Below are 69,586 nucleotides of genomic sequence, written 5' to 3' on the forward strand. Positions count from 1 at the left end.
TTATTTTCTCTTTCTTTCTTTCTTTCTTTCTTTCTTTCTTTCTTTCTTTCTTTCTTTCCCTTCTTCCTTTTCTTTCTTTCCTTCTTTCTTTCCTTCCTTCCTTCCTTCCTTCTTTCCTTCTTTCCTCCCCTTCCTTCCTTCCTTCCTTCCTTCCTTCCTTCCTTCCTTCCTTTCTTATGCATCAATCACTGTTTCCTCCCTTCTGTCTGTATGGAAATTTTGTCTGAGCAGCCGCAGTTAGAAAAGTTGAAACCTCAGGAACAGGAACTCTTGCGAAGACCTGAGCAAGGAAAAGTAGCAACGAGGAGGCAAGGGACTTACAGGATGGAAAGCAGAAAAAAAACGATATGGGAGCACGTAATATTCTGTAGGGACTTGGGAAGTACCGCTTGAACTCTTGACCCCACTTATCCAGCGCGCACGGTGGAAAGGAAACTTCCACGTTCTCTGGGGCTGGGTTTTTCGCGTATCTCGTTGTTGACAATAATGCAGAGTTGGTACATTTCACTAACGGAGTCTAAGCGCTTCGAATCGCCGACACGAGTCCGCTCACGGGCGCGTGTGTGCTCTTCCTCATCAGGAAATTATCGCACTCAAGGCTGGTCCAGCTGTACGGAGTGTGCGTTCAGCAGAAGCCCCTCTACATCGTGACGGAGTTCATGGAGAACGGCTGCCTGCTGAGCTATCTCCGAGAGAGGAGGGGAGCGCTGCGGAAGGAAATGCTGCTGAGCATGTGCCAGGATGTCTGTGAGGGAATGGAGTATCTGGAGAGGAGCCGCTTTATTCATCGGGATTTAGTAAGTACCCCGCAAACTCGCTGATGTTTTACGTGTTGCCTTTCGGAAGATCAGGACACTTGAGGACTTTCAATATTTAATTTTACTTATTTATCTTTAAATATGTATTTATTTATTTTGAGAGAGAGAGAGAGAGAGAGAGAGAACATTGGTGGGGGGGGCAGAGAGAGAGAGAGGGAGAGAGAGAATCCCAAGTAGCCCCTGCACTGTCAGCACAAAGAGCCCTGCGGGGCTTGAACCCATGAACCCTGAGATCATGACCTGAGCCCGAAATCAAAAGTTGGATGCTTAACCAACTGAGCCACCCAGGCCCCCCAAGGACTTTGAATATTTTCAATAAAATACCTTTGGCTTCATTTCTAAATGCTTTCCTATTCATGTAATTCTCTGGGACATGTGGCTTTCTTTTTAATTACTCATTAATGCTGCAGCCAAGTAAGGTGTTACTCTAAATATGCCTGGAACTAATGAACTACCACACTGACCAACCAACCAAAGCGAATTTACTTTTCTTTCCTGTCGCCTTCCCTGTCTTCTTCCATTGCTTCCACTTTTCTTCCTTTCAACCAATGATCAAATACAGATTGAATGGCAGTATATGCCAGGCCTGCGGCCGGGCACTGGAGAACAGCCAGGGATGAAACTGCCCCCATGTGGAGGTGCTTTGGTTGTCACAGTATCGCAGCGGCATTGCTGGCACGACTGAGGAGGACGAGAAATGCCAAATCATTCTGTTCTGTGATACTCGGAACATTATGTCCTAAAAAAACAAGCAAACAGAAAATTAAAGCTTGTCTTGCCCCAAATGCTAATGGCTCTGCTTTCCTGCCTGGCTACCTTGCCTGAAAAAACATTTTGTATCCACTCCATATTTATTCATGATGTTTACACTAATCCTTCTCTGCCTTTCCATGTCTCATTTCTAAGTCCAAAAATTAACCCCAATGAGAACTTGAGAATCTGTGAGATGTCACTGGTATCATCACTGAGGGGGTCATCCTGTACTTCCTCCCGTGACCAGGGGGACTTTATTATCTATCATTCAGGCTAGAGCATTCTGGGGAGAGAAAGGAGGCATAATTTCATTGGCCTAGCACACTTATTGCTAGACTTACAGGTGACGAAGCATTCTCATGGCATTTAATATTTACCACTTCCTATAATAGTTAATTGTTCACATTGTTTATACAACTATTAGACTCTAAATTCCCTGATATCAATGCCTAGACTTCCGAGCTGTGTGATGAGAACACAGATTACAGAGCAGTTTTCTCAGATTAAGCTGTGCCTTAGAATCACCTGGGAACTTCTAAAACATCACGATACCCAGGCCATGCCCCAGACCAATTAAATCAGACTCTCTGGGGGTAGAATCTAGCCATAAATATTTTTTGAAAATTTCCCTGGTGAGCTCAGTGCGTAGCCAAGATTCACAACCAGTGCTCTAGAGCTAGACTGCCTGGGTTAATATCTCACCTTTGTTTCTTACTAGCTGTGTGAGGTTGGGCAAACTCGTTAACTAGTACCGTGGTGTATTAATTATAGCAGCTTCCTCCTATGGGCTTGTTGGGGGAATTACATGCATTAATATGTGTAAGCCCTTACACCTGCTCCTGGCATAGAGCGAGCTCAGCAATGCTAACTATTGCTATTCCAGAGCTACATTATCATTCTGTATCCCTCATGGTGCATTTCCCCATCTTCAGTACGTAGTAGCTATCGAGCAAATTTTGGAACGGATGGATATGGCATGAATTCCACCTAGCTTACTTTCCTAGTCTCTGCAGGTTGGTCTTTTCTGACGGGGATTAGAATTCAAAACTCAGTCACTCTGTTTGTTCCAAAGTGGCTTCTCTCAGGTCCTCCTATCCTTGGTTTCTCCCTCAATTGCTTTCTTTTGTGTTCTATTCCACTTACCTTCATGCCAGTTAAAATGTATCAGTTAACCAGGAGTCTTTTCCCTGTCAAGGGCTTGCCTTGTGGTTTGGCTTTGAGATCCTTGCTGGTATTTGTGAAACTCTTCCAAATTGACTCCTGCTAGCTTGCCATTTTTAGTTCCTTGCCTTTGTTTTTGGACTAGCTGACCCACATATGAGCTTAGAAGAGAAAAAAAAAAAAAAAAGATCAAACAGTGATTGATTTACATGAGGCTAAATACCAAATCAGTGATTTTCTTTGACTAAGCTCTCTGAAAATGGATTATTTTGGCATCAAATACATTGTCTCTGCATTATTTAAAAATACACATTGGGGCGCCTGGGTGGCGCAGTCGGTTAAGCGTCCGACTTCAGCCAGGTCACGATCTCGCGGTCCGTGAGTTCGAGCCCCGCGTCGGGCCCTGGGCTGATGGCTCAGAGCCTGGAGCCTGTTTCCGATTCTGTGTCTCCCTCTCTCTCTGCCCCTCCCCCGTTCATGCTCTGTCTCTCTCTGTCCCAAAAATAAATAAACGTTGAAAAAAAAATTAAAAAAAAAATACACATTAATTTTAATGCCAGGATTCATAGTTTAACATCTCTTTGATTTAGTCTTCCCATTTATCAAAGATACTTCTTGCGAATGATTAAAAACTTTTAGAAGAAAAAGTATTAAAATTTCTTTTTCTTTTTGTTATTTCTTTGAAGCATCATTAAAATCCATCATGTAAGGGCAGATATATTGAGTCATATGTGGCATTGACAGGTGTCACCATAAAAATAAAATGGCTGCTCATACAGGAAAGTAGTGTGGGGGTCCAAATAAACTAAGAAAAAGGAGAGTAGAAACTCTTGAAAGAAAAAACTATCTTCAAACTTGGATTCCTTTCTTCTTTTTATAGGCAGCAAGGAATTGTTTGGTCAGTGCTGCAAGTATAGTAAAAATATCAGACTTTGGAATGACGAGGTACGTGATATATATATATTTTTTGTTTGTTTGTTTGTTTACTCATAAGAGGGAATCTTATATCTGTCTACTGACAAACTGAAAATGTTAATAGCATTTTTTTTTTTTTCCTGTGAGGAAAGTATTGATGTGGTTGTTAGGCCTGTTGCCCTGCTTTGAATTTTAGGACATAAACCAATTTTAGCTGTGAGTTAAATGGATATTTTGGACTATTTTGATATTTTTTCAGGTTATTTTCAGGCATATCTTAAAATTTATAATATTTCTCAATCTACTCATCATCATAAAAAGGTTAAAAAAAGCTTTTCTGATATATGTATATTTCTGAAAGAAAAAAAGAATAAATTTGTTTAGCTCTGATTTTTCTGTGTCATCATCATGCATTTCTTTTTGTTGTTGTTGTTAGTTTATTTATTTTTCCAGAGATACAGCAGGGGAGGGACAGAGAGAAAGAGGAAGAGAGAGAGAACAGAGGGAGAGAGAGAATCCCAAGCAGGCTCTGCACTGTCAGCACAGAGCCTGATGTGGGGCTTGAACTCATGAACTCTGAGATCATGACCTGCGCCGAAATCAAGAGCCAGGTGCTTAACCCATTGAGCCACCCAGGCATCCCCATCATGTATTTCTATTATCCAATGTAGTAGCTGACTTTAAGACTGCGACTCAAGTGTAGAAAATCTAACCTTATTTTCTACAACTCAATGCAATTTATATTTTGAGCCCCCTTTCCTTCAGGTTGCTAAAAACTTAATTCCTGTGACTTCAGGATTTCTCTCTGATTCCAAGGTTAAATTCAAGTTCTGTATGTTTCATGGGGCCACATATTAGAGAGGACATGTCTGCCCTTGTTATCCATTGGCACTGGTGTCCTTGCAGGTACTGTCCTCCTGCTTTGTCCTTGGCTGAACATCTGCACAGGTGGCTGTCGATTCATCCCAAATTTTTGTCTGCAAGATGCTGTCATACTGGAATTCGCCATGATTAGAAAACCCCCTGGAGCTATCTATCCAAGGCCCTATTTACCTAAGCACATCCACAACTCTTTATTTTCTGGAATCTTTTTGCTTTTCCTGGGGCTTGACCTGGGGAAGAGGCCCAGGCTCTGTTTTGCTCTTGAATCCCACCAACCTATTGTGGGAAGTGGGGCCTTTTTCTCATGCAATGTGATCGAGGCAGCCCTTGTAGGGTAAGAGTACAGGACCCTGTCTCTGCCGCCCCCTAATGTCTAATACGCCTTCCCTTTCCCTTTATTGTCTCCCACCTCCCAGCTGCAGGGGTCTTTTTCTGGAGGGATGGGTGGTGGTGGTGAGATATCACTCTTATTTATGGGCCATTCTCCCAAATATTTTGCTAACAACTCAGTCCTTCTCCTTCTCCAGAATGTTTAGAACTTTGAAACTCCAAAGCTATGAAAAATGGCTCTTTCCCTTTTGTTTTCTATTACCCACTCTTTCCCTTAGTGGAATGACCTCTGGCTCAAGAAAGCACTTAAAGGTGGGCTGAAGTAGCGTATGTGGGGAAAAAAAAAGAGAGTGTGAGGAAGCAGTAATAAATAATTCAAAAATACTATGCTGCCCACTCCAGGGGCTACACAGCACGACTTAGTTATCATCTCTTCTCTCCACGTTCCCATACTTGGATGCTCCTGCCTACAATTCTCAAAAAAGAGAGAAGTTTAATATTTTTGTAGTTTTTAAAAGGAGGTGGTAGTTATTATTGATTTCATATAGGGCCATTTTAACGCACTGGCAATTTTTTACAACAAATGTATTATATTCAATATTTTTATTTTCCCCTTCCTCTGCCTCCCAAAACATCTATGCATGAGGAAAGAAAATAAGGCACCTAACCTTGAATTTGTTATTTGCCATATATATACATTTATTTATTATTTTTTTAATGTTTGTTTACTTTTTGAGAGAGAGAGAGAAACAGAGCGTGAGCAGAGGAGGGGCAAAGAGAGAGAGGGAGACACAGAATCTGAAGCAGGCTTCAGGCTCTGAGCTGTCAGCACAGAGCCGGATGCGGGGCTCAAACCCAGAAACCATGAGATCATGACCTGAGCTGAAGTCCGACACTTAGCCAACTGAGTCACCCAGGCGCCCCTATTTGTTACTTTTCATTTTATAGCTTTGGTTATTAGAGCATCAGCATGCTCCTTTGCAGAATTAAGAGTTTGTCGTAACTAAGGTGGTCAGTGGGTTACCAATTCCAATCGATTTTGAAGAATTGCTCTGGTTTTCTGAAGCCCAAATAAAATAAACAGAATTGAGGCTTGGTTTGGTGAGGAATCACTGTATAGGATACTTTCCCACTTTGGTAAACAAGAGAAGGTATGCAGAACATTTCTGGGGTGAAATGCTTTCTCTTTTAGAACTTGAAGTAGACTAAGGGGGGTTGAACTAAACTGAACTTGGAGGTATTTAGCACAAGGTGTTTTGGATCTAATAACCTTTGGATCTAATAACCTTAGGTACGTTTTGGATGACGAGTATATCAGTTCTTCTGGGGCCAAGTTCCCCATCAAGTGGTCCCCTCCTGAAGTTTTCCACTTCAACAAGTACAGCAGCAAATCTGACGTCTGGTCGTTTGGTGAGTAAATTTGATATTCATTTGATGGTGGCTGATTTAATACAAGGCCAGTCTTTTTTAAGGTTTGAGTTTTTAATATGATGTGGCATTTGAAAAAGGTCTTTTTGCAACTGTGCTTCTATCTTAGGTGTTCTAAACACATCCAGGCTGTCTTTGGCAACTTGTGTCATGCACCTTCTTACAGAAGTCTACTTTTGGATCTTTTCCTTTCCCATTGAGCACTTGCTGTAAAACTATAACAAAGAGTCTACTGATCTAGAAAACAAACTCAGCCAACTTTTCTACACCACAGAGACTTGCAAGGAAAAGGAATCTTAAGGTGTCACTGAATTTTGAGTGTAATTCATACAATTCATTGTCTGACTACGAAGCAACTCCACCTCATTTATTCCATTACCTTCAAACTTGGTGGAATTTAGATGTTGGCCTCCTTGGGAACTGTCAACTGGAGTTTATATTGTGTAACGTTCTTCACTGAGGAGGAGACACCGTAGACCGTGTCCAGTAGAGTTTGTGCTTCAAGTTGGTTTTCAAGAAGTGGCCATAAATGTGCAATAAGCTATTCTCTTTAGCCCAGACCTCTCCCGATAGCTTCTTGGGTTTGGAAAGACATCTGAACCCTCAGAAGGGTGTGAATGTTATTGTCCACATAAGATTAAGCTTGTATCATTGATCTCTTTAGCTGTCGACTGACTTGTGGTCGTCTTGGCAGGTGACATTTTAAGCTCTACAGGAGAGCAGTTAAGTTGTGAGATTCACGGATAGAAACACAAGGACCTCATCACGTGGCTGCAGAACAGTTAGAATTTCTGAGCTTTACCTGACCACTTGTCTCTACTTCCCACTGGACAGTGAGCTTCTTGAGCACACGGACTGGTCTCGTTCTTAGAATCTTCTGGCTCTAGCAGACTCCTGGCCCCTAATCAATGCATAATACATATTCTTAGAATAAGTGAATAATTAAATGAAGTCCAGATGAGAGCATTGAAGGAGTTTCACTGATCAATCAATCAATCAATCAGTGATTATAGAATATCTGCTTAGGTACCAAGCCCCTGCTAGATATTCCACCCTACCCAGCAGCCTCATCTTTTAGTGGGAAGAGGGGAACATGTGCCATCTACTGGTCGGGGAAACTCTTGGCCTTAGCAGGCAGCAGAGGCTCCCACAATTCTGTCATTTTCCATGGAATGGCAGAGGGAATGGCAGAATGTTGATTTCAGGGTGTGAAGACATGAGCATACTTAGAAACAAAAGTGCTGGCAGCACTTGGCTTTCACTAGGGAGGCAAGTCAAGACCAATGGGAAAGAAAGGCATTGTTTTTACTTGGAATGTTTTCAGATGAGAGGCCTGTTCGAAAACTCCAGTACACATAGTCTGATTCCTAGACAGAACCGTTCTCATTCTGGATGATTATAATTCAGAGGCTGGAAGAGGGAAAGGAGGCCTTGGGGTTGGAAACAGTTCTTGCCGTTTCAAGTAACCTCTTGTTTACGTGCATTTTATGTGTAGGAGTTTTGATGTGGGAAGTTTTTACAGAAGGAAAAATGCCTTTTGAAAATAAGTCAAATTTGCAAGTTGTGGAAGCCATTTCTAAAGGCTTCAGGCTGTACCGTCCTCAACTGGCACCAATGTCCATATATGAAGTCATGTACAGCTGCTGGCATGAGGTGAGTGTCCCCTGCTTTCCTACAAAGTTGGCATTCCCGGCATCTGAGAACAGACCTGAGTGTCACAAGCGTTACCTGAGGACTCCAGCATGGCAGGAAGAGGGGTTGTTTCCTGATAATGATCCTTAAGAGCCAGAAGTACTATTTCTTTTTTTTTTTTTAATTAAAAAAATTTTTAACGTTTCTGTACTTTTTGAGAGAGAGAGCAATAGAGAGCACACGAGCAGGAGAGGGGCAGAGAGACAGAGGGAGACACAGAATCCGAACTGTCAGCACAGAGCCCGATGCGGGGCCACGAGACCATGACCTGAGCTGAAGTCGGACGCTTAACCGACTGAGCCACCCAGGCGCCCCCCGGGAGTACTATTTCTATGTGAAGCTGCCACCATAAGGTCGTTAGTCCATTTTGTTTTTATTTATTATTATTATTTTTTAATTATTTTTAATGTTTATTTTTGAGAGAGAGAGACAGAGCATGAGTGAGGGAAGGGCAGAGAGAGGGAGACACAGAACTTGAAGCAGGCTCCAGGCTCTGAGCTGTCAGTACAGAGCCCGACACAGGGCTCGAACCCACGAACTGCAAGATCATGACCTGAGCTGAAGTCAGACGCTTAACCAACTAAGCCATCCAGGGGCCCCAAGTCCATTTTGTGTTTAGCAACAGCCTTTCCTCTGGAGAATTCAGTGCATTTTTCAAGTCTTATTTTCCTCAGATTGGCTCCTGCAGAAACTCTCGATGCTGCTAGAACTTAAGCGATGAGGTGTTTTACTCCTTTAAGAACTGGTGGGTGGAAACTGAGAGTAGAATCAGGTTTAGTAAATTTCCACATTGAAAGAGAAGGAGGGTGTTTTTATTTACTTCAGTCTCCTGCAATTTGTCTTGTTTTCCCCAGGCTAATGGGTTTCAGCTCTTTTTTGGGCACTCAAGACTCCTGATAGATTAAGCCAGAATAGGAATCAAGACAGAAAGTGTGTCAGAAACTTCGAGTCAGGAAATTCTCTCTGGGGGCGTGGGGGTCCAGGTTTTCTTTTTCTTGAAATGCTGAGCTTAAAAATAAAGCCAGGCGTATCCTATCTTTTCTGGGCACAGACTCAACACACCTCCCTCCTTCACATCAGACTCCTCTGTGATTTTTGACAGCTTTCTGTCTCCAGCTGACAGTGTTAGTCAAGAAAAACCGCAGCTAAATGAGGAGTTTTCTCCTGGCTGAGAAACCATGATGACTGAAAAACTCAGTATGTCAAGAGTGATGTTGTTCACATTCCGGAGATGTATTAGTTTTATAAAGATCCTTGATGTATGAAAATATTATGCATATGATGAGCTGCTCTGCAAGGAATCTTGAAAAACATCGGAAAATGTTAAATGAGCTATTAGTAGCCAATGGCTGTCTTAAGAGCTTCTCTGCAATAACAATGTAAATAGCTCAGAAACCTATATCGTATGTGGAACAATATACAGGTACATGGCATAAAATATAACTCTTACTGAGATTTTATTTATCGATGGAGAGGAAAAAGGAGAGTAAATCCGAGGCTGGCAGGAGGACCCCGTAAGTGATGTCAGTTTCAAATTGTAGTCAGAACATTGATTAAAACAACGTTTTTAGTTATGCTGATTTACTTGTTTGCAAAAGGTGATTTACCCACATCTCTTTAAGGTGGTCTAAATACGACCTTAGGTCCCTTTAAATTCAAATTTAAGTGCTTAGGTCCTAGGTGCTTAGGTCCCTTTAAATTCAAATATGATTATGTTAGTACTGATACACACACACTGATACACACATAACTGTCTCATAGGCTCTACTACCTGCAGAACGTCAGCCTCCTCAAAAAACTCCACAAATTATTCCTGGAATCTCCAGGAGGACTTGAACATGTGCTTACGTATCCTTCTGCTTGATCCTTTTTATCGATGCCATGTGTTTATAAACCACTAAGAGTGGGGGCTCCCCATGAACCCAGTTGCCAGCGATCTTTGTGGAAATGTGGCTACCGTGAGTAGTTCTGTTTCCCATGGATTTCAAAGATGCCAACAGTGTCATCTTTTCTACCCTCGTGGAGCCAAAGCCAAACCACATCCCCTGGTGAAATAGGAAAAATGTTCCAGACCTTGTCTCCATGACCGTGGATTTTGTTGACTGAGCCTTAAGACTGCACAGTCTGTGCCCCAGGACCTGCAAAGTCCTTTATGAAAACATGGCGTGTGCTTTCTGACTGAACTCTTTCCTTCTACAGGGGACCAAATGTAGTAAATAACCGGGGCAGAGTGCGATAGCCTGGTACTCTGGATGCCCATTCTCTCCCAGCCCTTTTTTTTTTTTTTACCCCGTGCACATCATGTCACCCGAAAAGATCTCTAGGGCAGTGCTGTCCAGTGGGACTTTCTGTGCTGGTGGAAATGTGTTATGTCTGCCCTCTCCAATATGGTACCCACGCCTGGCTCTTGAAAAATTGGAAAGTGGCTAGTGTGACTGAGAATTGAATTCCAAACTATATTTAATTTTAATTAATTTAAATTTAAATAGCCATTAATTTAATTAATTTAATTAATTAATTAAATTAAATTTAATTAATTTAAATTTAAATAACTGATAAGAGGGAAAGGAAAATCCTAACAGATCTGTCCTAGTGATTTTACCTTTGTTCTAGAAGGCGCTCCTTTCAGGGTTGTGGTATCCTTAGGTTAGCAAACCTTTTTCTCCTTTTCCCCACCGACTCCCAGTCTTGCCCACTATTAATTAACCTGTTTCTTTGGTATGGAACCCTGGCAGTGGCTGGTGTCGGCAGCTCAGGCTATTTTATTTTTGCAGCCCTCTACTCTTATATTTTCACACTCATGCTTCATTCAACTACCAGTCTTGTCCTTTGCGTCAGCCAAGGTGTCGTTCTCTTCCATTCGTGGAGAACCAGCCTAGATGCAGGTCCCTGCCAGCCCGTTCCAGAGCCGGTATCTGAGTGAATTCTAGGCTGAGCTGACCATCTTTATTTCCCTTTTCCAGAAACCCAAAGGCCGCCCGACGTTCACTGAGTTGCTGCAGGTTCTCACAGAGATTGCGGAGACCTGGTGACACAAATGGGAGGCCAACCCAGAGGATCATCTTGCAAAATGATCACAAAAGGAAATCCTGTTCGGGGTCACTGATGATGAACACCTTCCTTTAGAGTTGCTGACTTTTGGAAACAGTGCAAAGATCACAGGCTTTTCAAACTTTAAAATTTAAAAATACTCTGACAGTCATATTTTCTACAGGGATGTCTTTGAAAGGGACTTTCCGACTCTCATTTTTCTGTGTTGTTCTCCGTGTCCCATGTGAAGAGGGGGAAAATGCTCCATAGTGGTCTTCATAGTGGCTGCTCTTCCTGAGAAGAGCCCTGGGAGCCCCTGAGGGTGAAAAACTCTGCCAACTCATGGAATAAAGGAGCCTCCCCTGCAGAATTCAACCCTTTTGAGCTGGACGGACCTTTGTGGAAGATGCACCTTTACAAGACACATGAATGTGAACATTCTTAAACTGTCTTTTATAATCTCCCCTATGTTATTTAAGGACTTGGTTTTGCACATACCTGATTATTTTGGAGACAGTTTCTTGTATTCCAGTTTTAAACACTGTGAAGGCAAAGTTCTTTGAACAGGTCCCAGTGGAATTTCTGTTTCCAGTAATATCCATTGTCAGGGTCAGTTGAGAACTTGAATTTCAATTCTGCAGTTTCACGCTTTGTCCATGTGAAATTGGACGACTTAAGAAGCCTCCTTTTAAAACGGGTAATGGATCTATTTTCTTTTCTTTTCCCTACAGTGTCAAAGAATGCTTATTGCACAGTTGGGTAAAGAAAAGTGACACATTTTGAAGATTTCATATCTTTTCTGAATTAAATTCTCAAACAATTTTTTTTTGTGTATAGTTGACACATAACATTATATTCGTTTCAGGTAGACAGCATAGTGATTCAATGTCTCTGTATGTTATGCTGTGCTCAGCACAAGTGCGGCTGCCATCTGTCCCCATACATTGTTATTACTATATCACTGACAGTATTTCATATGCTCCGCCTTTTATTCCTGTGACTTATTGATTCTACAACTGGAAGCCTGTGTCTCCCACCCCCACCCCCTCTCTCCAGCAACCATCCGTTTGTTCTCTGTATTTATAGGGCTTCTATAAGAAGCCTCATTTTGTCATAGGAAATTCCTCCAGTACCTCTCTAGAAGACGGCTTGCTTTTCTCATAAGAACAAGAGGAGGCAAACACAAGAGAGCCAAACGTCACCTCCAACTCCATTATTTCTGAAGCCCGGGGTTTTGGATTCAAGATAAAAATAACCACGGTCATAATTAAATCTTAATTCCTCGGGCGCTGTTTGTAGGAATGATTGGAAATGTGTCTTGATCATTGCGAGCATTTCAGAATTAGCGTAGGAAGAAGGGTGTGGCAGAAGGCACACGTGTTGTCACCGTGAGGTTTCGTGCTGGGAGTCTGTCGTCTGATACCGCCCTACCCTGCGTCGTGGTTCTGCGTTAGGATTCCCAGTAGATTGTAAGTTGCCGTGTGGCAGCAGCTGTGACTTTTAAGTCCTATTTCCCTGTTCGAAGAATGATGTATTTGAGTATCAGTGGTACTTGGTCAGTGCACTGAAATGCTGAGCATCCGACGCGAGAATGGCCAACTTTGATAATTCAAGTGGTGGTCTTGGAAATACTTGTATGAGATCCCGTGGTGTTTCTGAGACTATCAGACCCTTTTTCCTCATGATATGGGAGGCGAGACAGGGTTCCCACTACTGAGATCTTAGGTCAAATAAGATACGCAGAAGTTACATGCAAGAGGGCATGAGACTATCAAACCAGCAAAAGCCAAGGCCGGGGAGAAGGTTAATGTTACAGCAACAGAACAGGACATCCAAATGCTGAAGAGTTAGGATTGACCACAGGGCATCCCGCCGTCACGATCACTGCGATGCAGGGAGACGGAGTTTAGAGCGGGAGTGAGTCCAGAGAGGAGTCCTTCCTGGAGGTGTGATGGCAGCCGCCAGCTCTCCTATGAGCAATCATTGGCTGGTGGTAGGCAAGCTCTATTCCTTTTGTTTTAACACTTCATCAGAGTGTGAGATACTAAGAAACAGAAGTAACTGGAGATAATATGTATGTAACTGAGGTGCCAGATAATGGGTGAATTTGGAATGTCTTTTTGTTTTTAATGTTTATTCACTTTTGAGAAAGAGAGAGACAGTGGGTGAGCAGGGGAGGGGCAGGCAGAGAGGGAGACACAGAATCTGAAGCAGGCTCCAGGCTCCGAGCTGGCAGCACAGAGCCCAATGTGGGCCTGGAACTCTCCAACCATGAGATCATGACCTGAGCCAAAGTTGGAGGCTTAACCAACTGAGCCACCCAGCTGCCCTGAATTTGGAATGTTTTTAGAGATTCATCGTTCTTTGTCTAGCAAAAGAAAAAATTTCTTAAAAAAAAAAAGAAAAAATTTCTTTAAAGAAGTCACAGAACTTCTCTTAGAAGGGAACCCCATTTTGTAAACAATGCTAGTATTTGTTCTTGTGAGGAGTTCTCTGTGGATAGCTTAAATAGTTTGGGGTGAGACAGCGCAATAAACAACTCTGCGTAACAAATGAACAGGCAGGTTAGGGCTTGGTCACCGATGAGAGCCCTAAACAAGAAAAGACAGGAGCTCAAAGGAGCGAGGGAAGCTCTGAAACAGACGGAATCTGCAGGCCAAGCACAAAATATGTTCAGTGTAAATACTCATTGGGCAAGAGTAGCCAAAGGGCTTTTTTTTTTTCTTTAGTAAACTTTTTACTGAAGTACAATACATGGTTGTACTATTGTGTGGGTAACATGCTCCACCCACAATCAAACTCACATAACCCGATAGCATTTCATTCAGCACTATGCTCAGTTTTTAAGCTGGATTAAGGGCAGGGAAGAGCATGCACAGCCCTTCTGTTTCTTTTGTTCTTTTTTTAAGCTTATTTATTTTTGAGAGAGAGAGAGAGAGAGAGACACTCGGAGCATGAGCAGGGGAGGGGCAGAGAGAGAGGGAGACACAGAATCCAAAGCAGGCTCCAGGCTCTGAGCTGTCAGCACAGAGCCCGACGTGGGGCTTGAACTCCTGAACAGTGAGATCATGACGCTTAACCGACTGAGCCACCCAGGTGCCCCACAGCCCTTCTGTTTCAAGGGGGGGCCTATCAACTGCCTGTGTGCATAGATGCTTGGGTCCCTCCTCACCCACCTAGAGAGTGTGTACGATTGCTGGTGATAAGGCCATGGTGTGTGGAGTTTGTCCTTAGGCAAAGAAGGTTCTATCTCGGTTTCCCATCTGTCATGTAGGCCTACAATTCTCAGGTTTCCCAGCCCACGTGCTTTCTCACAGAGCAGAGATTTTCGCAGCATACAAAACATATGTCTGGCCTTGGGACCCAACATTCCAAATGTATCTTGGGACATATTGAAGGCACTGTGCCATTCATTTACCATCCAAGTGCTGGGAGAACGCAAACCTAAAATCTAGACAGATCTAGGTCCGGGATAAAAAGAGTACAGGTCTGCTGTTAACACCTTGTTCACGTACATAGGGTACACAAGTCATGTGTACATAGCTTAGTTTTCATAAAGTGAATATATCTGTGTAACTAGCACTCAGATGAAGAAATGGTACATTCCAGAATTTCAGAATCCATTCTCATTCCCTATTCGAGTCATTCATCCAACAGTAATCAATATCCTGATTTCCAACACCGTGGATTGGTATGGGCTTTTCGGAATTTTATGTAAATGGAATCCTATGATATGTACTCTCTTGTGCCTGGCTTCTTCCACTCGATATGTTCATTTGGCCCATCCATGTTGTGTGTAGTTGTGTTTCATCAATTCGTATTTCTGTATAGTCCCCCACTGTATAATTATACTGCTGATTATTTGTTCTACTCTTGATGGACTTTTGGGTTGTTTCCAGTTTGGCTCTTAGGGTCGGTGCTGCTATGAACATTATCCTACATGTCTTACGGTGAAAATATGTATGTGTATCTATTCTGTGGATGCCTAAGGGTGGAGTTGCAGGACCAACAAGTATGTGTACGTTCAGCTTTTGGAAATAGTGCCAAGCAGCGTTCTAAATGGACATTACCAAGGACACAACCAGCCGCTGTGTATGAACGTTCTAGTCGCTTCACACCCTCAATGGTATTTGGAGTTGTCTTTCTCATTACAACGGCGAAAGGATTTGTATGGGCAAGGACGTCTCCTCTTAACTTTTGTTTGTTGAGCTGCAGTAATCTCAGCCCCCTACTCTTTGTGGTCAGCATAGCAGGATGCCCCGTGCACAGCTGAAAGTAAATAGTATTTGAGAGGCTGGAAGTGATTTGGGGTGATACAAAAGGATAATATTAGAGATGAAATGCAGAGAAGAACTTGTATCTGGAGATATTTTGAAAGATATATATTTTGATCTATATATATATATATTTTGAAAGATCTGGGTGTCTCACCATGTGTGGGATGAATACGTACACACGCACACACACACACACACACACACACATTTCTTTCCAGGGAGTGGGGGTCTTATTAAATGGAAGTCCATGATTTGGTGAGAACTTTGATAGGTTTGTCTAAATAAGTTTGGGTGTAGGCATCAGAGCCAGATGCATTGCTTGACCTGGAGAGAAACTGGAGAAAGGAAGGGGAGGAGAGAAGCAGATCAAAGAGCTAGAGGGAGGAGGACATTGCCTGATGGCAGTAAGAGACTTGGGGGAGCAGGAACATTTGTTTTCTTATGTTTGTCCCACCCCTATCCCTATAACCCCAGCTATTCCTTAAAGTCAATTGGCCTCATGAAGGCTGTTTGGATTTGTGTGTGTGTGTGTGTGTGTGTGTGTGTGTGTGTGTGTATTTCGCATGGTGCAGGGCAGGGACCATATGGAACATGCCTGGGAAGAAGAAACTGGGAGGCAGAAGAAACTCTAAGCATATGAGCCTGCAGAGAATTTGTCTAAATCTTGGGAAAGACTTTGGTTGTGTACAGTTGTACAACAGCTACACTGAGGATTTAACTTGGTTTTGCAGATAAAAAGAACCTCCCCTAACATCTGGGCTACAGACATGTGACTTCATCGCAATCTGGATAACTGGCAGAATCAAGGAGTTCTTCTCTGGTTGATAGCTGCGTTAGCGGAAAAATCCAATATAAATGGTATGGGAAACAGAAGGGAATGTGTAACAGAAGAGTATCAGCCAGTGACACAAGGAAGAAGGAAAGTATGGACCAGGGTGGAGCCATGTCCCTGAGCCACGCCCAGAGAAGAACTGGATGTTAAACAGAGGACCTCATAACACACACACATGTTCACACATAGCGACTGTAAATACACTGCCCAACACTCAGTGTAAGAAGCATAACATTATTTTTCTGAATCAAATTAAGCCTGATTTGGGGTCTCTCCCTTGCTGTGGTTGGTGAGAAATGTCTTATGTGAGAAGACACTGTGCCTGACTCCCCAAGGCATTATGGGAACCGTGGAAGCTTATGTACTACATGGAAAATAGAGATGAGGGGTGGGCATGGAGGGAGGGCTGTCCTGAGCCCTACGTGTTCAGTGGTTCCTCTTTCAAGTTGTAGCTGTCCCTGGTCCTCTGCTTCTGTCAGGCATACAGATTCCCCTTGTAGGAGTCCTCCCTGCTCACATGGGCTCGGCCACAGAGAACCTCAGCCCCGCTCTCTACGGGGGCCATTTTCATTAGTGCTCAGCTCCCTCCATATCGTGTGGCCACTCCCCCATTCTCAGCACTGCAGAGCTTGGGCCTTGACTATTAGAGAAAAAATATTTTAACATGTGTCAAAACAGTAAGGAAGACTTTATTCAAGACTATTGCCATAGGGAAGAGAGACGGAATTCAACTCCAAATACAGCAAAGACAGTTGGGACGTACAGCCAGAGTGAGGGGCTCAGTAGATGGACCAGTAGTTACCAAATGGAGATATCAGGGGTAGGGGGATTCTTGCTAAACTGACCTGACAGGATTCTTACTAAGGGTAGACCATGGATGGGCCCGATGATGAGGCCTAGACAAGAAGAGGGCTCAGAGGAGCTGGACTGAAGTTTGGTCAAGGAGGAACTCTGTTGCCACCTGTCACATTAGCCCCAGTGCTGGAAATTCAGCCTCTCAGTCCCAGAACAGCCCATTTCCATACCTCATCCCTAGGCGCCAGCTTCTCCTTCCTCTCCTTTTGTTCCATCTGGCGTAATGGCCCTTATTGGCTCTAAGCCTCAAATGCTATTTACTTTCATCCCAGGAAGTCTGGGTGTCCTATGGAGCACATGCCTTTAGAATCACAATCCTGTCTCTTTCTCCTGGGATGAGAGTCGGGGAACAAGAACTTTCCTATAGGAAACCAACCAAAACAAAATCAGAGCATGAATGCCTTACACCAGTCGGTTGCCTTTCCCACCTTGCTCCCTTGCCCATATTGTCCTGCTCTTTCTTTCTTTTTTTTTTTTAATTTTTTTTTTCAACGTTTATTTATTTTTGGGACAGAGAGAGACAGAGCATGAACGGGCGAGGGGCAGAGAGAGAGGGAGACACAGAATCGGAAACAGGCTCCAGGCTCTGAGCCATCAGCCCAGAGCCCGATGCGGGGCTCGAACTCATGGACCACGAGATCGTGACCTGGCTGAAGTCAGACGCTTAACCGACTGCGCCACCCAGGCGCCCCTGTCCTGCTCTTTCTTTGTGTCTGCCCTGAATTGTGTTTCCTGGGAAGCTCCTTTTTTTTTTTTTTTTTTTTTAACGTTTATTTATTTTTGAGACAGAGAGAGACAGAGCATGAACAGGGGAGGGGCAGAGAGAGAGGGAGACACAGAATCCGAAACAGGCTCCAGGCTCTGAGCAGTCAGCACAGAGCCCGAGGCGGGGCTCGAACTCACATACCGCGAGATCGTGACCTGAGCCGAAGTCAGCTGCTCAACCAACTGAGCCACCCAGGCGCCCATGGGAAGCTTCTTCTAAACACGACAGAACTTAGGATAAAGTTGGGGGATGATATACTTTCCAGGTTTCCTAAGGACTATGTGGTTTGGGCAAGTGGCAGACTTCCCAGCTGCATCTACAAAGTCTTCTTCATCCTGACCATAGTTTTTCTAGGCCTAGTATTCTTCCACTAGTTTAGCGTTTCTCAGTCTCAGTGCTACTGACATGTTGGGCTGGATAATTCTTTTTTTTTTTTTTTTTTAAGTTTATTTATTGAGGGGCAGGAAGGGCAGAGAGAGAAGGGGACAGAGAACCCCAAGCAGGGCTCAAACCCATGAATTATGAGATCATGACCCGAGCCAACATCAAGAGTCAGACACTTAACTGCCTGAGCCACTCGGGTGCCCCAGGGCTGGATAATTCTTTATTGTAGAAAGATGTGTTGGGGCGCCTGGGTGGCTCAGTCGGTTAAGCGTCCGACTTCACCCGGGTCACGATCTCGCGGTCCGTGAGTTCGAGCCCCACGTCGGGCTCTGGGCTGATGGCTCGGCGCCTGGAGCCTGCTTCCGATTCTGTGTCTCCCTCTTTCCCTGCCCTTCCCCCATTCATGCTCTCTCTCTGTCTCAAAAATAAATAAACGTTAAAAAAAAAATAAAAAAAAAAAAAGAAAGATGTGTTGTGTCTTGGTAGGGTATTCAGTGGCATCCTTGCCCTCTACTCACTAAGCCAGCAGCACACCCCAGCCCCAATAGTATGACAACAAAAAAAGGTCTCAGGAACTTTGCCAAATGACCCCTGGGGGGCAGAATCGCCCTTGGTTGAGAACCACGGATCTAGTTACAAAAGCTTCTTGACCTGGGATTAAAGAGATCCATAAACTTGAGCAACAACAACAACAAATCACATATCTATTTTTATGGATCTTTAACTGAAATTCAGTGTATTCTGTAATTCCAAATACAGGTAAAACAAAGCAACAATAGAATCCAGTATTTTATATTGGCAGTTTCTGTGACTTTGTTGCATTGTGAAAAACTGTTATTTTCATATCATGTGACAGTTGTTTCAGCTTTTGGGGGGAGAAAAATCTACATTTATCACTACTTCAAAGACATGAAACTTTTAGAACTGCCACTAGATCTTTTCATTTTACTAAATAAAAAAAAAAGACGTATTACTTAAGGCGCACGTGTCTTTAAAATATTTTGATAACCTTTTTCAAGATGATTGCTTACCTTATTCTGTGTATTTTGTTTTATGCATTTAAGGGCCTTATTCTGAGAAGGGGTATATAAAGGATTCGCCAGATTTCCAAAGTGATCTGTAGCATGAAAAAAATTAAGAACCTCCATGTTGAACAGAACTTCTGAATCTGGAAAGGTCTTTGTTGGACTACACCAATGAACAGCTGCTTATTGTGGTATTAACAGAAACCCCTTGAGGATTTAGTGTGGCCAGTGCTGCAGGCAGATTCTCCAATGGAAGATCCATCCAGGCCCTTTCCATCCTCAGAGCCATCTCTGTGGCTGGTCCCCATTGCCGGGGATGGTCCTCAGTTCTGGTTTGCACGGCCTCTCTCTCACCCACCTTCTGCCCCCATGGTGAGTGTGATGCGGGTGCAATGAGTCTGACCCCACGTGTGGCAGCAGAGAGGGAGGCTGGATGATAATCAGACCCTCCAACCTGCATGGAGTCCAACCCCAGATGGGTATTCCTGGCTCTCTTCTCCTCCGGAGCTCCCACACCTAGCTAGCTGGAGGGAGAGAAAGGGGATGAGTCAAGTCTTGCGGGATGCCAGGGTGGCTCCATTCCACTTCCAAAACAAGAAGGCAGAAAAAAAAAAAAAAAAAAAAAGCCAAATTCAGATAAACATTTTTGACCATCACCCTCGGTAGGGAGGTGCTACAGGCATCTAGTGACTAGGGACCAATGATGTTGGTAAACATCCTATAATACACAGCACATTCCTCACAAGGGAAGAATTACCCAGCCCCAGGTCAATAGTGCTGAGGTTGAATCAGGTATTATTGGACCATATGACTGTTAAGTCGAGGGGTGCAGAAATTCACCCTGTGATTATAGTTCCAGCTCCTTTTCTTGGTCCTTAGGCTGCCTCCTCTTCCTCCCCACTTCATCCTCGGATGAAAAGTGGCTGCTGTAGCCACATACCTCACCTTAACACTTCATATCATCCAAAGGGAGAAGACATCTTTGTCCCAGCATTCGTACCAGAGTCCTGATATTCTCTCTTACTGGATCAGAGCCACATACTTCCTTGAACAAATCTCGGCAGGCTCGGGTATGGAATGCTTTGATTGGCTTAGCCTTGGTCACATGTTCTCACAGGAGCCAGGGATGGAACCCATTTACCCACAACCACTTGGAAATAGAAATGGTGAGCTCTAGAGAGGCAGGGAAGGGAGGGTAGTAACAGATGCTGGAATGATAATCAACAAATATGCACTGCTCTACTCTTCCTAATTCCTCTTGCTTTCTGGCCCTTTAGCGTGTGATCTGCTATCTTTTCTAGTAACCAGTTGGAGGCATTCAGCTATGATCCATGCTTCTTTAATGCAGATTAGCTCAAACATAATTAGTAAATTGGGGGATTTTTCTGTATTAAGTGACAGTTGGCTAGGTCCAGTTTTCTCCAGCACCTGAACGTTTTGGAAGTGATCTGGAGTAAGCTTTCTCACAATTAAAGAGAGAGCTTTAGCAATATATGAGGCTCTTAAGTAGAAGCTGAGGGGAACCTGGGTGGCTCAGTCAGTTAAGCATCAGACTCTTAATTTTGGCTCAGGTCATGATCTCACGGTTCACGAGATTGAGCCCCATATGGGGCTCTGCGCTGGGCTGGAGCCTGCTTAAGATTCTCATTTTCTCTCTCTCAAAAGAAGGAGAAGGAGAAGGAGGAAGAGGGGGAAGGGAGGCAAGGGGGAAGAGGAGGGGGAAAGGGGGAGAGGGGAAGTAGAAAGGGAAAGGGGGGGAGGGAGAGTGTGCACATAATCAAGAAATGTCACAGACCACTGTACTCCCTTAACTGATTAAACCCCTTTAAACATTTCTGGGCCAGGCAGAAACCTTGGAGTTGGCTTTTGGACAAGACTCCACCTCCTCCCCAGGTGGCCAGCCTCCTGAGTGAAGCTCATATTCCTTTCTAATCAAAAACCTGTCTCTTGAGTATTGCCCTTTCCAGCTGTGGGCCTCTGAACCTGGGTTTCAGTAACATTTCCACACAATGGTGGATTGTTTGTCTTCTGGTTGTATTGTCTAACCTCAGGTAGTTACCAGTTCTTTTTGGTAGAGATCTCACCTTTTCCGGAAAAATTTGACGTACACATGATTTTCTATATCTCCCTTTCCCTACTTACGTAGAGAAAAATACATCACGTTAAAGACTGACACCATATTAATAGAAAAAAAGATGCCTGAATAAGTCCATAGAAAAATATAAATTCACATAGATAGATAAATGTTTAATAGAGGAAGTAGAGTATCCTTGCGTCTATAGCAAGGATGGAAATTTCGCCACTCCACTGCCAGATGCAGGCAACCTGTAGCTAATTTACTTCATCTGTAACTATCCTATTTTCCTCATGTTTTCCCACTTGCCAATGCTGGGAAAATCCAATTTAGCTTAATCTCGTAACTTCTGCCCAGGACAAAAAAATGAAAACATTCTTCATAAGTCAATAGGGTAGTCATTCAGATTTTGCCTTTCCATCCCTCTGTTTCTGCCAAGGTAGTATCTGGGTATAGAAGGGAGAGGGGTGACTTTATCCAGGGGTGATATTCAAAATATTTAACAACTGATTTGGCACAGGCACAGACCAATCAGAAGCTGACTGGCAGTAATCAGTCCAGCCCTTCCAATGCAGGCTGTGACCATCAGCCCCTGCAAGGTGACCTTGAAGTGGTGACGTGACTGGGAGGGCTGCTTGGATTGGAACAGGGTCCCCTGGCACCTCTGGTCTCAACAATATTTCTTATCAACCTACTTGGCTGGCTCACCCTGCTGGCATTTGCAGACCAAGTTGGTGGCTGTGTGGGTTGGTCTCTCCTGACTTGATCAGGGCACAGAAGCCCTTCCTGGCTGACTCGACCTCACCCCAGCGCTTGCTGGCACTGTAGGCTCCACCATAGCTTCCACTTGCCCTTGGGCTGGGCTGCTGGTGCAGCTGGTCATCCAGCTTCTCATATGGCGGGCACCATGACAGCATTTCCGGTGCTTGATTCAGTTTCTTCCTGCTCCCAACTTGAGCACATATGGAAACTTCTGAGTCCCAGCTGTATCACAAGGGGACTGAGCATAGCTCAGAAAATGTTCTTCACTTCTTCAGTGTTCTTCTATCTCCGTTCTTCTCAAACTTTAATGTACATACAATCGCCTGCAGACTTTGTTAAAATGCAGATTCTGATTCGGTAGGTCCTAAGTGGGACCTTACATTCTGCATTTTTAAAGCTCCCAGCTGATGTCAAAGGTGCAGGTCCTTGGAGATGTCCTTCCTCCCAGGTGACTTTTGCATCCCCATACCCAGCAGGCTAACAGGATTCAGAGAGAAGGAAATGGACTTGTGGGTAAGTACAGGTATTTTGAAAATATCCCCATTACATGTGGCAACAGACAACTTCATAGTTGATGCTGTGGGTTAATCTTCCAAAAGGCAGCTACAATCCTTTGTTCTTCTTTTTATGCAAAGTTGAAATACTCAGCTTTCAAGGCTCGCTTGCAGCAAGCGTGCGCGTACCCAGCAAATGCCACATAATGAAATGCAGCCAGAGGCACCTGAGGGGAGCTTCCTTTCCCAAATAAAAAGCTGAGACTCACCAGAAAGAGAACTCTTTTGCCTCTTCCCTGTTGGAGCATGGCTTTGAGACCTGAGGGAAACAGACACGAAGAGGAGGGCCCATAGATAGGGTTGCTGGATAAAATATAGGCTGTCCGGTTAAGTTTAAATTTCCGATAAACAACAAATAAGTTTTTAGAGTTAAGTGCTGTGGTCACCGCTCCTGTGGTGGTCACCGCTCCTGTGGTGGTCAGCCCCAGAAGTGGGTGGAGACCCATCCCAAATTTGGTTCAGAGGTTGAGACTTGACACCAAATACATAGCAAGAAGGTACGAGAGGTTTATGACTCACAAAATGAGGGTTTCTGCAGACATCTGCTGGGCACATCCCCAGGGGATCCAGATGGGGCGACTGCCTTGGGGTTTCGTGGTGATGAGGGGGTAGGGCTGAGATGAGGGGGCTGCGGGTGCGGAGTTTGAACTCCCAGCTGGTACCAGGGAGGGAGCAGACAGCCTTTCTTATCATCTTGCTCAGGTGTGGGGCAGAAAGGACCTTGAAAGCTGTTGGCAAGCATCAAACTTGGAGTTAGATTGTTGCAGTGAGTATTTCCAAGTATTGCATGCGACGTACTTCTACTAAATGCGTTTGTCAGAAATTCAAATTTAACTGCTTGTCTTGTATTTTTGTTGTTGCTGTTAAATCTGGCGGGCCTCTCCGAGGAGCAGAAAGAATGGCCTGGGTCGCTCCTAGGATTGCGGGGCTACTACTGCTCCAACTCGGAACGGCCCACTTCCAGACTGCTTGTTATATGACACGAATGAGCCCCAGTTTATTTAAGCCACTATTAGCTGTTCAATGACTTGAAGCCGAGCCCAGTCCTAAATGATGCGGACTCTTCTGTTGGCAGCTATTGAACTATGTACTTCTCCTTAGGTACGGATTATGTAACTTATTGCAAAGATTGTTGAAACCTGTCTAAGGAATTGAAAACAACCATGGAATATGCAGATGTTATATTTCAGCACTCAAAAAAAAACCAAAACAACAAAACAACTGTGAAATTGGGATGTGACTTCTAATAGCTGGGGCCTTAGATTTAGATCTAGGTGGTGCTCAGCCCTGGCTGCATATTAAAGTCATCTGGGGAGCTTTTAACAAACGCTGCTGCCTCTATCCACCCTCAGAAGTTTTATTTAATTGGTCTGGGGCTGCGCCCAGGCATGATAATTTTAAAAAGCTCCCTCAGTGAATGTAATGTGCAACCAGGGCCAAAAATCATTGCACCGGATAAAATACTTCATGTATGTGTAGACATGTTCAGTCTGCATCAAGGCTTCTTATGAAGTTTTTTAGAAGTTGGAACAAAGAGGGGCGCCTGGGTGGCGCAGTCGGTTAAGCGTCCGACTTCAGCCAGGTCACGATCTCGCGGTCCTGAGTTCGAGCCCCGCGTCGGGTCTGGGCTGATGGCTCAGAGCCTGGAGCCTGTTTCCGATTCTGTGTCTCCCTCTCTCTCTGCCCCTCCCCCCGTTCATGCTGTGTCTCTCTCTGTCCCAAAAATAAATAAACGTTGAAAAAAAAAAAAAAGAAGTTGGAACAAAGAAAGATGTCCCCTCAATGCCTGATGACTAAGCTGTCCCCTTGCTAACTTGACAAATGCTTTAGCTAACCTGCCCGCCAGCCATGAGAATAGCTAAGGAGAGTGGAGGAAACACAGTGCCTTTTTACAAGGAGCCAGAAACCCAAGGCAGGGAGCTTGGTAGCATCTCCTCACTTGATTTCAACCCTAGCGGGTCGCTGGAGAAGAATTTAAAGGTGCCAGAAACGGGGGGCGGGGATTCTCCTCTGTAGGTCTCACTGAAGGGGGCCACCCTACATGCTGAATTTCATGAAACCTCAGGAAAGAGCCAGAGGTTCGAATGTTTTAAAAAGGAGTTTGTTGTTTGTTGTGGAGCCTGCTCCTTAAATGGCAGAGATGAAAGTCAGCTGAGCTTACCTCTGACTTTGAAGCAAGCCTCGCTTTCTTGTCTGCTTGGTAACAAAATTGAACGTGTTTCTGCGTGGCTACAGATATTAGATCTCATCCTTGATGTCTCATTCACCATTCTGGAGTTATGGCCTTTCAGAGACATTGGACTCTAGTTAATCTCATTCTGCTGGACTGTAAATTGTCCCAATGTTATGAAAATAGATCCTGTGCTCATATTGTGGGTACCTGCTTCAGCCAGCCCCAGCTACTCCGCACACAGTGCGGGCAAAACAAGCATAACACTTGATCCTGTTTGACCAGTTCCTCCAGGCTTTTTATTTTTCCTTTTGCTTCGGGCTAATCTTCAATCAGCAGGCACCTCCCCGTAAGGGGACCTGTGCTGTGTGACTTAAATTGCATTGAATTCCTTAAGTCTGTCTGATTCTAAACCAGTTTGGTTCTCACAGTAAGACAACATCATGGTGCCGTTGATGTTGACTCTCCTTTCTGCCTGTGTAAACTTAATCCGGCAGCTTCCCTTTGCTGAGTCTGTCTCAGCTTTCTGGAAAGATTGAATCGCCGCATTACCAAGTCTCCACACTATGATCCTGAAAGCAGTCGCTCCAAACTGGTGGACAGACTTGCCCTTTTTTTCTGTGCATGCAAGACTACTCAGAAGGAATTAAGTTCAAGTAAGGTGACAGGGGTAAATAAAACCCAATTCTACCAATAGGAATTTTTTCTGTCTCCTCTAAGCCTTGCCCATTATAACCCAGCTTTATAGTTTCATGAGTTAAGGAGAAGAGGAATCTTTTATTCCAATGTCTTTTATTTAAAACTCTTGTAGTGATACGATGAGATGTTAGTGGTAAAAACAAAGGCAAAAGTTAATTGATAGAGGGAGAGACTTTCTGAGTCAGAGGGCTATTTTGCCCATTCCTGGTCTAGGAAACAATCTGTTTTATTGAGCTTAGACTGTGGATGTCTTTGAGTGTACTATCCGGACGTTTGTTAAGTACACTTACCTCTAGGAGGAGCCGCATGTCATTGCCCCGAATCTATTCTAGGGGAGATCCAGAGGCTTTCTCCATTGGGACGAATTTGCTTTCTATGGTCCGTGAGTCCCTGGAGAAGGCATTTGCAAAGCAGCCCGCGAGCTTTTGGGCCGGGATGAGTTGATGATGGCTGTTTAGTGGCAGCCAGGAATTACGGACTGGATCACGGAAGGCAGAAAATGGAAGGGGATTCTGGGAACAGGGTATTCAGAGCATGGCTCCTTTATCTACACTACCAACTCTATCTGCTTCCTCGCCCCCTCCCCCAAATAGTTCCTGGGGCTTATTCAGGACTGAGTGGGAGGGAGGTTCACATGGGCTTATGAGTGTCCCAGTACAGGAAACTGGTGTCAGGACTCATCTTCTGAGGGCCAGAAAAGCTCTTGAGGCTGGTAGAGCTTGGCCTGCAAAAATTCTACTCTCTTCTCAGCCACAGGGGAGGTTCTACATAAAAAGAAACTAAAATGCCTTCCAACTCAAAGATTTTCTCCTGTACCGATGGCATTTATAGAGATTCAGTTTTCCCTCCAGAAGAAGGGTTTGTCGTGATTTGTAACTGAAGGGGTGAAAGGGTGGCTTGGGCAGTCAGCTCCCTCAAAAGGCTTTTTTGGTGTTTTTTTGTTTTTTGTTTTTTTTGCAACCAATCAAAGCTTTCAGTTGGGAAAAATATGTTGCTCATTGTTATAAATGAAATTTAATCCTCTTTGTAACCTATGCTTACCTCTTAGAGGCTTCCTACATACGGCAGCCAGGAGGCTGAAATGTTTAAGCACAGACACAGCTTGCTGTGAAAAATGTGTTCTAACTGCTTCTATACATGATGTACTTCACCAAGCCCTCCTTAGGATCTCTTACAGTCAGTGGATTGAGTACTTTGAGGTGTTGGTAACCACGTGATTTAAGGAATTGCGTATTGTTTCTTTGTTTATACAATGGTGGGGAAGGGGGGGGCGGGCAGGGGATACCGTAAAAAGAGGCCTTTTGTATCCTAGACAATTCATTTCCATAGAAACAAGAGAGAGTTGTCCTCAAACATGAGTTCAAATCCAAACAGGGCAAATTGATAAAGTCATAGTGATGTGGTCAATGCATGTAAAATATTTTTGTAAGTAAACTCTATCCCAAACCTGGGGCTCAAACTCATGGTGCAGGGATCAAGAGTTACTTGCTCTTTGGACTGAGCCAGCCAGACACCCCCGTGAAGCGAAGATTTAGTCCTACAGGGGCCAGAAGGAAATTTGCTCAGGGTTTGTAAATGCAACTTGTAGTGTAACGCAATAGTACCAAATATTTTTATAATGCTTTCTCCCTCTTCCTCTGTTTCTTTAATTTGCTGAGTTTGCAAATGTGAACTTAATATAATGCAATGCTACTAAGTATTTTTAAAATGCTTTCTCCTTCTAAATTGCTGACCTAAGCAATTTCATTATACTGACTGCTTTGTACTCCTATCTTGTTCAATAGTTATTGAAAGATAAGACAGTTTCTCCTACCTTTGGTTCAGGTGTCAAATCAATTATACAGGAAATGGTTTTATGGAGAGCCTTCTTCTAAAAAACAGACTTCAATTTCACGGAAAATGACAAAGCAAAGTTAACCTAAGTGCAGATTTTTCTTTTAACCTCAAAACTTGGAAAAAAAAAGTCTCAAATCTAAATGGGGGTTATTTTTGCCATTAACATACACTTAACTTCAATTAACTACAAACTGAAGTCTAACAAACATAATTAAAATGCATTTTATTTCAAATGAAAAATATACAGAAACATTAACATTTGTAAACTTTCTGAAATGAAAAGTACGTATAAACATTTGAAAAATAGAAAATTTCAGGGCTATAGAGTTTATTCAAAATATTTCAGAACATTTCATATATATTCAGACAAATTACTTTTCCACAAAATTTTGTTAGAATGTGAGCAGTGTACTTAGTTCAGTTTTAGTGGCTCTAAGAAAAAATATTTTTGTTGGAATAATTTTGTATTGGTGTTGAGATAGTATAATGATGGAATTCATTTTCATTTGGATTATGTAAAACAAGATAATGTGATACAAATTAAGAAAAGTTGAAGAATGTATGAGAATTGGCAATGAATGGTACTTACCTATCTGGTAATACGACTCCAACAATCAAAATGTTGATTCAGAGAGAACTAAATTCTATTAAATGCCTCATACATCAGGCACAATGCAGAGTGCGTTCCAAGTATTTCATTTAATACTCTTAAAAAACAAAGGCATTAATTTAATTTTATGCTGCTAAATCTAAAGGGTCTTATGAACATTCTGCAATCTGAACTAATAATTCACTAACCATTGCCTAAGAATAAAATTAGGAGTCAAAAAAATAAAATGAAACTATTACATTTTCAGAATTATGGAAAGCTTTCAATCTGGCTGCATGAAGACAGCTCTGTAATCCTTAATGACCCATGTGCCGATAGTTATGTAATTAATCTTAAGATATCTATGTGAGATAAAGTATAAATATGAAGATATATACATACATGAAACTACCAGTCAAGACTAACATAGTCTGAATATAGGCTTCCAGCATTTTATTCCTTCTTAGACAATATCTTCCTATTTGGGAAAAATTATTCTTAGTTTTAGATTGGCAATAACATTTTAGTTTTTTGATTCAAGTGCCCACCAGGGATTATTTAAGAGTTTTTAAAATATTTCAATGGTTCTCAACACACTTCAACTTATTAAATCTTTCTCAGCCTTTCTCCTGGGTGTATGTGCAATACCAGTTCATTTTCCAATCCAAGATCCACGTGGGTTCTTGCGTTCCAAAAATCTTTAGCCTGGGCACAATACACGAAGGGCAAAACTTTGCAACAGGTGGCATTAAGAAATACCTGACACTGAATTTCATTAGAGCAGAGAACCACCATAGCCTCGGGTGGATGTCTTTCATTTCCTCACTAAGAAAGTGTCCTAGAGAAACCAATACAGTTTTTCAACAGGGGGGGAAAAACCCTTTAAAAGAATTTTTACAATTTTTAAACACGACCTTTTCAGAAAATACTTTTCCTGCGAACTTCTGTTCATAGCTTATACATCTGATCTACAGTTAAAGTGAAACAGCAATCAACAGAGTAAACACGTACTTGACCTGAGGTATCAACCCATGTGTCTTCCATGGATTATCAGTTTTCAAAAATCAGAACGCACGGAGTTGCACTCAACACTGAGAAGTGCTGAAGAGAAGGTGACAGCCCTTTACAACTTTGCAGTCCTCTCTGGACATCCCTGGGAACATCAGTCATAGCTAATAGAACTGGGAAATGCTGAAGTCCGTTTAATAGAATTCTAAATAATAGAACTTATCATTATGACCCAGAGCGGACTTGAGCTAGATTACGAACAAATGAAACATTCTGTTGGAACAGAAAAATCCAATCAACCTGAAGGGTTTTTGTTCTTTTGTTTCCCTCTAATATCGTAACTTTTTAGTTAGGATTTTTGTTTTGTTTTGGATGGAAATAAGTTTAGCCTAGAAATAGGTAATTTCTTTCCCATGAAATCAATGAGTGATAAGATACCTGTCCATACACATTAAAGGCTACCAAAAATGTTATTCCTGCTGTGTGCTTAGAGACAGGAAAATTGTGTGTAAGTTTTTTTTTTTTTTTTAATTTTTTTTTTTCAACGTTTATTTATTTTTGGGACAGAGAGAGAGAGAGCATGAACGGGGGAGGGGCAGAGAGAGAGGGAGACACAGAATCGGAAACAGGCTCCAGGCTCCGAGCCATCAGCCCAGAGCCCGACGCGGGGCTCGAACTCACGGACCACGAGATCGTGACCTGGCTGAAGTCGGCCGCTTAACCGACTGCGCCACCCAGGCGCCCCATGTGTGTAAGTTTTAATAAGCAAAAGGTATTTTCCTGTAGTAGTCCCTGAGGTCTTAATATTTTGTTTTCTAGGAAGTTAACTTCCTTTCCCAGTCTCCCAAAACACTTGTCAACAAAATGTATGGAAAACATGGTCAGGATGAAATTCAACAGAAAAAGACAGTCTGCCACTTATTGTGATAGGATATGCATATTTTTGTAAAAATTAGTAACTAATTATAATTTTCTTGATAAGCATGAAAGTGCCAAATTTCAAGGGAATAATTACGATAACTCATTCAGGTTTTTACAAAGATGTTTCTAGTTGTTTCCAAACAGCCTACCCTTTGGGAATCAGACAGTTGAGAAAAACCTAAGTATACAATATAATATTAAAATAATGTGCCAATTCACATTTACAGACTTTACAAAAGTCTCTATGTCAGCAGGGAAAATGACCTTTGGGATAATAGTAAGAGAAAGGGACAACATGAATATAAGGAACTCCAAAGCTTAAATCATTTGGTCTTCTCCAGAAACTCAATTTTGTCTCACGTTGTTCAGGTTTGAGTTAAAAGAACCCTTGAAACGAATCGTTTGCATTTGTTTTTGTGAAAAGAGAAAATACTGTTTCACTTAAGTATTTCTCTCCTTCCTCTATTCTCCCCTTTTGAATTGGTAGTAAGTTTTTATGATCTGCTAATAAATTACAATTCATAAGCTCTTCATGGACTGTGTCTTGTGCATTCTAACCCACCAAGGAGCGGATTTCCAAAGCAGGCCTATTTTTTCTTCCGCATTCCCCTCTTCAGCCATCTAGTTTATTAAGAAAGAAGTTATGGAAGGGGCTGGGGGAGCATCAGTGATCTCGCGTCTCAGTTTTAATAATTTGAAACGATGACTCATCAGAGACTGATGGCTGATGTTCTGCTTATCAGCACATAGCTAAGTTTATTTATGAATTACTACGAACAGCAGCCAAAGAAGTGAAGAGCCACCTGGCACAGCCAAATATATTGTGACCAGAAGAGTAACTCAGAGACCCATGTAACTCTTGAACTTCTTTTGTGCTCAGGGAATGTTTCAAGTTTGTAGAAATGAAAAACACTGGAAGTCCTCTGGAGGAGGATCCAAACCTTGGTTTTCAAATTTGATGGCTAAAATCGAGGCTTTTTTGGGGGGAGTGGGGGGAGGCTCACATCTAAACTATTAGTTAGAACTTTAAAAATGTCAGCTTTCCTAATAGTTCTTCTAAGAATTAGGTATTTCTTGTCCTTTCCAAGTGTCTTCCATTGGCTAAAGTTTGGGGTTTCTACAGACTTTGATCGTCAATCCTGCTAAACAAAGTAATGTCATCATTGTATCCTGGGGTTGAATATTCTGCGTGCTCCAGTAAGACATATTTGTCTTCACTGCCATTCAGCGAGAGGACTTCTTTCTGTGTGGTGGATGTCAGGTCATTCCAGGTAATGTCAGTGTTTTTAAAAGCATGTAGAAGAAAGATGCCATTGATGATGGTGAAGAACCCACTCAGGGTCCCGATGATATCTCCAGCTTTCATGCCATACCATTCTTGGAATAAGATGGCGGAGCAAGTTACTACCATGGACGTGAAGAACACATAATAAATGGGAGTCACAAGAGATGTGTTAAAGGTGTCCAGTGCCTTGTTGAGATAGTTAATCTGTGTCGTCACCGAAAGCACGAGTACACCTAACAAAACAAAGACCAGTGGGTGCTTATAAACTGGCTTCCATTCCAATAGTTCCTTAATGGCAATTCCCAGGCCCTTGACAGAAGAAACTGAAAATGCTCCAATCAATGAACAGATTGAAATGTAGACCAATATATTGGTCTGTCCCTTCCTGGGAGCCACGATCAAAATCAGCACCAACGAGATCACAGTTATGATCACAGCAAAGGAAATAAATCCTGTTTGGAAGAAAAAAAAATTAGAATTCAGAAATTGCTGATAGGATCATATCTTTATGAAAGCTTGTTAGGAGTGTAGGAGCATAGGTGTTTTAGAAAGGGAAGTGAGATTAAAATAACAAAACCAAAACAACATTTTACTGCATGGCTCTCAACATTTTACAATGGACTATGACAAACATATCTTTTGAATTTCATAGCTAACACTATGGGGCATGGCAGCTATTGTCTGACTGACTTTTTATTTTCAGAGAGGGAAAGTAGCCAAAATTGGGGTTGGAATATATGCCTTTTGCCTCTCCTATCCCCATCTCCTCCTTTCAGGTATAGAGAGGAAGCATGGACAGAACAGTAAGTTGTGTCACCTTTACAGAAGACTTGTAATACAGTCAAACCTTACTGTATCTCACAACCCACCATGAGGCTTGCAGCCTTTTACAGTATTATCCCAAATTCACTTGATGAGGAGAGAAAATGGAACCAAATATTGAGTAAGAGTTTCTTTTGGTTGAATCACAGACCTGGGTCTCTCAATTTCATTTCCATTTCATGCAAAGAAGTGACTTCCTCTTCTTGTGGGGCATGGATAACCATCACAGTAGACCCCAATATACTTAATATGCAGCCTATTTTGCCATGAATGTTCAGTTGCTCATTTAAAAAATAGGAAGACAATATTGCACTGTTAGGAGAAGAAAAACAAAATCACTCGTTCAATTAGCTTTTGATCCCATAGCAGCTCAGAAGTCACACTGTGGTATGTTGCACCCTGTATCCCAGTCATCAATCAACTGATCTGAATATGCTACATGACGCTGAAAAACCTGATTAATTTTAAAACTCAGAAATGATGGTCAATCAAATCTGCTTAATTGCTTTTGTACCTAAAGAGTTTATTTTTTTTTTATTTTTTTTTTCAACATTTATTTATTTTTGGGACAGAGAGAGACAGAGCATGAACAGGGGAGGGGCAGAGAGAGAGGGAGACACAGAATCGGAAACAGGCTCCAGGCTCTGAGCCATATCAGCCCAGAGCCCGACGCGGGGCTCGAACTCACGGACCGCGAGATCGTGACCTGGCTGAAGTCGGACTGCTTAACCGACTGCGCCACCCAGGCGCCCCTGTACCTAAAGAGTTTTGAGGGACATTCTATATCCGTGTAATCTTCCTATGAGAAGTCATTTTCAATTTCCCCATCTTCTCCTATAATGCCAAACAACATACAAGATCTTTTACATCATACTGGCTTGATACATTTAGGAGATCTGTGCTCACGAAAGCTTCAAAGACAGATACATGCCTAAAGAAGAATCACTCTGCTCAGGGCTGATGTTTGACTAGTATGCACAAGTACAACCATATGGGTTGCCAAAATATTGAAATATTTCCTTACCGACGGCTACCGCCCTGATACTTCCACTTATCCAATAGTCCCACTGCTTTGGTTGTCATGGCCTCTGGAAGTCCTGTCGGCCTCACCACAGACACCAGACAGTGGATCCTGATGCTCCACCAGCAGGTCTGTTGTGATTCCTGCACACCAGCCTTCCCTTGACGCCCTGGCACTCCCATCAGGGTTGTATCTGTACCAATTTGCACGCAAGTCCGTGGCACCGTTACTCGGTGCCTTCTTAGAGTCGTGGTCATGCGGCCACTTGTGAGGACTGCAGCCTCAGCCAAAACACTGCTGCTACTACTGATTACCGCTCCTTGCACAGACAGTGTTCTAGTGCTCTCTGTGTACTGACTCATTTACTTCTCACAACAGTCCTACAAAGAAGGTGAAAAGAAATGGGTAGGCCTAGCCGTAAGCTTTCTACTAGAGGTGGATAGATAAAAGGAACAGACAAGCACAACAAAATTGTGGCTTAACTGTAAGAGTTCATGTGCCCGTTGAGCACATTCATCTGGGATCATGATAAAGACCAACTCAGAAAAATGAGATGGACATTCTAGGAACATGAAAATTACCCGTTTCCATTACTAAAAGAAACTCAGAGGTCTCCAAATATAACTATCCTACAAATGATGTAAGACTTTAAGTGGGAGTTGAAGTTTAACCCAAACACTCTGCTTTTAAACCCTCTGATAATTGTGGTCATTAACCACTATGACAACAGAAAGGACTAAAAGGGCTGTCAGTGGCAATGTGTTCAGGTAAAAGAGAGAAAAAAATCCCCTAGGCTTCACTGAATAAATGCAAACATAACACGTGATTATTTTATGTTAGCAGGAAATTAGGCCCCCTGTCATATTTTTCTAAATAATAACAATAACAATTTATTTCTCATTTCTGTTGCGCTTGATTGTGTCTTCTCAAATTAGTTGTGTGATATTTTGTTTTGAGATATGCCTAGCAATATATTTCTTGTGGTTTAAGCTCATCATGCTATTGACATCTCTACAGAAGCCAAGCTCATTTCTCACATACCTTACGAGCACACTCAGAGCACCCAGTGGGGTGACCAAGGTGGCCGGTGCAAAAGCATAAGCTGCAAAATTCGCCGCTTCTCCGGCTCCCACTGGAAAGCAAGCCATAGTAGTCATATGAGAGATGGACTTGTCAGAAGAGACAAACCAAGGACACAAACAAAATGGTAGACTTCTATGCCAAGGGTACTGACAGATCTAGCTAAAAGGAACAATTTAACTTTTTTAATGGAGGTTGGGGGGAGGATTGGTATTAAGGGATGCAGATAAACTGTAAATACCTGGTGATATGAACTCAATGCAAAAAGTGGTAACAGATGATTACACATTTTAAGTGACTTCCAATAGGGATTTTAGTTATGTCACTACCAAGAACATATTCGGTCACTCTGATAAAATCTAATTAGAGGTAGCTTTAACCTAAGCAAATAATTTTTCTATTTGTTTAACAATACGTACTGTTATGCGAATGAACAAAAAGCAATGTGGCAAATTAGAGTGCTTTGCAGAGATTTACTGACTGGGCAGGGGATAGCCAGAAATGCCTACCACAGGCCCAGGTAGCCAGGGGTGTCTGAGTTGCACAAGATCCAAAAATACTTTAACAGGATCTTAGAAGCTCGAGGAGATCCAGAGGGCTGTTTTAAAGTCATAAGGATGTGCTCCTGCAATCTTTCTCTCGTCTGAGGAACTCTAGATCTCTGTGAAATGATTTCTATAGTGAGGGGAAATCCCTCTAAGAACTACACTCTTGTCTGGGAGCCAAATTATTCTTATGGGTCACATGTGAACATTTGCCAACAGAAGCCAGTATTTCACAAGGGCAAACTAAGCCAAGAAAACACTTATATTGTAGACAGAGCTTCTGGAACAGATAAAAGACACCAGAATCTTTTTCTTTTTCCATCTGGCTGCTATGTCCCCGGCCTTCCCCCTCTACACCCCAGCCAAAACTTCAGGAGTACTCAGCTTTAGGGAAACTATCATAAAACACATAGAAAATTCCAGAACAGATAAATTAGGAGACTGCTCTTCTAGGAAAAGGCATGGCAGTTTTCTTCAAAAATTAAGCTTTCTTGAATACTTGATATTATTTATATTTGTATCTCTTATAGACAGCTTTCCAGGAAAATATTAATTTCATAATTGAAGTGCTGTATGTTTGTCAATAGATAAAATCTCTAATGTTGTAGGCATATGCTTTTCGCTCTTCAAAACTAGCATGAACTTTGTACATGATGAGAATAAAATTGTAAATGTAGCCACATAACATTCTCCTTATATTTTCATCCTACTGTGTGGGTAGAGGGGTGGGGAGACACAAGTAGGAGAGAGAGAGAAGGAGAAAAAAAGAATCCAAATCTCTGAAATCTCCCCAGTACGTCCTGGTCAACTTTTGTTCAAATGAAGTAAGAAAACAGAACTGAAAGGGCTATAGACACATTTAAATGATTTTTATTTATCATCTTTTTAGATTCTAACACTAAAGGAAAGTTATCCAATTCCTTTGCATAGGAGGCCCACACAAGTACTGAAATGTGCTGGTTGGTATTGGAAAATAAATGGAAGTTTTTTTGTTTTTAATATGAAATTTATTGTCAAATTGGATTCCATACAACACCCAGTGCTCTTCCCAACAGGTACTCTCCTCAATACCCATCAGTTTATTCTCAGTTTTTAAGAGTCTCTTATTTTTTGGCTCCCTCCCTCTCTAACCTCTTTTTTTTTTTCTTCCCCTCCCCCATGGTCTTCTGTTAAGTTTCTCAGGATCCACAGAAGAGTGAAAACATATGGTATCTGTCTCTCTCTGTATGACTTATTTCACTTAGCATAACACTCTCCAGTTCCATCCACGTTGCTACAAAAGGCCACATTTCATTCTTTCTCATTGCCACCTAGTACTCCATTGTGTATATAAACCACAATTTCTTTATCCATTCATCAGCTGATGGACATTTAGGCTCTTTCCATAATTTGGCTATTGTTGAGAGTGCTGCTATAAGCATTGGGGTACAAGTGCCCCTATGCATCAGCATTCCTGTATCCCTTGGGTAAATTCCTAGCAGTGCTATTGCTGGGTCATAGCGTAGATCTATTTTTAATTTTTTGAGGAACCTCCACACTGTTTTCCAGAGTGGCTGCACCAGTTTGCATTCCCACCAACAGTGCAAGAGGGTTCCCGTTTCTCCACATCCTTTCCAGCATCTATAGTCTCCTGATTTGTTCATTTTAGCCACTCTGACTACCGTGAGGTAGTATCTGAGTGTGGTTTTGATTTGTATTTCCCTGATGAGGAGCAACGTTGAGCATCTTTTCATGTGCCTGTTGGCCATCTGGATGTTTTCTTTAGCGAAGTATCTATTCATGATTTCTGCCCATTTCTTCACTGGATTATTTGTTTTTGGAGTGTGGAGTTTGGTGAGCTCTTTATAGATCTTGGATACTAGCCCTTTGTCCAATATGTCATTTGCAAATATCTTTTCCCATTCCGTTGGTTGCCTTCTGGTTTTGTTGATTGTTTCCTTTGCAGTGCAGAAGATTTTTATCTTGATGAGGTCCCAGTAGTTCATTTTTGCTTTTAATCCCCTTGCCTTTGTGTATGTGTCAAGTAAGAAATTGCTGCGGCTGAGGTCAGAGAGGGTTTTTATGGTTTTCCTGCTTTCTCCTCTAGGGTTTTGATGGTTTCCTGTCTCACGTTCAGGTCCTTTATCCATTTTGAGTTTATTTTTGTAAATGGTGTAAGAAAGTGGTCCAGTTTCATTCTTCTGCATGTTGCTGTCCAGCTCTCCCAGCACCATTTGTTAGAGACTGTCTTTTTTCCATTGGATGTTCTTTCCTGCTTTGTCAAAGATTAGTTGGCCATACTTTTCTGGGTCTAGTTTTGGGGTTTCTATTCTATTCCATTGGTCTATGTGTCTGTTTTTGTGCCAATACCATGCTGTCTTGATGATTATAGCTATGTAGTAGAGGCTAAAGACTGGGATTGTGATGCCTCCCACTTTGGTCGTTTTCAAAATTACTTTCACTATTTGGGGCCTTTTGTGGTTCCATACAAATTTTAGGATTGCTTGTTCTAGCTTTGAGAAGAATGATGCAATTTTGATTGGGATTTCATTGAATGTGTAGATTTCTTTGGGTAGTATTGACATTTTAACAATATTTATTCTTGAATCCATGAGCATGGAATGCTTTTCCATTTTGTTGTGTTGTCTTCAATTTCCTTCATAAGCTTTCTATAGTTTTCAGCATACAGATCTTTTACATCTTTGGTTAGATTTATTCCTAGGTATTTTATGCTTCTTGGTGCAATTGTGAATGGGATCAGTTTCTTTATTTGTCTTTCTGTTGCTTCATTGTTAGTGTATAAGAATGTAACTGATTTCTGTACATTGATTTTGTATCCTGCAACTTTGCTGAATTCATCTATCAGTTCTAGCAGACTTTTGGTGGAGTCTATCAGATTTTCCATGTATAATATCATGTCATCTGCAAAAAGCGAAAGCTTGACTTCATCTTTGCCAATTTTGATGCCTTTGATTTCCTTTTGTTGTCTGATTGCAGATGCTAGAACTTCCAACACTATGTTAAACAACAGCAGTGAGAGTGGACATCCCTGTCGTGTTCCTGATATCAAGGAAAAAGCTCTCAGTTTTTCCCCATTGAGGATGATGTTAGCTGTGGGCTTTTCATAAATGGCTTTTATGATCTTTAAGTATGTTCCTTCTATCCCGACTTTCTCAAGGGTTTTTATTAAGAAAGGGTGCTGGATTTTGTCAAAGGCCTTTTCTGCATCGATTGACAGGATCATATGGTTTTTCTCTTTTTTTTTATTAATGTGATGTATCACGTTGATTGATTTGCGAATGTTGAACCAGCCCTGCAGCCCAGGAATGAATCCCACTTGATCATGGTGAATAATTCTTTTTATATGCTGTGAATTTGATTTGCTAGTATCTTATTGAGAATTTTTGCATCCATATTCATCAGGGATATTGGCCTGTAGTTCTCTTTTTTTAATGGGTCTCTGTCTGGTTTAGGAATCAAAGTAATACTGGCTTCATAGAATGAGTCTGGAAGTTTTCTTTCCCTTTCTATTTCTTGGAACAGCTTGGGAAGGATAGGTATTATCTCTGCTTTGAAAGTCTGGTAGAACTCCCCTGGGAAGCCATCTGGTCCTGGACTCTTATTTGTTGGGAGATTTTTGATAACCAATTCAATTTCTTCGCTGGTTATGGGTCTGTTCAAGCTTTCTATTTCCTCCTGATTGAGTTTTGGAAGAGTGTGGGTGTTTAGGAATTTGTCCATTTCTTCCAGGTTGTCCAATTTGTTGGCATATAATTTTTCATATATTCCCTGATAATTGCTTGTATTTCTGAGGGATTGGTTTTAATAAGTCCATTTTCATTCATGATTTTATCTATTTGGGTCATCTCCCTTTTCTTTTTGAGAAGCCTGGCTAGAGGTTTGTCAATTTTGTTTATTTTTTCAAAAAATCAACTCTTGGTTTCATTGATCTGCTCTACAGTTTTTTAGATTCTATATTGTTTATTTCTGCTCTGATCTTTATTATTTCTCTTCTTCTGCTGGGTTTAGGCTGCCTTTGCTGTTCTGCTTCTATTTCCTTTAGGTGTGCTGTTAGATTTTGTATTTGGGATTTTTCTTGTTTCTTGAGATAGGCCTGGATTGCAATGTATTTTCCTCTCAGAACTGCCTTCGCTGCATCCCAAAGCATTTGGATTATTGTATTTTCATTTTTGTTTGTTTCCATATATTTTTTAATTTCTTCTCTAATTGCCTGGTTGACCCACTCATTCTTTAGTAGGGTGTTCTTTAACCTCCATGCTTTTGGAGGTTTTCCAGACTTTTTCCTGTGGTTGATTTCAACCTTCATAGCATTGTGGTCTGAAAGTATGCATGGTATGATTTCAATTCTTGTATACTTATGAAGGGCTGTTTTGTGACCCAGTATATGATCTATCTTGGAGAATGTTCCATGTGCACTCAAGAAGAAAGTATATTCTGTTGCTTTGGGATTCAGAGTTCTAAATATATCTGTCAAGTCCATCTGATCCAATGTATCATTCAGGGCCTTTGTTTCTTTATTGACCATGTGTCTAGATGATCTATCCATCTCTGTAAGTGGAGTGTTAAAGTCCCCTGCAATTACCACATTCTTATCAATAAGGTTGCTTATGTTTGTAATTGTTTTATGTATTTGGGGGCTCCTGTATTTGGCGCATAGACATTTATAATTGTTAGCTCTTCCTGGTGGATAGACCCTGTAATTATTATATAATGCCCTTCTTCATCTCTTGTTACAGCCTTTAATTTCAAGTGTAGTTTGTCTGATATAAGTATGGCTACTCCAGCTTTCTTTTGGCTTCCAGTAGCATGATAAATAGTTCTCCATCCCCTCACTCTCAATCTAAAGGTGTCCTCAGATCTAAAATGAATCTCTTGTAGACAGCAAATAGATGGGTCTTGTTTTTTTATCCATTCTGCTACCCTATGTCTTTTGGTTGGTGCATTTAATCCATTTACATTCAGTGTTATTATAGAAAGATACGTGTTTAGAGTCATTGTGATGTCTGTATGTTTTATGCTTGTAGCGATGTCTCTGTTACTTTGTCTCACAGGATCCCCCTTAGGATCTCTTGTAGGGCTGGTTTAGTGTGACAAATTCCTTCAGTTTTTGTTTGTTTGGGAAGACCTTTATCTCTCCTTCTATTCTAAATGACAGACTTGCTGGATAAAGGATTCTCGGCTGCATATTTTTTCTGTTCAGCACATTGACGATCTCATGGCCAATCCTTTCTGGCCTGCCAAGTTTCAAAAGAGAGATCAGTCACGAGTCTTATAGGTCTCCCTTTATATGTGAGGGCACGTTTATCCCTTGCTGCTTTCAGAATTTTCTCTTTATCCTTGTATTTTGCCAGTTTCACTATGATATGTCGTGCAGAAGATTGATTCAAGTTATGTCTGAAGGGAGTTCTCTGTGCCTCTTGGATTTCAATGCCTTTTTCCTTCTCCAGTTCAGGGAAGTTCTCAGCTATTATTTCTTCAAGTACCCCTTCAGCACCTTTCCCTCTCTCTTCCTCCTCTGGGATACCAATTATGCGTATATCATTTCTTTTTATTGTATCACTTAGTTCTCTAATTTTCCCCTCATACTCCTGGAATTTTTTATCTCTCTTTTTCTCAGCTTCCTCTTTTTCCATAACTTTATCTTCTAGTTCACCTATTCTCTCCTCTGCCTCTTCAATCCGAGCCGTCGTCATTTCCATTTTGTTTTGCATTTCGTTTAAAGCGTTTTTCAGCTCCTCGTGAGTTTTCCTTAGTCCCTTGATCTCTGTAGCAAGAGATTCTCTGCTGTCCTCTGTACTGTTTTCAAGCCCAGCGATTAATTTTATGACTATTATTCTAAATTCACTTTCTGTTATATTATTTAAATCCTTTTTGATCAGCTCATTAGCTGTTGTTATTTCCTGGAGATTCTTCTGAGGGGAATTCTTCCGCTTGGTCATTTTGGATAGTCCCTGGAGTGGTGCAGACCTGCAGGGCACTTCCCCTGTGCTGTTATGTATAACTGGAGTTGGTGGGCGGGGCCGCAGTCAGACCTGATGTCTGCCTGCAGCCCACCGCTGGGGCCACAGTCAGACTGGTGTGTGCCTTCTTTTCCCCTCTCCTAGGGGCGGGATTCACTGTGGGGTGGCGTGGCCCGTCTGGGCTACTTGCACACTGCCAGGCTCGTGCTGCTAGGGATCTGGCATATTAGCTGGGGTGGGTAGGCAAGGTGCATGGGGGCAGGAGGGGCAGGCTTAGCTCGCTTCTCCTTAGGTGATCCACCTCAGGAGGGGCCCTGTGGCAGCTGGAGGGAGTCAAACCCGCTGCCGGAGGGGTGGATCCACAGAAGCACAGCCTTGGGTGTTTGCTGGGTGTTTGCTCGGAGCAAGCAAGTTCCCTGGCAGGAACTGGTTCCCTTTGGGATTTTGGCTGGGGGATGGGAGAGGGAGATGGCGCTGGCGAGCGCCTTTGTTCCCTGCCAAACTGAGCTCTGTCGTCCCAGGGCTCAGCAACTCTCCCTCCCTTTGTCCTCCAGCCTTCCCGCTTTCTGAGCAGAGCTGTTAACTTATGACCTCCCAGATGCTAAGTCGCACTTGCTGTCGCCACACACTCCGTCCAGCCCCTCTGCTTTCGCCAGCCAGACTCGGGGGGCTCTGCTCGCCTGGCAGGCCGCCCCTCCGCCCCGGCTCCCTCCCGCCAGTCCGTGGAGTGCGCACCGCCTTGCTGCCCTTCCTATCCTCTTCCGTGGGCCTCTCGTCTGCACTTGGCTCCGGAGACTCCATTCTGCTAGTCTTCTGGTGGTTTTCTGGGTTAGTTAGGCAGGTGTAGGTGGAATCTAAGTGATCAGCAGGACGTGAGGTGAGCCCAGCATCCTCCTAAGCCGCCATCTTCCCTGTCTCTCCTCACTTTCAATCTGAAGGTGTCCTCAGGTCTAAAATAAGTCTCCTGTAGACAGCAAATAGATGGGTCTTGTTTTTTTATCCATTCTGATACCCTATGTCTTTTGGTTGGAGCATTTAGTCCATTTACATTCAGTGTTATTACAGAAAGATATGGGTTTAGAGTCATTGTGATGTCTGTGGGTTTCGTGCTTGTAGTGGTGTCTCTGGTACTTTGTGGTCCTTGGAACATTTCACTCACAGAGTCCCCCTTAGGATCTCTTGTAGGGCTGGTTTAGTGGTGATGAATTCCTTCTGTTTTTGTTTGTTTGGGAAGACCTTTATCTCTCCTATTCTGAATGACAGACTTGCTGGGTTAAAGGATTCTTGGCTGCATATTTTTTTTCTGTTCATCACATTGAAGATTTCCTGCCATTCCTTTCTGGCCTGCCAAGTTTCAGTAGATAGATCCGTCACTAGTCTTATCGGTCTCCCTTTATATGTTAGAGCATGTTTATCCCTAGCTGGTTCAGAATTTTCTCTTTATCCTTGTATTTTTCCAGTTTCACTATGATATGTCGTGCAGAAGATCGATTTAAGTTACATCTGAATTGAGTTCTCTGTGCCTCTTGGATTTCAATGCCTTTTTCCTTCCCCAGATCAGGGAATTTCTCAGCTATAATTTGTTCAAGTACACCTTCAGCCCCTTTATCTCTCTTCAGCTCTTCTGGAATTTCTATTATATGGATGTTGTTCCGTTTGATTACATCACTTAGTTCTCTAATTCTCCCCTCATACTCCTGGATTTTTTTATCTCTCTTTTTCTCAGCTTCCTTTGTTTCCATAATTTTATCTTCTAATTCACCTATTCTCTCCTCTGCCTCTTCAATATGAGCTGTGGTCGCCTCCATTTTATCTTGCACCTCATTTATAGCATTTTTTAGCTCCTCCTGACTATTTCTTAGTCCCTTGATCTCTGTAGCAATAGATTCTCTGCTGTCCTCTATACTTTTTTTCAAGCCCAGCGATTAATTTTATGACTATTATTCTAAATTCTTGTTCCGTTATATTGCTTAAATCGTTTTTGATTGATTCATTAGCTGTTGCTACTTCCTGGAGTTTCTTTTGGGAATTCTTTCTTTTCGTCATTTTGGATAGTCCCTTGGGTGGCGCAGAACTGCAGGGCACTTTCCCTGTGCTGTCTGGAGTAACTTGTGTTGGTGGGCGGGGCTGCAGTCAGACCTGATGTCTGCCCCCCACCCACTGCTGGGGCCACAGTCAGACTGGTGTGTACCTTATTTTCCCCTCTCCCAGGGGCAGGACTCACTGTGGATGGTGTGGCCCCTGTCTGGGCTACTTGCACACTGCCAGGCTTGTGGTGATGCTTTGATGGGATCTGGCATATTAACTGGGATGGATCCGCAAGGTGCACAGGGGCGGGAGGGGCAGGCTTAGCTCGCTTTGCTGTCGGTGGTCCCCTGCAGGAGGGGCCCTGCAGCACCAGGAGGGAGGCAGACCTGTCGGAGGGATGGATCCACAGAAGCACAGCGTTGGGTGTTTGCGCAGTGCAAGCAAGTTCAGTGACAGAAACTGGTTTCCTTTGGGATTTCGGCTGGGGGATGGGAGAGAGAGAGATGGCGCTTGCCAGTGCCTTTGTTCTCCACTGAGCTGAGCTCTGTCTTCTGGGGCTCAATAACTCTCTTTTCCGATGTCCTCTCGTCCTCGCTGCTCTCCGAGGGCAGAGCTGTTCACTTTTAACATTCCACATGTTAAGTCCTGCTGGCTGTCAGAACTCATGGAGTCCGGCCCTTCCGCCTTTGCAAGCCAGACTTTGGGGCTCTGCCGTGGGCCTCTTGTCTACACTTGGCTCCGGAGAGTCCGTTCTGCTAGTCTGGTGGTTTTCTGGGTTATTTAGGCAGATGTGGGTGGAATCTAAATGATCAGCAGGATGCAGTGAGCCCACCGTCCTCCTACACCGCCATCTTCTCGGTCCAGGTCTAATAAATGAAAGTTTAAGGCTTCTTGCTGCAGAGGGAGATGACGAGCAGGAGGTATGAAACTACAGTTTATGAGCTCCTATCTTTGGAAGTTTTAGGGTTGGGATTTCAGAGAAGTTAGGGGAGGAGATAGAAATCTGCAAATGTGCCTGTGAGCATCAACACTGCCTTCTATTTGCACAGCATATGAGCATCTACAAGGTGCTCTCCCATCCAACAGTCTCATGTAGTCCTCAGAGCAAGTCTGGGGGGAGGGGAGTGCTGACAGCCTTCATCTTCTTTCCATTCCTTCCATGCTTAGCACCCAGAGGGGACTTTAATTTGCCCATATTTTGGGCCTGACCAGGAAAATGCAGCCATTCGTTAGTCAACATGCAGCTAGAACAGTCACAGATTTGAATTAGGAGCAGGGAAATGTGGGAAGAAGGCATTTTCCTCAATTGTTCTGGGGAATAAAATATAACAGAAGGGGAAGCTTTGATAAAATATAGTAGTTCAGATGTTAACTTTTTTCTATGACAGTACTGAGAACATGGGGGTGCAGGGAGAGAAGAGGAAAAATTAATTCTAAATATATATGACTAACTTTGTATGTAAGACAACATATACCCACACGAAAATTTCTAGACTTTTATGCCATCCTTACCAAGAAGATAAACTAATCATTTTTGAGCAATCCCATGTAATTTATTTATCATTTTACAAGCATGCACTATTCTCAGCAGTAAGGACTTACTTGAGAGTAATCCTGCCCACCAGAGCCATTCCTTGAGGTAAGAATGTCCACCTTGTCCTAAGAAAATAAGAACAATTAAAATTTAGTTCAGAACTGGAGGAAGAAGTTCGAAAGAACTGACTGCTGGGAAAAGTAATGGAAAACGGTTGGAAGAGGCAAGATGTAAGGCCAACTCAGCATAGCTAGTCTTTAGCTTATTTACTTGGTCACTTCTAAAGATATTCTATTGCTTTTGATTATGTCACTTTTGATTTTTATAGAAAGTAAGTTTTTACATTTGCAAGAAAATCTTATTTGATCATTATGTTTAGTGTATTTATGCCTGCCAGAGATGTGGACATAGACTCTAAATACTTTGCTTCACCCACAGTTAAAATTAAAGATAGAAACTGTATATTGTAAATTATATCAGTACCTAATGAGGACCTAGAAGGGAAGAAGAGGGTTAACATACAGGCTTTTGAGATTTTGGATAGTCAATCAGAGAACAACAAGTATTAGCCAGTAGGACTCTCCTTATTCTTTACCTTGGCATCATGAAACTGAGTTTCTCTCTAGTTTACTGAAAAGGATAAAAAGCTTTCCTGAGATATTCAAAGGGTTATCTTTTCTTTACTGTAATCTGTGACCTAAAGTCATTGCTATGTTTGCTATAGAAAATGGAATTTTCTCACCAATTCAACATACTTAATCCTGTGTCTTTGACCTGATTTTGTTACAATTAAATGAAACAGAGCATATTCGCTGTGAAGATTATCTTGCAAGGTAGTTTATTTATTTAGGATTTTCTTCTTATAAAATGTGCAAGTAATTAAACTGGAATATTACAATATGATTTCATAATCTATCTTTAAAAAACTTAATAATATATTGCAAATATTTTTCTCATGTCCTTATTTAATGGCTTAATATTACTTCAAAATCTGGCATATCATTATTTACTTAATCTGTGTGCAACTACACACACACACACACACACACACACACACACACACCGAGTTTCCAGTTTTGTTCTCATTACATAAAACCTTTAAATAAATATCCTGTTATGTAACTATAGGTGTCATTCTTGTTCACTTCTTAGGATACATTTCCAGAAGTGAAATTATTAGGTTTTAAGACATTAACATTTTTAAGCTTTACCAAATTTCTCTTAGGAAAGTTTGTACCCATATATGCTGCCTCCAGCAATGTTTGGGAGGACTATTTATTTTCCAAATTCCCTTACCAGCATAAGGCCTTTTAACAAAAAAACGAAATATTGTTAAAATGGTAGACAACAGGGGCGCCTGGGTGGAGCAGTCGGTTAAGCGTCTGACTTCAGCCAGGTCATGATCTCGCGGTCCGTGAGTTCGAGCCCCGCGTTAGGCTCTGGGCTGATGGCTCGGAGCCTGGAGCCTGTTTCCGACTCTGTGTCTCCCTCTCTCTCTGCCCCTCCCCCATTCATGCTCTGTCTCTCTCTGTCCCAAAAATAAATAAAAAACGTTGAAAAAAAAATTAAAAAAAAATTAAAAAAAAAAAAAAAAGGTAGACAACAACCCAGGAGCTCATTGTAATAGAGTTGGTGTCTCTTTGGGTACTAGTGAAATAATATTTACTTCTATCTGTTTATTGACCACTTGCATTTCTTGCTTTGTGAGTTTCTTATTTATGTACTTTGCCTATTTTACCTTAGGGTACTAATCTTTTTCTTATCACCTATAGTCACTCTTTATATATTATGGATCTTAATATCCTTTGGTCGTATATTTTGGAAACATGCCCCCCCCCCCCCATGTCATTTGGTTTTTAGTTTCAGTTAAGGTGTTTCCATGTAGGATTTTTTAAAAAATCAATTTAGGTAATCTCTTCTTTCATATAGAATAGCTTCTTCATTTATCTGTATGGTTAGAAACACCTTCTTTTAGGTTTTTTGAAAAAAATCATTTCATTTTATTTATTTATTTTTTTCAACGTTTATTTATTTTGGGGACAGAGAGAGACAGAGCATGAACGGGGGAGGGGCAGAGAGAGAGGGAGACACAGAATCGGAAACAGGCTCCAGGCTCTGAGCCTTCAGCCCAGAGCCCGATGCGGGGCTCGAACTCACGGACCGCGAGATCGTGACCTGGCTGAAGTCGGACGCTTAACCGACTGTGCCACCCAGGCGCCCCTAAAATCATTTCATTTTAAATTGCTGAATAGTATGAAGTAAAACTCTTACATTTTTCTCCTCTAATTTTTGCCGATTGTCTCAACACTTTAAAAAAAAAATGTTTATTTATTTTGAGAGAGAGGGAGAGAGTGCATGCACCCACTCTCATGCAAGCCGGGGTAGGGCAAAAAGAGAGGGAGAGAGAGAATCCCAAGCAGGCTCTGCATGCTGTCAGTGCAGCGCCTGATGCGGGGCTCAGTCTCACTAACCGTGAGATCATGACGTCGTCATGAGTCGTGAGTCGTATGCTTAATCTATTGAGCCACCCAGGTGCCCCATTAACACTTGATTGAATAAGCCATCCTTTCTCCAGTGAATTGAAATGCTACTTTAAAAAATCATGTATTAAATTGTTATACGTACTTGGGTCCCTTTATAAGTTTTCAATTATCTCTCATTTTTTTGTCTATCTTTTTTCGTGCTAGTATCAAACTGTTTTAATTACTATAGCATCATAGTATGTTTTATTTCTGATAGTGCAAATCTCCAATAGTACTTTTATGAACTTATTTGTGCAATTTGTAGTCATTTTTCCATATGAACCTTAGAATATTATTTAGCTCTTCTATGATATTCTTGATAAGAAAGAATAGAAATTCATGGTTAATGGAGGGTAGTCAAGCTAAGTTACTTAGCATGTGAAATATCACTATAGTAACAGCAACCTAATTCTGCTATCCATTTACTGATTTAACAAATACTTATTGGGTGTCAAACACTATGCTAGGGAAGGTTCCTGCTCTTGTGAATCTACTATCAATAAACAAGTAAATAAACATTAAATGTACAGTGACAGATTTTTTAGGTACAATGAAGGAAACCCTTAGGGCAATGATAGAGAGTAACAGGGCGGGATGAAGGCGGTAAGGGACATCTCCCAGAGAGGAAGACCAGGGAAGGTGATGATATTTAAGCTGAAGTCCAAAGGATGAGTCAGCCAAATGAAAAGCAGGGAGAAGAGCGTTCCATGCAAAAGGAAAAGACCTTGAGGTGGCAAAGAACTTGGTCTATTCCAGGAACCAGAGAAAAAGTAAGGGATAGGGACAGTAACAGAAGATAAAGCTGCAGAGTCTGCAAGGGCCAGTTTACGCAGGAGGTCAAAGACTGTGGAAAGGTGTCTGGATTTTATTCTGAGTGCAAAGAAAAGCCACTGACATGTGTTAAGCAGGAAAGCAGCATCTGACCTTGAACACTGAAATCACACACAACAGCTATGAAAGAAGAATTCATTCCACACTCTAAACCTCTGGAAACAAGAATTTTAGTTTTACCCTGAAGGAGACACAGCAGGTTCAATCCTGGACACCACAGAGGAGATTTGCTAAGCATAGAGACAGGGAATAAGTTAGAGACAGTAAAATATTACTGCTGTAGCACTAAGGTCTTACAATAGGATTATTTCTGCAGAAACTTGAATTCTCTAGTTGCATCCGTTTCTTACCAGCTCTGGTAATGCCCTTCTTTGCCAGTTGCAAGAGGCCCTTCTTTTTCAGTATGAAGCTGGAGCCAATAAAAATACTGGAACTTACTGCCAGCATTAGGCCTACATACAGACTGTATCTGTTTTCTACATTTGCAGAAATGATCAAGTTGCTTATGCTGGAATTCAGGTCCCTGTAGCTGGAATTCAGGTCCCTGTAGAGGACAGGAGAAGCCAGCAGTCGTGACACATTTGTGATCTCACACCAGGCCTGGGAGGAGTTTGCACAGACTAGAGATAGCATGTAGCCTGGAAAAAAGGAAAGAAGGAAATGTCAACAAACACAAAAGGGAGATACATTAATGTTTACCCCTTTTCTGTAAAAAGAAAGAGAAACCCAAGTGGATGGTACTGAAACTCTGTTTCTTACTGCATGAAGGGAAGTCTCCGGGAGGTGGTTCCCAGTCCTGTGGACACGTTCCGTTTGACTCACACAGGTTCTTAAAAATGTTTTGAAATTGCTTAGTTGTCATCATTTAAAAATGAGAGATTTCATCTTAAAGTCTGACTTCATCTTATAAATTGGAGAATCTGGACAACACTTGCTTGGTTCTTCGTTCTAGCAAAACAGCAACATGACTTGTGCTCATTAATCCATCACTGTCCCCCACACGCACCTCACTCCTCATGATCAGCATGGCTCCTGGAGAGTAGTGTTTATGATGCCTGGGCATAGGGACGGGCAGGGCAATCCATCGGTCAGAATGTTATAGGAAATGCAGCTAACCCATTCTGTGGGGCGTGAACTGTGCCTTTCAGAAAAGGTATTTAAAAGTGGGTTTAGGGTTCTGTACTACTTTCCCTGAAGAGAATGATTTTTCAGGTCTACTCCTCTCCCTTCTCCTAAATTAAATAGAATCTAATAAAAAAATGAATTAAACCTCAGTAAGCTTTTCTTAGAATGGAATTCAAATAAACATGTAAATCTACTGAACCAGACCCGGTATTAGAAGTGCCTTGGAATTTGAAAGCTAAATGCAAAAACACAAATGAACCCACGATAGACAATGTAAGAAACTTTTATTTATTTTTTATTTATTTTTAAATGATTGTTTTTGAGAGAGAGAGACAGAAAGCACCTGCACATGAGTGAGGGTGGGGTGGAGAGACAGGGGACAGAGGATCCCAAGCAGGCTCCAGGCTGACAGCAGAGGGCCCAATGTAGGGATCCAACTCATGAGCCAAAGTCGGACAGCCAACCGTCTGAACCACCCAGCTGCCCCTGTAAAAAACTTTTAAATCTGTTCTCCACTTGAAAAGCTAGCTGCGAACAAAGTGACATTGTGACTAGATTTTCTGACTCTCTTCTAACTTTTTTCCTTTTATTTTTATTATATTTTAAGTATCGTTAACATACAGTATTATGTTAGTTTCATTTTTGTCTTTAAAAAGCATATTTTTTCCATTCTAACAAAGAAGGCAAAGCTAAATGAATCAACTACAATATTAGAGTTCCATGAAAAAAATTAGTTTTACATCTCAATTTTTTTTTTTTTTTTTTTAACATCTCAGAAATCTTAAGAAGGCAAAACAGTTTGACCAAATGATGTCTTAGGGATAAAACTTTGGTAACTGTATTAATGCCTCTCTGACATTATGCAGTTATCTGAATTTACCACTTACAAAGTTAGGAAACAAGTATAAAATTCAGGCCTTAAAAAGGTAAAATGATTGAATTCAAGACTTTCATGATTATTATTTCACTTATTTCTTATCATTTGAAAACGAATAAACTGTTTCAAAGATACTGCATAAATTCTAAGTCAAAATTGCTAAATATTCCAAGAAGAATTCTATGGCTGTAGGTATAGTCTATAACATTGAGGAATTTTCAGGTAGGTTGTTTTAATAAGAATTGCTACAAATTTTCAAACAAGCTAGCCATAGCAATCTTGTTCCAGTCACTGTTCATCTCGTCTAAACCTCAAGAATGGAAAATGATTTTCATAGTAAGAGTTTCCATTCCATTAATTCCTGAGAGAGGAAACATCTGACTTGACTTTCCAGTGAATTCCATGGCTGCAGTGGTGTTACTTACTATGTAATTAACATAACCATTCCAAAACTTCATCTGGGAAAACAGTGTGGGCAGGTCTCATTCCAGTGAAACAATATTCTTTCTAAGCTGTTGACACAGCAAAATGTTTCCAACATTTTAGGGGGGTGTGGGGGCAGAGGGCAATAAGGGAAAGCAAATAATCTTTGTTGTATTTTGTAAGTTCTTATTGTGAACAGTAGATATTAATGTGCAAGTTTTATGGCAGGAACAATAATAAAAATCTTGTCTAGTTTCTGACCTTCGAGAAATGGCTTTATGTTTTGGGTGCATGTTGATGAGAGGAGCCTACAGCAGATGTGACTGAAGCAGGAAGTGGGGGGCGGTGAAGGGTGGGTTGGTGGGTGTGGAGTGGTGTAGGGCAGGAGACAGATGGGTGAAGTACAGTGTGTGGGCAGAGAGTCCGTGGAGTATTTCAGAGGGATCAGATATCTGAGTTGGCTTCTGAAGATTCTAGTAAACAAAGTAAGTTTAATCTAAACTTTATTCAACACAGAGAAAATCTATTACATTCATTATATTTTATTTTTTAAATGTTTATTTTTGAGAGTGAGAGTGAGAGAGTGAGAGAGAGAGCACACGTGTGCAAGCGGGGGAGGGACAGAAAGAGAGGGAGACACAGAATCTGAAGCAGACTCCAGGCTCTGAGCTGTCAGCACAGAGCAGCAACATCGGGCTGGAACCCACAAACCGAACTGAGGAATCATGACCTGAGCCAAAGTCAGATGCTTAATCAACTGAGCCACCCAGGCACCCATCGTTCTATTTTATTTTAATAGACACTATAATACCCTCTAAAATGATGGAACCAACTCATACTCCTACAAGCAGGGAGCATGCATTAATTCTTTGGTACTGTTATTAATTTGTGTAAATATTGAGTAATTAATATTTAGAAAATATGTGTCAGTTATAAAGAAAAATAATTCAATATGCATCAATGTGTCAACCACCCAATTTAAGAAATAAAACATTATCTCTATCATTATCCCTGACTTCCTGCAAAAGATCCCTATTCTTTACCAAAAAAAAAAAAAAAAAAATTTCCCTTATATGACTATATCTTTAAAAAATAAATTATTTAGTTTTACCTCTTGCACCTTATAAAATATAGTCATACAGTAGGTTCTTTGGAGATTTGCTTATTTTTGAGATTTATCAGTGTTGATGCACCTGGCTTTAGGGTTTGTTTTTGCCTAGTTCTACCGAATTTCACCGTATGATTATCTCACAGTTTTTCTATTTTACAGTTGGTGGACATTTGGGTAATGTACATTTTTGCTCTCCAAACAGTACTGCTAACATTCTTAGTTATGTTGAAACATATAATTAATGATATCTGACAATTTTTGACCCCATGAAAATAGCAGTTTCATATTGTTGAACTTGATATGTATGTTCTATATACAAGTGTGAAAGTTCACTTATACACATACAACTTAAAAATTTAAAAACAAAGTTAAATTGTCTGTAGGACTGTATACCTTTCCTCACCTTGAGCTCTGTTGCTATCTATAAACATGGACAAGTTAAGTATTCACTCTTGACTTCAATTTCCTCATCTCTAAAATGAGGGAGTTTGACTCAATGATTCTGAAGATGCCTTCTATAATTTGTGATTTGATCATAAGCTATCTTTGTTCCCAGAGTGATTTACTTACAATCCCAGTGGCTCATAAATGTTGCTGATACACCAGCTTTAAATTCACAGGCACTTGGAGTTGAAAGACATTTTAAAGAAACCGATGCCAAGATTATTAAGTGACTTGCTAAAGCCATGTAATTGCCTAAATCAGCCAAGTATTTGGCTGACCAATTTCCAGGCCAGTATTCTTATTTCAGAAAAGTAAAACATAAAGTAAAAATAAAGCCAGTTGAAAGTTATTAATGTTTATACAAAGATGAAATACTTTGAATAATTTTTTTCAGGTACAATTTGCCTATGGAGAGTAATAATTAAAATTGTCCAGTTTATTACATACAGTAGGAAGTTGGTTCCTAAGAAGTCAATGATTGCGTAAAACTGCATTTTTAATCACTACAAGATATTTCCAGTTTGAGGAAATCATTGTCTCACCATCTATATTATGTGTTAGTTTGGCTTATTATTCAGCAAATATTTACTCCCTCATACCTCCTGATGTGGGCAGAGCATTCTTCCCCCTGAGGTCAGGCTGAAAGTGAGTTGGTGGTCAATGGGACAACAGCAGAGGTGATATGAAGACAGGCTTCAAATGCACTTATGTGCTTAGGTTTACTCTCTTTTACCTCTGTATTGGTCAGGAATAGAGCTTCCCTAAGGAGCTGCTGCCCCTTCAGCCTAAGCCCCAGAATGAAAATACATGGAGCAGATCTAAGTTTATCCCACAGGAAGGAGCCAAGCCTGCACGGACATGTAGCCTGATGCAGAGACACCCAAGTGAACACAGGTTAGTTCAATCAACCATCAGCTGATCTACAGACACATTGGCAAGAGTATATGATTGTTGTTTTCAGCCGTTGAGTTTGGGGCTATATATTACATAGCAATAGCTGACTGATACACTTGTCTATTCCTATTAGCATACAAAAAATAAATAAATAAATGAATCTCTTTATATTCCCTACAATTTATTCTCCAAATATCAGCCAGTGTGAAACAGATTATGTCATTCCTCTGCTTAATTTCCCTCTCCTACCCCATGACTTTTCATTGTTATTATAACAAAATCTAAACTTCTCATCCTGGACTCTTTAAAAGCTTTACATGCTCTGACATTATATTGCATCTCTCTCTCTCATTCATTCTCTGAAATAACACTAGCTGTCTTTTCAATCATTAATTCAACAGTTATTGAGTATCTACTGTCCGTGAGGCATTTTCTAGAAGCTGGGGATACAATGATGAATAACATAGAATTCCTGCTCTCATGTTTATTCTAATGAGGGGAAACAAACAAGTAAACTAATAACTACATATCTTGAGTTCCATGGAAAGCAGTAAAATTAGCATAAAGGAATTTTTTTTTTTTAATGAAGTGGACAAACCTTTCTGCTATGTATAAATGCAACAATCTTGAGGCTGACTGGGATGATGGAAGGGAGATGGCAAGAGATGAGGTGAAAGTGTGGTAGGGGGCAACATCAGGTGAAATGAGTCTTTAGATTAGTAGGTCCAAACTTGTCATTCTCCCTGTAAAATTCTACAATGGCTTCCTTTCTCCAAAATCCCCACCATAGTCTATCAGGGCTAACAGGATGCTGCCTCCTGTTATCTCTAACCACATTCCCTACAATTTTTTTTGGTCCTGTTTCTTTCATAAACTAAATTCCTTCTCACCTTAAAGCTTTGTGACGTGTGCCTTAGCCTGGGTAGTGGCTCCAAGCTAACTACTCCTCATTGAGCTCTTACTTGAAAATGGTACTTCCTTAGAAAGGCCTTCCTGCCTACCCACTCTAAAGAAACTTCTCACTTTCCATCATATCACCTTACTGCCCATGAAACAAACTTCTCACAGCTTCATTATGGCTTTATAACAGCCTTGTAAATTCATATATCTATTTCTTTTTTAAAAATTCTTTTTTTGTTTAATGTTATTTATTTTTGAGAGAGCGAGTGAGCAAGCAGGGGAGGGGCAGAAAGAGAGGGAGACAGAGAATCACAAGCAGACTCCACACTGTTGGTGTAGAGATTGATGCAGGGCTCAAACTCATGAACCATGAAATCATGACCTGAATAAAAAATCAAGAGTTGGATGCTCAACCAACTGAGCCATCCAGGCACCGCTTTTTATTTACTCAACAAAATAATTGTTGAACACCTACCATGCAAGGCATTATGTTAGGTATTCATTTATTCAACACTTTGCAAATTCTTATTAAGCAATTCCTGTGTTCCAGGCCCTGCTCTAAGAACAGGTGAGATAGTGATCAACAAAACAGGTGAACAGGTCTCTGTTTCCCTGAAGCTGACTGACAACTTTAGTGAGAGAGAACTATCAGACAGGAACAAGGGGAGCAGAATAGGAATGAGAAATAATTTAGAGAAAATTTGGCACAGAATAAGAATGAGAAATTATTTTGAGCAGATATGGAAAGCAAGTCATAGTAATATATCTACATATAAACTCCGTTAAGGCTGGGTAAGAAGACCATGATTTCAATTAACCAAAGTAAAATTGAGAAGACACTCTTGATGAAAGAAAAAAAATTAACCGAGATCTTACCACCATCGGTGTGTTTGGAAGCCAAGTACTGTAGGAGGACTGTTGTCCATCAAATCTCCTACATAACCCGCTGCTCTTTTCACACCTTACAATCTGTATATTACTAAAGTTACTAAAGCACTAAAGATAAAATCCTCCAGAAATTAAAAAAAGGCTTAAATAATGAAGATGTAGGAAAGGAACTTAAAGAACAATATTGCAATAAGGTACATTTATATCAGACAACAAAAGGAAACAAAAGGCATCCAAATTGGTAAGGAAGAAGTAAAACTTTCACTATTTGCAGATGACATGATACTGTATATAGAAAGCTCCAAAGACTCTACCAAAGAAACTACTAGAACTGATAATCAAATTCATTCAGTGAGGTCGTAGGTTACAAAATCAACATACAGAAATCTGTTGTATTTCTACACACCAATAATGAAGCAGCAAAAAGAAAAATCAAGAAAAGAATCCCATTTACAATTGTACCAAAATAGTAAGATGCCAGGAATAAACCTAAGCAAAGAGGGGAAAGATCTGTACTCTGAAAACTGTAAAACACTGATGAAAGAAATTTAAAAGGACACGAAGAAATGGAAAGACATTGCATGCTCGTGGATTAGAAGAACAAAGATTGTTAAAATGTCAATCCTACCCAAAGCACTCTACACATTTAATGCAATCTCTATCAAAATACCAACACCATTTTTTAAGAACTAGAACAATCCTAAAATGTGTATGGAACCACAAAAGACCCCAAATAGCCAAAGTAACCTTGAAAAAGTAAAGCAAAGCAAAGCTAGAGGTATCACAGTTCTGGACTTCAAGTTATACTGCAAAGTTATAGTGATCAAAACAGTATGGTGCTGGCACAAAAACAGACACATAGTCAATAGAACAGAATAGAAACCCAGAAATAAATGCACAATTATATAGTTAATCAGTTTTTGACAAACCCAGAAAAATATGCAATGGGAAAAAGACTGTCCCTTCAACAAATGGTGTTGGGAAAACTGGATCACTTTCTTACCCATACACAAAAATAAATTCAAAATGGATTAAAACCCCAAATGTGAGCTGTGAAACCATAAAAATCTTAGAAAAGAACACAAGTAGTAACTTCTTTGACATTGGTCATAGAAAGTTCTTTCTAGATATGTCTTCTGAGGCAAGGGAAAGAAAAGCAAAAATAAACTATTGGGACTTCATTAAAATAAAAATCTGCACAGCAAAATAAACAGTCAAAAAAACTAAAAGATAACCTACAGAAGGGCACCTGGATGGCTCAGTCAGTGAAGCAACTGACTCTTGATTTAGGCTCAGGTCATGATCTCATGCTCCTGAGATGGAGCCCCACAGTGAGTTCCACACTGAGCATGGGGCCTGCTTGGGATTCTCTCTCTCTCTTTCCCTCTCTCCCTCCCTCTCACTATCCCTCCCTCACTCAGCATGAGCATGCACACTCTCTCTTTCAGAATAAATAAATAACCATTAAAAAAGAACAACCTACAGAATGAGGGATGATATTTGCAATGACATATCTGATAAAGGGCTAGTATCCAAAATATATAAAGAACTTATAAAACTCAACACTCCCCAAACAAATAATCCAATTAAAAAACAGGCAGAAGACATGAACAGATACTTCTCCAAAGAAGATACACAGATCATCAACAGATACATGAAAAGATGTTCATTATCACTTACCATCAGGGAAATGCAAATTAAAACTACAATGAGATATCAGAACTGTCAGAATGGCTAAAATCAACAACATAAGCAACAACAGGTGTTGGTGAGGATGGGGAGAAAAAGAAACCCTTATGTACTGTTGGTGGGAATGCAAACAGGTGCAGCCACTGTGAAACACAGTATGGAAGTTCTTCAGAAAGTTAAAAATAGAATTACCCTACCATCCAGAATGCAAAAACACTAGTTCAAAGGGATACATGCACCCCTATGTTTATAGAAGCATTATTTACAATAGCCAAATTGTGGAAGCAGCCCAACTGTCAATCGATTGATGCATGGATAAAGAAGATGTGGTGTGTGTGTGTATAATATTACTCAGCCATAAAAACAAATGAAATCTTGCCAACTGCAATGACATGGATGGAGCTAGGGAGTATAATGCTAAGTGAAATAAGTCAGAGAAAGACAAATACCATATGACTTCACTCATGTGGAACTTAAGAAACAAACAAGCAAAGGGGGCAAAAAAGAGGGACAAATCAAGAAACAGACTCTTAAGTATAGAGAACAAACTGATGGTTATCAGAGGGGAGAGGAGTGGGCAGATGGATGAAATAGGTGATGGGGATTAAGGAGTGCACCTGTGATGAGTACTAAGTGATACATGGAAGTGTTGAATCACTATATTGTAAACCTGAAACTAATATTACACTGTATGTTAACTAACTGGAATTAAAGTAAAAACTTACAAAAATAAAAACAATTATGTATAGCCCATATTAAATATTAGACTAAACAATTTTGAGCATACTGTTTCCTGGAAAACGTTTAGTTGAGAATTTTAACTACCTTTAAGCACTCTTGAATTTCAGCACTTGGGAAATCTATGGAAGGCTGGAAAAACAACCTGTAAAAACCTGGAGGCAATCTTTTTTATTGCAGTAGAAAAGCAGCTATCTATTACACAAAAAATAATTTTCCTGATAATAAACGTTGTGTTCACTTGGTGAAATTTTTAAAAAATTTTTAAATGTTTATTTATTTTTGAGAGAGAGACAGAGAGAGACAGAGACAGCGTGTGAGTGGGGGAGGGTCAGAGAGAGGGAGACACAGAATCTGAAGCAGGTTCCAGGCTCCCAGCTGTCAGCACAAAGCCCGATGTGGGGCTTGAATTCATGGACCATGAGATCATGACCTGAACCAGTTGGATGCTTAACCAACTGACACACCCAGGCGCCCCCACTTGGTGAAATTTTGAGAAATGTTTATAACAAAGAATTTTTTTAGAGTAAGATTTCAGAATTATTAAAATGAATACCACTGCATCCAACAGAGCCAGAAAATGGGGTCGGGCACCTACAGAAAAACAAAGGCCCAGATAATTTTGTGCCTGGTTTGATCACTAATTATGAAACATTATTCAATTGGCTGGGCCTTGGTTTCTGTATCTGTAAAAAGGAGAAAATGAATACGTAATAAAATTCATAGTATTTAATTATGCATGAAGATAAACTGATACATCTTTATGCAAACCTGTTTTGAAAATTTGAGATTATATACACGAATACGGGACATATCCTAATCAGTACAAAAGAGATACAGCCAGTCCTCAAAGAATACAGTTCCTTAATTTCTTCTTCTCAGAACCATGACAAACTGAATTAGTCCTAAAAACCATCTATGTCATTTTTTATTCTGCTAGCTGGCTGCACCCTGGAAAAGTGGTCCACTTGGTTAAAACTTTGAAAACCATTGGGTCCTCTCTATCTCCAGCGTATTGTCCCTACTGCCAAACCAGCTCAGAATTCTCAAGCAGAGGCCCTGGAATATATGGTTTGTCCTCCTTACAGCCCAGTCTTTCTGTCCTTTGTTTCCTTTATCACCTTCTACAGTCCCATGGTGCACAATCTTCATGCAGTTAGTGCTTCATAGGTGACAGGTATATTTCTTACATTCTATTTTCATGGTGTCATATTTTCATAGTAATAAGCTCCTATTGGCTGTTGGACTGAAATTGAGATCTGTGGAATATGTGACATAATATCAAAAACCTAAATAAAAAAAAAACCTTCATATGTATTATTTATTTACTTATGTACTTACTTACTTACTTATTATTTATAGAAAATTTTGGCTTAGAAGGTTTTTTGAAGCGTCTATGGTTTTAAGAGTCAAAACCAAGACATGGGGTCAACTTTTTCTTCATGGAAGCCCAAATGGAATATTCTAACCTCAGATCTCATGATGGACTCTTTGTCTTTCAGGCCTCAGCTCAAATACAACTTTTTCTAAGGGGTGTTCCTGAGTACCCAATCTAAACACTCCCTACTCTCTCAAGACATTATCCATAACACTTACCACTCTTGTAATGTCCTTTTTTATTCATTTGCTTCTTGCATAGTATCAGCCTTGTACACAGTAAGCTGCATGCAAGGCTTTAACTAGAGTCTAGGCTTAAAAACTGAGAACAAACTGAAGGCTGATGGGGGGTGGGAGGGAGGGTAGGGTAGGTGATGGGTATTGAAGAGGGCATCTTTTGGGATGAGCACTGGGTGTTGTATGGAAACTAATTTGACAATAAATTTCATATAATAAAAATAAATAAATAAATACATAAAAACAAAACAACAACAACAAAAAAAACTAGAGTCTAGGACTAGACTGTCTTGTGAATCCCTTCATACCAGCACCTAGGTCAGTGCCTGGCACATGGGATTCTTGTTATTTGGATGACTGACTGACTGAATGAATGAATGAAACATTGAGACTCTACTCCATTTCAGGCCCTGAACTGTGTGTTTCCTATGTAATCTCACAACTGTAAACTGTATGAATTATTCCCAATTTATTGATGAAGACTCAAGGAGGTTAAGTCATAGTGCAGAAGACTCATGCCAGAGCCCAATCTTTTCCCACCATTGACAAGGATTCTGATTTCTCTTGTCTTTCCCACACAAATAGAATTCATCACAGGTATTAAGCATTGAGCTTGAGTATTTCTTGTTGGAACTAAAGGCATGAGCAAAGCAGGAAAAACACCTGTTCCTAGAGCAAGTGTAATTCACATACCCTTCTTACTTACAGATCCTTGGGTAAACAAGGGTGGATGTGTTATTAACAGTCTGACTTACTGGTTGAGGAATTATTCAGACAAAGGTCACACAACCTGACTATCTAGGAAATAATTCCAGATCCGGCTGCTTTAGTAACCACTTCCAAAATCTCACCTTTTGAGTAATTCCTGAATTGTTCAGGCGTTTTCTCTTTGTGTCCCTTCTCTCTCTTGCCGGGCATAGTTTTGATTAGCTCAGTGTCTCCCCCTCCAATTCCCCCCACCCAACATCTTTTTAGTTCAAACTTCCCACATCAAAGATACTCACGCCGGAGGAGCCCAGAGGAGAGAAAAACCGGGAAATGCTCAGCAACTTTGGGAAGGTATTCTTACCACGCCCTTCAATCCTCCCCCTTCTTGTCCATACCAGGTAATTTAGAAATCAGCGTTCCCCTAGACACCTTGAAAGCTGTCACGTCGGTTGAGGCACACCCTTCCTGTCCTGTGGCATGCCCTCAGGTATTCCGGTCCCTACTTCTGTCCCAGCTCACACGCGCTTTCTGTACTGAGACTTCAGAAAGCCTGCCAGTGTTGTAAACAGCTGGCAAAGGGCAAGTGGCGTCCTCGCCCAGCGATTTTTCAGGATTCGAGTGAGGGCCGAAACCCCAGCAGTAACAAGCCTACAAATCACTGCGCCCGGTTCCCGGTCTTCTCTTCTGTTGGGCTCTCGCCTTAGGCAGCCAAGAGGTGGCTGCACAGCGAGCCAGACGCGAGGCTAGCAGGGTTGCAGAAGTGTTCATCTCGAAGACAGAGGAGAGAGGTGGACAGCCCAGGCGGGTCCGGCGCCCTCCCCCGAGGTCCAGGGCGCCTGACCTTTCACCGTGTGTGACCCTCTCGGAGCCAGCGCAGGGCGCCACACCAGACTCCCGTCCCGTCCCCGGGCACGCCCTCTGCCCACCGGATGACTTCGACCGCGGACTCTGGAAGAGTCTTTCTCAGACGAGACTCGAGAATCTTCCCACAGCACCCTGAATTTCCCCGTCCCGACACTCGGCACGCTGTAATTTACGTGGGTCTGCCTCCTGGACCAGAGGGAGAGCCAAGTTTATGACTTTTTCGACTCAGGCTTTCCCAGAGCCTGGCTTATTATAGGCACCAATAAATATTTATTGACTGGCTGACTGGCTGAAAGACCGAATGCGTAAACTCAAGAATGAATGCGTTACGAGCGGGTGTATTCGTGTCTCTTCCCCACAAGCACCCGGGACCTCCCACCCGGTCTCATCGCTACCCAGATGCCAGATCCCTCGGCTCGGGGACAGACACTCACCTTCCCGGCAGGGCTCTCCAGGCGGCAGCCTCACCTGTGCCCCCATGGCCCCCAGACGGGGCTTCCCGGAGCAGGCGTCGCTCCTCCTCCACCTGGGCCTCTCCTCCTCCTCCTGGACCCGCGATGGGGCGGAGCTGCAGGGTCTGGAACTGGCGCTCACTGACTCCGCCCCCGGGCAGCCTTAGCCAATGTGACTGGAGCCTCCTCGCGAGCCACGCCCCCGAGGTATGAGGCTGGGAGCCGGCTCCTAGCTTGCAGATCCTGGTCCCTGTGGCTGGCGGGAACGCCACCTGCCGCTGTGGTCGGAGGCTGGAGCCGCGCAGCCGGGAAGCACAGACACACCTCACAGGGTAAAGACGTCTCTGGGAGCGTGGAGGCCGCCGAGCCAACTCTCCCGGAATTTAGTGGAGAAAAGGCTGTGCGGAGGGCCCCTTCTGGCCGCCTAGGCGATACAAATGTCTTTTTGAGGGCCCTGTTTCGGACGTTAGAGGCTTTGTAAGGAAGTTGCTGGCCGCTGGGATTCTGCTCTAATCACCATGCTAAAGTTGATTCTAGTAGATTTTGTCCTTGTGGTGCTATCAAATTCTCCCTGCGGTCCCTCGGCTACAAACTCCTGGTCCCCCCAACACCGTTTTCTAAATCGTGTAGTTATTTGCAGTAAACGCTAAAGAAGGAGCAATGTTCCAACTGAAAAGACTTATCCCCACAAAATAGTAATAGCTAACATTTATGATATTCTTGTTTTACCATGCATGTGTATACATTAACTCATTATATCTCACAACCTAGTCTATTAATGCCTAGTTTTTACTGATGAGGGATCAGATGCAAAGAGAGAAGTAACTTAACCAACTAGTTACTGGAAGGCTTGGTAGCAGGTCATTATGCAACACCAGATGGATATAATTCCTGCTAGAGCCCTCACCACAGAAATGGGGTGCCTCTGTGCTCAGGGACTTCAGCAATGAAGAAAAGTCCTTTTTGTGTGCTCACCTTGCCTTTGCCCTAGCTAGTGTAAACAGCACTATTATTTTTATTGACTCAGCGGCCTCAATCTTGCTTTTCTTGTTCTTAGGCTGATGAACGAAGAGTTAAGAACAATCAGTTTATCAATACAAGGCCCACACTTTCACATGTGGATGGCTTAGTGGAGAAGAAATAGCATAGGGAGGGGAATAGGGGAAGGTTGGAAGGGAAGGACATTTATGCCAAATTTGGAGAACAAGCCTTAAAGCTTAGATTTCTATTTAAACGTATTGTTTTATATGTATTGGGGGTGCCTGGGTGGCTCAGTCAGTTAAGCTTTTGACTTCAGCTCAAGTCATGATCTCCAGGTCTGTGAGTTTGAGCCCCACCTTGGGCTCTGTGCTACCTAACAGCTCAGAGCCTAACGCCTGCTTCGAATTCTGTCTCCGTCTCTCTCTGCCCCTCCCCCACTCATGCTCTGGCCCTCAAAAATGAATAAATGTTACAAGAATTTTTTTTTAATTTAAACATTTTGTTTGAACATAAGATTGAAAAACTTCCTTTACTGATGATAATAGTAACTGTTATCTAGAGTATTGCTTATTATTTATTTAACTAGCACCAATATAGCATTTATGTGAACAAGCACTATTCTAAGCATTTATAAATATTTGCTTTTTAAATGATCACAATGCATAGATACTATTATGAATCCCTACATTATAGATAAGGAAAGGGAGGCACATAGAAATTAAATAACTTGCTTATGGATATGTAACTGATAAGTGGTAGAGATGAGATGCTAACTAATGAAGTCTGGCTTTAGAATCTATGCTCTTGGGGCGCCTGGGTGGCGCAGTCGGTTAAGCGTCCGACTTCAGCCAGGTCACGATCTCGCGGTCCGTGAGTTCGAGCCCCACGTCGGGCTCTGGGCTGATGGCTCAGAGCCTGGAGCCTGTTTCTGATTCTGTGTCTCCCTCTCTCTCTGACCCTCCCCCGTTCATGCTCTGTCTCTCTCTGTCCCAAAAATAAATAAACGTTGAAAAAAAAATTAAAAAAAAAAAAAGAACCTATGCTCTTAACCCATTTGCTCATTGGATATTTTTTGAAAAAAAAAAAAAAAAACACTGAAAAATGTACCATTGAGATTTCTTTTTTTTTCTTTGAGAGAGAGAGAGAGAGAGGGAGAGAGAAAGCATGTGACGGAGGGAGAGGGGCAGAGGGGGAGACAGAGAGAGAGACAGAGAGAGAGAAAGAGAGAATCCTAAGTAGGCTCCATGCTCAGCGTGAAGCTGGACATGGGTATCGATCCCATGACCCTGGGATCATGACCTGAGGTGAAATCAAGTCGGTCCCTCAGCTGACTGAGCCACCCAAGTGTGCCCAAGATGATTTCTTATGAAAATCAAATCCAGTTTCTTATTAAAAAAAAAAAAAAAAAAAGTTTATTTATTTATTTATTTTAAGAAAGAGAGTGAACAGGAAAGGGGCAGAGAGAGAGGGAAAGAGAATCCCAAGCAGGCTCTGTGCGGTCAGTGCAGAGCCCCACACCGGGTTCAATCTCCAGAACTGTGAGATTATGACCTGAGCTGAAATCAAGAGTTGGATGCCTAGCCAACTCAACCACCCAGGCACCCCTCTCGTTTCTTATTAAGGTCTATTTTAGATAGGAGGCACTTTGCTGTACTTCTCGCTTTTCAGTTCTGAAAATAAGGAGAAAAACACTCAGAAAAAAAAAAATTAACCTTATTAAAGATCCTTGTTTTCTCAGCTTAATTGTTGCCTAGCAGAACTTTATATTTTCCTTCACTGCCTGTTTCCAGATGATTTTGGATTTATGCAGTTACAGCACCATGGACTGTCCTGAGTGACATTAACTTTGGGGATTTTTATTCTCAACAAAAAACATGGTGTTTATGTAACCAAAAGAAGAACATCAAAAAAATCTCCAACTGGCCCACTGTACAACTCTGGGAAAATTCCTTTTCTGACTCAAAACTTGATAAGAAAATGAGATCCTCTAAAATGTCAGCTCCTGTGTTATTGGTTTTTGTTTTAAATTGAAAAAAACCCCACTATTTTTAAATGTTTATTTATTTTTGAAAGAGACAGAGAAAGACAGAGACAGAGGGTGAGCAGGGGAGGGGCAGAGAGAGAGGCACAGAATCTGAAGCAGGCTCCAGGCCCCCAGCTGTCAGCGTGGGCTGATCGGGAATCGATATGAGGCTCAAACCCACAAACCAGGAGATCATGACCTGAGTAGAATTTGGACGCTCAACTGACTGAGCCACCCAGGCGCCCCTATGTTACTGACCTTTGTGCTAAGTTGCTTAGACTCAGTAGTGGTGGTCAAAATAATGAGTCATCAGTAGAGCCTCAAGGCTTCCAGAGACAAGGACACAGGTTCTGTGAGCAGCAGGGGCTGAGAGGGTTCCTATCCTGTGAAGCTTTAACCTCTCAGCTGCTACATTGTGGAGAGATCTGAGGTTCCTGGAGCAGGGAAGGCATGACAGGCTGGAAGAATGGTGTCCCTGCAGGGGGCTTGCAACTATCTGCAGTAATGTTATGTCTTGCCTAGCACTGTACCAAGCCTACAGTTGAGAATTCGTGGTCCCTTATTTTTTTTCTCAATTAGTCTATCTAGGAGGTTTTCAATTTATTAATCATTCTAAGAACCTAGCAGAATGCTGCTTTTATTGGTTTTCTTTACTGATTTTTAAAATTTCATTGGTGGGGCGCCTGGGTGGCTCAGTTGGTTAAGTGGCCGACTTCGGCTCAGGTCATGATCTCACGGTCCGTGAGTTCGAGCCCCACGTCGGGCTCTGTGCTGACAGCTCAGAGCCTGGAGCCTGTTTCAGATTCTGCGTCTCCCTCTCTCTGACCCTCCCCTGTTCATGCTCTGTCTCTCCCTGTCTCAAAAATAAACAAAATGTTAAAAAAAATTAAAAAAAATAAAATTTCATTGGCTTCTGCTTTTATTATTATTATGTATTCATATTGTATTTATTATATATATTTATTATTTTTACTTCTTTCCTTCGACACTGACTTTAATCTGCTGTTCCTCCCCTAGTTTCTAGGGTGGAAATATAGATCGTTTATTTTAAACCTTTATTCCTTCTAATTTAAGCATTTAAAACTAATTTGCCTCCAAATACTGGTTTAGCTGCATGCAGCAAATTTTGGTATGTTGTGTTTTTATCATTTAGTTCAAAGTATTATGTATGTATGTATTTATTTAATGTTTATTTTATTTTTGAGAGAGAGAGAGAGAGAGAGAGCAGGGAAGAGGCAGAGAGAGAGGGAAACAGAGAATCTCAAGCAGGCTCTGAGCCATCAGCTCAAAGCCTAATGTGCGGCTCAAACCCACAAACCTTGAGATCATGACCTGAGCTGAAATCAGGAGTCAGAGGCTCAACCAACTGAACCACCCAGGTGCCCCTTTAGTTCAAAGTATTTTAAAACTTTCCTAGTGATTTCTTCTTTGACCATGGGGTATTTAAGAGTGTGTTGCTTGATTTCCAAATATTTGGAGATTTTCCAGACATCCTTCTATTATTGATTTCTGATTTAATTCTGTTTTGGACACAGAATATATTCAGTATACTTACAGTCCTCTGAAATTTATTAAGATTTGGTTTATGGCTCAGCATACAGCCTATGTTGGTAAGTGTTCCAAGTAAGATTAAAAAAGATTTTGTATTCTGCAGTTGTTGGGTATAGTGTTACATAAATGTCAATTAGGTTAAATTGGTTGCTCAAAATCTAGTTTATTATGGCTTTTTACATTTGTTCTATCAATTACTGAGAAAGAAGTGTTAAAACCACCTGTAATTGTGAACTTGGCTATAAATTTAGTGATGTCACTTTTTGTTTTATGAATTTTTGAAGTATTGTCATTAGGCGCACATATAGGATTATTATGCTTTCTTAATAAATTGACACTTTTATCATTATTAAGTGTTCTTGTTTATTTTTAGTAATACTGTTTTAAAATTTTATTTTTAATTTTTTAAAATTTACATCCAAATTAGCATATAGTGAAACAATGATTTCAGGAGTAGATTCCTTAATGCCCCTTACCCATTTAGCCCATCCCCCCTCCCACAACCCCTCCAGCAACCCTCAGTTTGTTTTCCATATTTATGAGTCTCTTCTGTTTTGTTGCCCTCCCTGTTTTTATATTATTTTTGTTTCCCTTCCCTTATGTTCATCTGTTTTGTCTCTTAAAGTCCTCATATGAGTGAAGTCATATGATTTTTGTTTTTCTCTGACTGACTAATTTCACTTAGCATAATACCCTCCAGTCCCATCCACGTAGTTGCAAATGGCAAGATTTCATTCTTTTTGATTGCCGAGTAATACTCCATTGTATATATAAACCACATCTTCTTTATCCATTCATCCATTGATGGACATTTGGGCTCTTTCCATGCTTTGGCTATTGTTGATAGTGCTGCTATAAACATGGGGGTGCATGTGTCCCTTCAAAACAGCACACCTGTATCCCGTGAATAAATGCCTAGTAGTGCAATTGCTGAGTCATAGGGTAGTTCTATTTTTAGTTTTTTGAGGAACCTCCATACTCTTTCCAGAGTGGCTGCACCAGCTTGCATTCCCACCAACAATGCAAAAGAGATCCTCTTTCTCTGCATCCTTGCCAACATCTATCGTTGCCTGAGTTGTTAATGTGAGCCATTCTGACAGGTGTAAGGTGGTATCTCATTGTGGTTTTGATTTGTATTTCCCTGATGATGAGTGATGTTGAGCATTTTTTCATGTGTCGGTTGGCCATCTGGAGGTCTTCTCTGGAGAAGTGTCTATTCATGTCTTTTGCCTATTTCTTCACTGGATTATTTGTTTTTTGGATGTTGAGTTTGATAAGTTCTTTATAGATTTTGGATACTAACGCTTTATCTGATATGTCATTTGCAAATATCTTCTCCCATTCTGTCAGTTGCCTTTTAGTTTTACTGATTGTTTCCTTCCCTGTGCAGAAGCTTTTTATTTTGATGAGGTCCCAGTAGTTCATTGTTGCTTTTGTTTCCCTTGCCTCCAGAGACATGTTGAGTAAGAAGTTGCTGTGGCCAAGATCAAAGAGGTTTTTGCCTGCTTTCTGATCGAGGATTTTGATGGCTTCCTGTCTTGCATTGAGGTCTTTCATCCATTTTGAGTTTATTTTTGTGTATGGTGTAATAAAGTGGTCCAGGTTAATTTTTCTGCATGTCACTGTCCAGTTTTCCCAGCACCACTTGTTGAAGAGACTGTCTTTATTCTATTGGATTCTTAACTGCTTTGTGTCAAAGATTATTTGGCCATATGTTTGTGGGTCCATTTCTGGGTTCTCTATTCTGTTCCATTGATCTGAGTGTGTGTTCTTGTGCCCGTACCATACTGTCTTCATGATTAAAGCTTTGTAGTATAGCTTGAAGTCCGGGATTGTGATGCCTCCTGCTTTGGCTTTCTTTTTCAAGATTGCTTTGGCTCTTCGGGGTCTTTTCTGGTTCCATACAAATTTTAAGATTGCTTGCTCTTGCTCTGTGAAGAATGCTGGTGTTATTTTGATAGGGATTGCATTGAATACGTAGATTGCTTTGGGTAGTATCGATATTTTAACAATATTTGTTCTTCCTATCCAGGAGCATGGAATATTTTTCCATTTTTTTGTGTCTTCTTCAATTTCTTTCATAAGCTTTTGATAGTTTTCAGTGTATAGATTTTTCACTTCTTTGGTTAGATTTATTCCTAGTTATTTTATGGTTTTTTGTGTAACTGTAAATGGGATTGATCCCTTGATTTCTCTTTCTGTCACTTCACTGTTGTGTATAAGAATGCAACCAATTTCTGTGCATTAATTTTGTGTCCTGCAACTTTGCTGAATTCATGAATCAATTCTAGCAGTCTTTTCTAGTAATATTATTGATTTGAATTTACTTTGATATTACTATAGCTAAACTATCTGTTTTATTACTAGAATTTACATGTTATATATTTTTCTGCCTCTTTATCTGTAACTTATGTTAAATTTTTTTTAACTTTTTTTTTCAATATATGAAATTTATTGTCACATTGGTTTCCATACAACACCCAGTGCTCATCCCAAAAGGTGCCCTCCTCAATACCCATCACCCACCCTCCCCTCCCTCCCACCCCCCATCAACCCTCAGTTTGTTCTCAGTTTTTAAGAGTCTCTTATGCTTTGGCTCTCTCCCACTCTAACCTCTTTTTTTTTTTTCCTTCCCCTCCCCCATGGGTTTCTGTTAAGTTTCTCAGGGTCCACATAAGAGTGAAACCATATGGTATCTGTCTTTCTCTGTATGGCTTATTTCACTTAGCATCACACTCTCCAGTTCCATCCACGTTGCTACAAAAGGCCATATTTCATTCTTTCTCATTGCCACTTAGTATTCCATTGTGTATATAAACCACAATTTCTTTATCCATTCATCAGTTGATGGATATTTAGACTCTTTCCATAGTTTGGCTATTGTTGAGAGTGCTGCTATAAACATTGGGGTACAAGTGCCCCTATGCATCAGTACTCCTGTATCCCTTGGGTAAATTCCTAGCAGTGCTATTGCTGGGTCATAGGGTAGGTCTATTTTTAATTTTCTGAGGAACCTCCACACTGCTTTCCAGAGCGGCTTCACCAATTTGCATTCCCACCAACAGTGCAAGAGGGTTCCCATTTCTCCACATCCTCTCCAGCATCTATAGTCTCCTGATTTGTTCATTTTGGCCACTCTGACTGGCGTGAGGTGATACCTGAGTGTGGTTTTGATTTGTATTTCCCTGATGAGGAGCGACGTTGAACATCTTTTCATGTGCCTGTTGGCCACCCGGATGTCTTCTTTAGAGAAGTGTCTATTCATGTTTTCTGCCCATTTCTTCACTGGGTTATTTGTTTTTGGGGTGTGGAGTTTGGTGAGCTCTTTATAGATTTTGGATACTAGCCCTTTGTCCGATATGTCATTTGCAAATATCTTTTCCCATTCCGTTGGTTGCCTTTTAGTTTTGTTGGTTGTTTCCTTTGCTGTGCAGAAGCTTTTTATCTTCATAAGGTCCCAGTAATTCACTTTTGCTTTTAATTCCCTTGCCTTTGGGGATGTGTCGAGTAAGAGATTGCTGCAGCTGAGGTCAGAGAGGTCTTTTCCTGCTTTCTCCTCTAGGGTTTCGATGGTTTCCTGTCTCCCATTCAGGTACTTTATCCATTTTGAGTTTATTTTTGTGAATGGTGTGAGAAAGTGGTCTAGTTTCAACCTTCTGCATGTAGCTGTCCAGTTCTCACAGCACCATTTGTTAAAGAGACTGTCTTTTTTCCATTGGATGTTCTTTCCTGCTTTGTCAAAGATGAGTTGGCCATACGTTTGTGGGTCTAGTTCTGGGGTTTCTAATCTATTCCATTGGTCTATGTGTCTGTATTTGTGCCAATACCATGCTGTCTTGGTGATGACAGCTTTGTAGTAGAGGCTAAAGTCTGGGATTGTGATGCCTCCTGCTTTGGTCTTCTTCTTCAAAATTACTTTGGCTATTCGGGGGCTTTTGTGGTTCCATATGAATTTTAGGATTGCTTGTTCTAGTTTCAAGAAGAATGCTGGTGCAATTTTGATTGGGATTGCATTGAATGTGTAGATAGCTTTGGGTAATATTGACATTTTGACAATATTTACTCTTCCAATCCATGACCAGGGAATATCTTTCCATTTCTTTATATCTTCTTCAATTACCTTCATAAGCTTTCTATAGTTTTCAGCATACAGATCTTTTACATCTTTGGTTAGATTTATTCCTAAGTATTTTATGCTTCTTGGTGCAATTGTGAATGGGATCAGTTTCCTTATTTGTCTTTCTGTTGCTTCATTGTTAGTGTATAAGAATGCAACTGATTTCTGTACATTGATTTTGTATCCTGCAACTTTGCTGAATTCATGTATCAGTTCTAGCAGACTTTTGGTGGAGTCTGTCGAATTTTCCATGTATAATATCATGTCATCTGCAAAAAGCGAAAGCTTGACTTCATCTTTGCCAATTTTGATGCCTTTGATTTCCTTTTGTTGTCTGATTGCAGATGCTAGAACTTCCAGCACTATGTTAAACAACAGCCGTGAGAGTGGGCATCCCTGTCGTGTTCCTGATCTCAGGGAAAAAGCTCTCAGTTTTTCCCCATTGAGGATGATGCTAGCTGTGGGCTTTTCATAAATGGCTTTTATGATCTTTAAGTATGTTCCTTCTATCCTGACTTTCTCAAGGGTTTTTATTAAGAAAGCGTGCTGGATTTTGTCAAAGGCCTTTTCTGCATCGATTGACAGGATCATATGGTTTTTCTCTTTTTTTTTATTAATGTGATGTATCACGTTGATTGATTTGCGAATGTTGAACCAGCCCTGCATCCCAGGAATGAATCCCACTTGATCATGGTGAATAATTCTTTTTATATGCCGTTGAATTCGATTTGCTAGTATCTTATTGAGAATTTTGGCATCCATATTCATCATGGATATTGGCCTGTAGTTCTCTTTTTT

The 69,586-nt window shown here is 41.4% G+C and overlaps 2 protein-coding genes and 1 long non-coding RNA gene across 3 annotated transcripts in view; 2 read left to right on the forward strand and 1 right to left on the reverse strand.

Annotated features, from left to right (window-relative positions):
- TXK (TXK tyrosine kinase) overlaps positions 1-12,301 on the forward strand; it is a 45,471-nt gene extending 33,170 nt beyond the window's left edge. The window contains exons 10-14 of the mRNA XM_040484284.1: positions 581-797; positions 3,613-3,677; positions 6,151-6,269; positions 7,783-7,940; positions 10,943-12,301. Of these exons, the coding sequence (XP_040340218.1) occupies positions 581-797; positions 3,613-3,677; positions 6,151-6,269; positions 7,783-7,940; positions 10,943-11,011 (628 nt within the window). The 3' untranslated portion in view covers positions 11,012-12,301. The remainder of the gene's footprint in view (positions 1-580; positions 798-3,612; positions 3,678-6,150; positions 6,270-7,782; positions 7,941-10,942) is intronic.
- A 16,278-nt stretch (positions 12,302-28,579) lies between these two features.
- LOC121036154 (uncharacterized) lies at positions 28,580-50,420 on the forward strand. Its single transcript, XR_005793260.1, has 3 exons — positions 28,580-28,687; positions 33,543-33,547; positions 50,407-50,420. It is a non-coding gene; the product is annotated as an uncharacterized LOC121036154 (long non-coding RNA).
- Positions 30,438-60,212, reverse strand: NIPAL1 (NIPA like domain containing 1). The gene is made up of 6 exons (XM_040484299.1): positions 60,099-60,212; positions 47,740-48,027; positions 44,105-44,161; positions 33,931-34,021; positions 32,020-32,180; positions 30,438-31,498 (listed from the first exon to the last, which is right to left on the reverse strand). The coding sequence occupies exons 1-6, from the start codon at positions 60,142-60,144 to the stop codon at positions 30,879-30,881; spliced, it is 1,263 nt and encodes a 420-aa protein (XP_040340233.1). The 5' UTR covers positions 60,145-60,212; the 3' UTR covers positions 30,438-30,878.
- Between the last annotated feature and the right edge of the window lie 9,374 nt (positions 60,213-69,586).

The sequence above is a fragment of the Herpailurus yagouaroundi genome, unplaced genomic scaffold (genome assembly GCF_014898765.1).
Source record: "Herpailurus yagouaroundi ecotype Mexico unplaced genomic scaffold, PumYag 28, whole genome shotgun sequence".
NCBI lineage: Eukaryota > Metazoa > Chordata > Mammalia > Carnivora > Felidae > Herpailurus > Herpailurus yagouaroundi.

Coding starts and splice junctions, on each gene's coding strand:
- NIPAL1 (XM_040484299.1), bottom strand. CDS start 60,144: ATGGGGGCACAGGTGAGGCTGCCGCCTGGAGAGCCCTGCCGGGAAG. Junction 44,162..47,739: donor GAAGGGCATTACCAGAGCTG/GTAAGAAACGGA, acceptor TTATTTTCTTAG/GACAAGGTGGACATTCTTAC. Junction 34,022..44,104: donor GTGGGCAGGATTACTCTCAA/GTAAGTCCTTAC, acceptor CTTGCTTTCCAG/TGGGAGCCGGAGAAGCGGCG.